Raw genomic sequence first — 72,089 nt, forward strand, 5'->3', positions numbered from 1 at the left:
ACAGAACCTCTCTGCGCTGCGCAATTGTTTGTAGAGACCTCCCCGTAAAAGTATAAATTCTGACTTCAACTTCAAAATATCTACATATTTCGCGCCTATGAAGCCCGGAAATGGCGATTCCGGAGCGTAATGAGGCAGGACTTCGCGCCCATAGCTTCCCACCACCGCGCACCCGATGGCCGCTATCTTGGTTATGTTTGAAAGCTTAGCCCCTTCCCCACTACCCTACTGAATACTGAGAAATATTTTTGGAACGTCCGCATTCCGCTGTTCTTTGAGTCTACAACAACCTCCGAATGGCTGGCGCGCATACTTCAAATGCAAATTTCTCAGCTTCGTTTTTTAGCCAAGATGACTACCCTTACGGAAGTTTTTATGAAGTTTTATTTGCAATTTCAGTTACTCGTATACCGTTGAATTCATAAGGAACAAAACTGCGGAGCTATATTGTTTTTGTTTGGATGAGTCAAACATTTCAAATTTTGTTAACCATAGTGTCACCCAGGTATACTTCATAATTATGGTGCTTGGACAAAAATTAATATTTTTGTATAATGAAGTACTTCATCAACAATTAAATTAGCATACCTCTAGATGGCAGCTCTTTGGCCACAGCCCCATTTCAATCGAAACCAAACAATGTAGAAAGTGTTTTAACGACCCGTAACTAATTAGGTTCAGTTTTTTGCCTAAAATAAGTGGAGTACTTGAGATATACAAAACAAATTACATTTTTGAATACAGGAAGAAACACATATACACATCTAATTTCCTTACGATATCTTTAATAATAAAAATCTTGATTTCAAGACCCGCGGCCCCCGTTAGGACGATGTGAGCTATTCGAGCTTTCCATTAAACGACAACTGCAGCTTTGATGCGTGTAGCTGACTGCGATTTGCGCCTCCATAATGTGACAAGTAACGGAATTATTTTATGGGTTATGGAGGCTTAACGTCCCAAAGCGACTCAGGCTATGAGAGACTCTGTAGTGAAGGGCTCCGGAAATTTCGACCACCCGGGGTTCTTTAACGTGCACTGACATCGCACAGTACACGGGCCTCTAGAATTTCTCCTCCTCGAAATTCAGCCGCCACGGCCGGGATCGAACCCGCGTCTTTCGGGTCAGCAGCCGAGTGCCGTAACCACTGAGCCACCGCGGCGGGTTGGAATTATTTTAGCTGAAGGGCTAAGCATCACTGACCACAATTAGAGCCTCGCCGAAATCGTATACATAAACTTACAGAAAGAATGGTTGGCTTATGGTTTATGGGGCGCTAACGTCCCAAGGCGTCTAAGGCTATGACGGACGCCGTAGTGGAGGGCTCCGGAAATTTCCACCTCCTGGGGTTCTTTAGCGTGCACTGACATCGCACAGTAAACGGGTCTCTAGAATTTCGCCTCCATCGAAATTCGACCGCCACGGCCGGTATCGAACCGGTGTTTTTCGGGTCAGTAGCCGAGCACCATAACCAGTTTGCCACCACGGCGGCGGAGAGAGAAAGAATGCGCGTCGTGGCAAGTAAGTATTGCTCGCAGCAGTGGCGTCTTTTGTGTTGACCTTTGTCATCCCAGTAGCTTTGTATGACTCATTCTAGGTACGCTTATACCTACTAATGTTCTTTTGGCAAATATACGTGGCAGGTGCTGGCATCGTGTACTGTGCGAGCGGGGTTGCTGAAGGTTAACTGGCATCCTTTAGCAAGCTTTTTCTTTTTTTAAACATATTCAGAAAAATAACACTGTGATAACCATGCCGGCATTACAACTGCGATTCCACAGCAAAGAGGTTGACACACGTCGTGAAAGACTAATCACGCTATTATATAGTTGGGGATGCCGTAACTGTTGTGCAAAGTTAGGCAGGTCATCGGCAATTTTGCGTAGGAAATGCTGAGCTTCCGTCCAAGAGTGCACGCAAAAAAAAAAGAAATTGATCAGTGTCTTTTAACGCAATCAGAACCGGAGTAACTGCAAAGCATCTGGAGAAAAGGTGCAGCTGTAGCGATCCTATGTTTACTGTATGGGCGTGACAAGCATACTTTGCACCCTTTTGGGAGGGTGCAACGGTGCCAGTCATAAACTTGGAAATGTACCATTAAAGTTGGAAATATTTTTGCAGTGACAATGCGCATGCACCTACCGTTATTTTAAATCAAGTCTTAACGTACGCTCGCTATAAGCTAATATTTTTCTATGGAAGGTAGCTCTCCGGCATCGCCGGTTCAACGCTCTCTAGACCTCCTCACGCCTCAACCACTAGGGGTGCTCGCACTGTAGAATGTTTTGCGCCGCGCGCCTGTCGGCGTGTTGTGTTTCGATCACATTCCAAACGTTTTGCCTTAAAGAAAACGCGCGAGGCTATGATAGCGCATTTAGCTGACAAAACGCATTCAGAAACTAGCAAAATGACAATAGCTCGAGAGCATATGCCACTGCAACCCACCAGCGCGGTTGGGAAGAACGAGGCTGAGTGAGCCCAGACAGTAATTCGTACAAGGGAAGAAAATGATCAGAGCGCGGATTTTCTTAACACAGCCTACAGGGTGTCAAAGGTGATTTATGAGATAGGTCAAAACTAGTGATCTTCATTTCCCGGCTGGTCTGAGGAGCGTGAGTCGCTAGCTGTTCCACAGGGACTTGCTCAACGCGAGCACTACTTGCAACATAATTTGTTGACATCTTAGGGGCTGTACATGCATTGGTCCGGAAAGTTGAGCAGCCTGGTCAGGTAATTATGTTTGCCCTACTGCACCTGCTTAATCATCTGGCCATGCTTAATGCGTTAGCGTTAGAGCGCTAATGCGAATGAAAACCAGCCTTTGGGAAAGCAGAAAGAACTTACCATACGACCTCGAGTGGGATTTGAACCCGCGGCGGCGCGAAAAGATGTTTCGCCGGATGCTGCTTTAGACCACACGGCTGTTGGCGCAGCATTTCACCCCAAGTGCTGCGCTTGGTGTGGCGCTCGTCGGTTTTGCTTCGTACATCGAGTCATTTTGTATAGTCGTTAGAGAAGACAACCTTAGCAGAGCATTCAGGCTACACCAAACAGAACTGTTTATATATCTTTGCGCACGCAGACGTCGCCGCCGTGTTTCATGTTGATTACGAGAGTGTTACGGAAACAGAGCAAATTGTAAAGGGTTTTGGGCTACGTCAACGCTAGCGCCTTCTTAAACTTGAAGAAACACCCGAGTTTCTGCCGTGATGAGCGGCCGGCAACCTCAGGCGCTTTCGCAAATATGACTTGGGTGACAACATCTACCAAATACTTTGCGGTTTCTTTGCAAAACCAAGACCAGCTTTCTCGGGCAAAAATTTTGAAAATTAGAAAATTGTAGGAAACCGATATGGAGATATTGAAGGTAAAAGTCCGTTAGTCTGATATATAGCAAAATCTTACTTCTAAAGTGTTTCCATCGATCGCATCGAACAGTTAAGACTGTCATAGAAAATCAATGCGGAACGCTTTTGATGATAGGAAAAGCGTGAATAGAAAAAAAAAATACGAGACTCCTGTCGGGTGAACTGCGAATATATTGATTGTTATAGTGAAATTGAAATCTTACATTATATGAAAAAATTGTGATTGCTGGGTATGTAACGCTACATCAAGCCCTACTGGAAGGAACGAACTGACTCTTTGCTTGAAAGGGTAGACGTAATCAGAGGGTGGGACTTGTTTACTTCTTGAGCAAAATAATGTGTGTGATATATATTAGTTACAAAATATGGACTCGTTGAATGACTTCAGGATTATTGCGCAGAAGTTGAATAGACTGTACGGGACTGGTTGTATTACTTCAGGATTATTGCGCAGAAGTTGCATAGACCGTTCGCAGCCTTTATACGAGGCTCTTATGCGAAAGAACGAAACGAACTAATCCTTGCCCATGACTTCGACAAGGTGCGCTGTGCTTGTCAATTTGTTCAATGAAGAAGCTTTAAACCGTTTCCTTGTCTTTCTAGATGTGAAAGACAAGTTTTTACTTGATGGAGGGTAACTAAGATTAGGAAAACTACTGCCGAGCTTTGTTTTAAATCCCGACTATATGCAGGAAGCAGTGTATGGTTATTTAAATTAAGCTGTTGCTGCCTGCGGTTGCCCATGTGCGAGTATTTTTATAAATATTGAGGAACGTTTTACAGAAAGAAGTTATATTTATTTAAAAAGCAATTGTCGGCATTGTTTTTTCTGGCTGTTTGAGTCGGCCTTTGTGCAAGTCAATTAATGAAATCGGCCTGTTAAACAGCGTTTAGAAAATTCGCATGGCTGCAGGAGCGAAATTCTACGTGTTTCTTTTTTGGGTATAATACATGCTCTTTGGTGGTTGAAATATGCGTGGAGGAAAAGGGAATAGTTGTTGCCTGTGGAGTAGACAGTTTCATTTGTTTAAAGACAGAAAGTGTAGAACATGTCTTACCGGACTTCTGAGAACTTTTGTTTATCTTGAATATCCTTCAAAATATTTTTAAAAAGTACTTACCTACAGAATGGCACGACATAAGGCCTCTACCGACCGAAAGCGTCACTTGGACTTCTTTGTGAGGCCAGACCATTACCCGCTGCTCATTGTTCCCAGCGTGGGTGGCGACAGATCATGCTACGTGACAACTACGTCACCCAATCAGCATGCTGCGTGCGCTGCTCACTCCCACTGTTTTGGTTTTCTGCGTATGGAGGGCAATAATTCATTATGTCCAAAGCAGAACGGAATTGTGAGTTTTGGAAATCATAGAAACCAATTGGGCTATCGCTTGCAGCCCGCCCAAATATCTTCATTTAGAATGAGCTATCTATACTTTGCTAAAAGGGTTCAAACTCAGCAGCTTACTCTTTTTTATCGATTCAATTTATTTTTCATGTATACATGGTGAGGGTCGAGGGAAAAAAGCCAGAAATTGTGGCTTGACATGCCCCTCGGCCCCTACATTGCAGGACAGCAGGCAACATACATACACAAAAATCACAAAAATCAAAGACAATGAGGAAGTGAAGCGTACACAAAAAATGATAACAAAAAAGCAACAGAAAAATATACTTCACAAAAAAACATGTCATTGGTTATTCAAATCAGGTTAACACTTTATGAAACGAAAGAGATAAGGAAGCAGTGAAAGCATGGTAAAATCTAAAAAGTAGCACATACATCCGGTATATTTTTGCGGCATGCTCGTGATACATCAACTTTTGCTGCATGAAACTTATTTAAAAGACGGGGCAGCGTGTTTGCTAGGCTATATGTACCATATGATGTACGGCATGTTGGAATAGGCCACAGTTCGCTGTGTCTGCTAAGGTGAACTTGTACACTTAGCGAAAGGTGTGCCGTGTCACGCAAGTAATTCACATTTTGTCTTAGGCCCTTCTTATATCTTTCAGCCAGCCTAACATTATACATTTCAGATACTTTTACGGCATTGAACTGGCGGAATAAGTCGCATGTGTTTATATCTGAACCGACGTTGAGTTTTGCACGTGGAGCCTTCTTCTGCAAAACGTAAATCTTATTTTTATTGGTACCTGTAGTTGTTCCCCAAACTAAGTGCGCATAGTTTACTTGGGACATAAAGGGCGAATTATACAGGAGAAGTTTAACTTTGCATGGAAGTAAGTAACGATGCCGGTTAATGATACCTGTGACGGCATTGCGTTTCCTCATGTGCCCTGTAAACATATAAATTTCACTGCTATTAGTCCTTCCACCTATTATTTCTAAGCCTAGCCGTCTGTATTGATTCTTTTACATTCAATGCTTCTTCCCCGAGTTTTTTGAGCAGGCAAGTACATGCACTACAAGCAGTATACAGCGGTCGCTAACTGTGTAGACTTTGAGTTTCCGCGGAGTGTACTCCTGGAAGGGCGTTTGCAGTTATGTTACGGCGAGTAGTTCGCTTCCGCAATAACTTCTATTATGTGTTACTAAGTAGGCTTACAGGTTATTACACGGTTATACCAGGTGCTTCATGGAAACCTGTAAAAAGTTTCAAAAATAGGCTTTTTGGTGTAAAAATATGGCTCTTACGGCATAGCATTAAAAGTGATGGCGGACACCGGAACGCTGGTGAATTGTCTTAAGCCAGTAAGCTGGTTAACTTGTTTTTGATAACTAACTTTTTAACTATCACAGATAGGCAACCGGTTGCAAGTCGAGGTATGTAGCCGGTCGTTAGTAATAGCCACATCAGTTTTTAGAATTTCGAAAACGTCCTTACCGTCGCCGCTGTTGCTCGAAAAAATTTGGCTGCATCGTGCGAAAATACATGCGCTTTCGAAAGCATGAAGGCAAAGCAACCCCTCCAGTGCACGTAACTAGTCCAAAAAGCTGAATTTTGTCGAGCCAAAGCGCCAAGGTTAATCGCGTTTTAAAAATTCTAAAAACTTATATGTCTACTACTAACGATCGGCTACAAACCTTCTAATTGCAACTAGGCGACTAACTCTGCGAGTTAAAAGGTTATTAACTAAAAATTTGTTAACCAGCTTATTACTTACAACGCTTCACCGGTTTTCTGCCGTACGCCAACACCGGCAATACTATGCCGAGAAAGCCATATTTTTACCCCAAAAAGCATATTTTTGAAAATTTTTTCAAAAGCGTTTGCTGAAACACCCGGCATTTATTCTGCTTGGAATAAACAGGTCTCCTTCATCCCTGCAGGACATTTGATTACCGGGTGACTTTGGCCATTTCGCACCAATAACTTTCATTGTATGGCATTTTTCCTATAGCTGGATTTTCATCATGGTCTTCACGTATTTCATTACTTTGTGGATTGCCCATTGAAATCGCTCACAATGCAGAAAAAAAATTATCCAAGACACACAAAAAATCTCAATTCACCCTGAAGTGTTGGTTTGCGCTGTGAATTCCTAAATATACTAAATCTACTAAACTACTTTAGTGTTCCTCTACCTGTTCACTGGTTTTCATTCGAGCGAATTCTGTGCAACATGACTGCTCGGCCCGCAGTGCGTGTCGCCGTTTCGTGCAGTTATCGATTCATGGTGAAAACACATTTACTACAAACAGTGAATGCCGACAGGAGGCGCTGGGAGTCCGAATGCGTTAAAAAAAAAAAGGCGCAGCCAAAACTAACTGGCAGACTCTCTTTCCACCTGCTCCTGTCGAAAGCGCCAGTCGGCAGCAAGCGTGCTCTGCATGGGTGGGCACTGCACCCATTTGTGCTGTTCGAAAGCGTTCCCAGATGTCGCGTGCGGCAGCTGAGACACCGCTTCTCTACAGCGAGTGAGTCCCGCCGCTGTTATCCTTGTTTTGCTTACATTGTGTCGTTACGACCTGTAGCATTGTAGATGCTTGCCGCGCCTTGTAGAGTACAGTCAACTGTTCAGGCGTTGATCGTATAGCGTATCGTTCTCAAAGCTAATTAATGAGAAGGCTATTTCTCACAAAGTACACTGTTTCACTATCTGGCTTTTGTTATTGGTCACTGCCGATGGCCGCTCCGAACGATGGAGCGGTGTATGTCGTACATGGGTTAACGACTAATTTAAACCAACAGCTGGTGATGAGTTATCCTTAAAATAAAGATCAGTAATCAATAGGCGCTCCTGATACCGAATTTCATGCAAGTTGAAATATAAATATCGCTTTCGCGACTATTCTTTGCTCAATAAATATTCTAATTTTACCTCATTCATTTTTTTCTCAGTCGGAATTTTTTTATGTGTGAATAGCTCCGGGCTCGTCGAGCGTGCCCCCAGTTTATTCCGTGTAGTGAAGCGTATGTTTGTATATTTTGTCATTGCAACTACGCCAACTACTGCACTAGCCATTGCAAATATCATCCGTAGCAGTGCTGCCGTTAAATGGCTACTCGTGAATGAATGGCCGCTGCCACCACAGGTCTTCTCGCTTTTAACGCTGATAATTAACGCTAACGGGTATGCCAGGTGCTTATAATGCTAACGAAGAAAATATTTTTGTGCTGTATAATCAGACATTGTACTTAACCATCTTCTATAGTTGCCCTTCAGCCATGAGAATTGAAAGAGTTTCGGAGAAAGCAAAATTTATCGAGATAAGATAATACGGTGCGACTGGTTTCTTTCGTGTTGAGAAGTAAGTATATTAATGTATATTATTTTCCACTTAAAGACAAGTGTTCAAAAATTACCTGGGACACTTAAGCCCCGCCTTAAGCGTTGATGGCTCCCTTCAACAGCAAGGGGCTCTCCTCGCACATCATCTCGCTGGACGGACGTTCTTCTTTATTTTGTTTATTTTCTTTTTATTTTAATTAATTCTAATTTATTTGTTTATTTACACTACCCCTAAGGGCCAGTGGCATTACAGAGGGGGAGTGGTAAATTTAAAAAACAGTGAGAAAATACAGTTGGTTACAAGAATATTTAAAAAGCATCTGAATATACAATGTTAGCTATTGCTACGCCGAACTGCTCATAATTTAATTTACAATACCAGCAACTTCTGCGGGAAGGTGGTTCCAGTCACGTGAGGTTCGCGGCAGGAATGACTGCGAGAAGCATTTCGTGTTGCATGACATAATTCTGACTTTGAGATTATGATCAATACGGCGGGATACATAAATTGCCTGGGGGATGAGGTGATCACACAAAGCAGGATGATGAAACAGCTTGTGAAACAGGGTGAGACGAAACACTTTTCTACGCGATGTTAGTGTAGGGAGGCAGAAATTAGGTTTCATAGCAGTTATACTCGTTGTGCGGTTGTAGTTAGCAAGGATGAAACGTAGAGAGTTATTTTGAACCATCTCAAGATTATTAATTAAGTTGCCATGGGCAGGGTCCCATACAGGTTTTGCATACTCAAGTTTAGATCGTATTAGCGTTTTATAAAGCAATAGTTTCAAATTCGAAGGGACATTAAAAAAGTTACGACGTAAGTAGCTTAGCATGCGATTAGCATTTTTAATTATGTTCTCGGTATGAAGAGACCAGTTAAGGTTTCAAGAAATGTGAACACCTAGGTATTTATATGACGAGACTGATTCCAATGATATGTTATCAATGTAGTAGTGAGGCGGGGCGGAAGTTTTTCTAGATACACGCATGACTTTGCATTTGTTAATATTTAGTTGCATCAACCAATCTTTGCAGCAGTTCCCTATTGTGTTGAGGTCTGACTGAAGTAATGTAACGTCGTTAGCGTTGGTTGTATCTCTAAAAATGACGCGATCATCAGCAAATAGGTGAATATGAGAGTTAACAAGAGAGGGAACATCAACAATGTAAATTAGAAACAGTAGGGGTCCAAGAACTGAAACTTGTAGAACCCCTGAAGACACCCCGGTAAAACTGGAGTTAAAACCGTTAGCAAAAACAAATTGTGAGCGATTAAGTAGAAAACATTCAATCCATTTCAATAAGTTACAGTCAATATTCAGTTGTTTAAGTTTGTGAAGTAAAAGTTTGTGACATACCTTGTCGAAAGCCTTTGAAAAGTCTAGAAATATGCAGTCAGCTAATGATGATAGGTCTAGAATATGATGCAATGCATGTGTAAACGATATTAACTGTGTTTCGCAAGAGTAAGGTTTTCGAAAACCATGTTGCGCAGACGTAAGAAAGGAGTTAGATTCCAGGAAGTTAACAAGCTTGGTTAATATTATATGTTCAAGCATTTTGCAACAAGTACTGGTAATGGATATGGGACGATAATTATTAGGGGAAGCTTTGCTGCCGGATTTGTAGACTGGAACCACCTTTCCGATTTTCCACACGGTAGGTAGCGTTGATTGGTCAAGTGATTGCTAGAAAAAAGTTTGGTTAGTATAATGGAAGAATAAGCTGAAGTGCTTTTTAAGAACTTTGGGTTAATGCAGTCGTAACCTGGAGCGGAATGAACATTGAGTGCATCAATAAGCTTATCGACACCAGAAGTAGCAACAGATATAGGTGGCATGGATACATAGTTGAAGTGGTGAGTTGGTGGCATATGTACATCAGACATGGCTGTAAAGTTGTGAGTGAATGCGTGGTTCAGAATCGTGGCACAAATATCGGAAGAAATGGGGTTGCCTAACGGGTCGGATAAAGCGATGCTATCATCGGTGGAAGGATTAATGACCCGCCAGAATTTTTTCACTTTGGTCGTTAACATAGAGGGCAGAACATGCGAGTGGAAGTGCTTTTTAGCGTCTTTGAGGGCCTGAACATACGTGTTGGAAGCTGCCGTATACGAAGCCCAACGCTCACTAGTTGGCGAGAGCTTTGCGATGCGATAGAGAAGTTTCTTTTTGTTAGATAAGCGCTTAATGTGATTATTGTACCAGGGAGCGTTAGAGTTGGTGGTAACAGTGCGCTGAGTATTGTATTGTTCAGTGAGTTGGGAGACTTTAGCTGTGAACATGATCCAGTTAGTTTTAACACTACTGTTATCAAAGCTATCAAGGAAAACATCGATAAAAAGAGACAGCTCATTATTTATCGCCTGAAAATTGGCTTTGTTGTAGTCTCGTATATTTTTTCTTTCTATTAGAATTCGGAGGGGCTAGGTTAATGTTTAATTGCATTAGCAAGTGGTCGCTGATGCCCGGCAGGTATGTAATAGGTGAGGCTATATCAGATCGATTTGTCAAGATTAAATCTAGTGTATTCGACGCGCTGTCAGTTATTGTAGTTGCTTGTGTGCACAATTGCACTAGCGAGAATACTGAGCACACATCCAAAAATTCGCGACCTTGGGAAGAGAACGTGGACATTAAAGGGCAGTCGGTATTCCATGTTATGTTCGAAAAATTGAAATCGCCGAATAAGAATAGTGGGGATGAAGGAAAGCGTGTTGCGACGATATTAATAGCATCGTAAAGTTCGTCACAAAACATAGGTGACGAGGAAGGTGGACGGTAGCATACGCCTATTACTACCCTCAGGTGATTAAGAGTGAGCGCAGCCCATACTATTTCTAGATTAGTCTGGACACGTATACATGATGATGGGATATCGTTTGAAATAGCGAGAAGCACTCCTCCGCCTCTCTGCGCTCCCCGATCACAGCGGAAGAACGAAAAGCGATGAGCATCGAAAAAGATATCAGTGTCGCGAACGTGCGCAGTGAGCCAAGTTTCTGTTAACGCGATGATTTTAGCGGAACAAGTGTCGATAGCTGATGATAGAGAGTTATACTTGTTAAGAACCACAAGACGCACAAGGCTTCCCTTAACGAAGTCCCATTAAAGTTCTTCAGTGGTCGAGGGGCAGCGTGCGCGGCTCACCACTCAACGGCCAATGGTTCGAGCCTCGGCTCGACCACTGTTCTTTCAACGCAGTTGCTTTTATTTCTTCATAGGCGCTATGTAATAGCGGTAGAATGACGTCATAACCCTGTAGACCAATTAGAAAGTGTGTAGTGACGTCATCACTTGTTATACTGTGTCATCGTTGAGGGGTGTTTGAACTGCCCGCGCGATGTCATGGAACCAAATCTTACGGCTTCTACTTGCTCTGCGCACGGCAGACTTGCGTTATGCACAGGTCGCACAGAAGTTTTCGGAACATGAGAGCCATGAAATAAAAAAAAACTTTTTTGCCGGTCATAGAATACAGCCAGTGCAGCTACGTAATAAAGGGCGTGTGAAGGGAGCACAGTGCACCCTTCAATGTCAGCCAGTGTCATACTGTGCCCATAAGCCGGGTGATTCCGTTATCTTCAGAAAGAGTCAGATTTCCGCTCCTTCCAGTCGCGCAGTGCCGTGCCTAGCCGAATTCTTCCAAAGATCGGAGCGCGGGCTCTTCTTACTTTGCGCAGCGTTTGTTTGAATTATTTAAGCAAACATTTTTGTGTTATAATAGTACCACGGCCGATTTCTCCCGCGAAGTGCTGTTTCAAATCGCCTAAACGCCTTCGCGGCTGTAACAGCGAATGTATTAGCATTTGAAACACTAGCGCAGAAGAACTTTGCGTACTTTTGATGGTGATGATAAATTATGTGTCGCATAGGCCGACTTAGCCAAAGAGCACCATGACAGAAGGCATTTTTTCGTTACACAAGGTGCGGTAACAGATCCATTTCCAAAGCAATTCACCCCGCAGAAGTCGAGCACCAGGCAAAGGGGAAAGCTTGCACCCATTGTTCCACTGACGGGTACACGATGATTTGCCTGCTTTTGCCATGCAGAGCCCGTTTCTAGCCCTCGAAGCCTTGAAGCTCGTCTAATTCTTAAAACTTGTTCAATTTCTGTTCAGCTATGAATAGAAGCACGGGACGTGATCGAAACAGTGTGAAAAAGCCGCACAAATTTAGCGCACCGACGGAAAAGAAAAACCGGGGCATGGAATTTTGTTTGTGTGGGACGCGAAACATTCTTCGTATACTATTTCTCACCTCCGGTTGTGGGTTATTCACGTTACCAGTAATGCAAACAGGAGCAAATATATGCAGTTTAATGTTACCATATTGCGTGCGACGAACGTCACGTGACACTGGCCGCTTTGAAATGCCTTTGGTAAAAAAAGACCAGTTCGCCTCAAACTGGTAACATGACATGCAGTGTATTACAACGCTGTGTCTGTTATTCCTCTGCGCACGACTTGGCGCTCCTGTAGTCTGGTGTTTAAAAAATACGCTGAAGTATGCAGCCGCTGCCGCTCCAAGCAAAATATATATAATTCTGAGAGTCGTTATGGCGTCATGATCGAGCAACTTTCGTAGTTTTAACAAAACTGGATGTGCTCAGCTGCGGCTAAAATAATATAGTGGCGAAAATCCTCCATTACATTACCGAATAAAACCAGAGAATGTTTCATAATTATGCAAGCAGTTTGCACAACTGCGCTTGTGCGCATAAACGCAACAAGAATTTCTATTTCTTGCATCCAACGCCGAAGCGTACTCCAAAGATCCCCAGGTGGTCGAAATTATTCCGGAGCCCTCCACTACGGCACCTCTTCTTCCTTTCTTCTTTCACTCCCTCCTTTATCCCTTCCCATACGGCGCGGTTCAGGTGTCCAACGATATATGAGACAGATACTGCGCCATTTCCTTTCCCCAAAAACCAATTATTATTATTAGTAATTCTGGCCGTGCCTGTACAATTGTTAAAGCTAATTTAGTAAATATTTTCCCCATTGCAAAGTACAAAATCAAAATTATTGCTATCATCGCATTAATACTCAAAACATAGTGTTTTTTTATGTTAGGTTGACACTCGTCACCACAGGTCTCTACAGCTATCTACAAACATAGTTGCAAGTGTCCGTTTAATTAGGCGCCGGTGGCTGGGAAAGCAAGTTAAGAAAGGAACAGCTGCGCGAATATTTTTTACATACGATGGTAGCCAGATAAGAGGGTAATAAATGAACGAATACGCGCTGAAAAATGCATCGCATTACTATTAGTTCAACAAGAACAGTATTGCGGCAGCAAGTATAAGCACGTTTTCCCAAAGGGAAAGGTTCCCTCCAAATTGTACACGTTTTATCAACTTAATCAAAAGGAACTTCCTTCAGGACAACATCTTTAATGCGAAGTCGCATACTTAACAATATCAAAGCACGAATCTTTCAACACCGCGATTAAAACAGAGGGATATACCGGCGCGAAAATTTGTGTTATTCGTTCGTGTTCGAAGCCGCCGACAAGCGGCCTTATTACTTTGCTCGGGATCCGAGAGTCGACCAGATTTCTCGGGCAATATTGAAACCACGCGTCAGCAGATCTACAATGTTTGCAAAGTTCGCTGTCGTGGTAGGAGTTCTCAGCTCCTTATTTCCCGCTTTTATCGTCAGATTTAAATAGCGCAGGGCTGAGAGCGGCAATGATTATATCCTTCAACGATCGCCGAGCACGCTTATTGCGATCGCTAATGCCGAGCTGTTCAGTTATTTGCGAGCATAAGGTCACTCAATTCACAGTTTTCTTCAGAAACCTTTCGCTGCCTCCTTGCCTGCCGTACTGGTGTTGGAACTGCACGAAAATATGGATGCGATTATCAGCGGCGCGTGCGTAATGACACAAAAGCAAAGTGAGACGAAGCACATGGCTGTTCCGAAAAGAAACATGCACGGCAATGTACTCCGCATTGAAGGTAACGGCACTCCATGACGCGCAGCAAGTGGCCAACATCCGGACCAGAAAGAGCAGGAGACAAACAGGGCTCAGCGCCGTGTATCTCTCCTCCTCTTTCTGGTCCAGTTATCTAGCGCTGTTTGAATTTTCTTGTTACCACGGAACACGAACTCGCCTAGTCTGCCGTCCTGCTAACATCCGGCCGATCTGATGCCATGTGTTGAAGGGACAGTAATCTGCAACAACTGGTGAAAGGCAGTTTGCGCGCTACAGTTATTTCCCTTGATATGAAAAGACAGAGAAAAAAAAAGCACTGCTGAGCGGAAAGACTGCAGCGACTTGAAAAACGAATGAACAAAATGTTCGCCGTGAAAAATGTGTTGCCAACGGCAGGCTATACACTGCCTACAAACTTAGGAGCAAATATTGCGGTAGAAGCCATCGGCAGCAGGTAAGTCACAGAATTATCCGCAACGAGGTCTAAAGCAGTGATGTTTCATTACGTGAATTTTCACTTACTCAGAGATTTTCAGAGAGTAAGAACTGACGAAATAAGAACTTTTAAAGAGTGCCCTCGTTTTCAAGCTGCTGCATAGAAAATGAGCATGTAATAGAGATTTTTTGTTCTAATTTAGAAAGCCTTTCGTGGAACATCACTAGCCTGAAAGCTGCTGAAATAGACAGTACCTAAATAAAAGGAAAAGGCATGAATTTTGATTTCTAGATACGAGCGAGTAATATCGATTTTATTTTATTCCAAGCGCACAGTCCGTTTCACCTCGTGCAGGGGGTTCCACAGTCCACACGACACAAAAGCGATCATGCAAGAGCTAGAATGGGACACAAGATAAAAATTAAATCCGCTCAACCTCAAAGGCTGGCGCTTTTATAGGCAGGCGCTCTTGGGGCAACGCAGAGAGGTGGGCCCTACAGCGCTGTGAGCTCAACTGAAGAACAATATGGCAGCATCTACATTCACGGCGTTGGACTACGTGGTGCTGATTGGACTTCTGGCACTGTCGGCTGGCATCGGCGTCTTCTTCGCCTGGCGCGATCGCCGAAGGAAATCCAACAGACAGTTCCTGACGGCCAACAAGGAGCTGGCGTGGCAACCGGTGTCGGTGTCCATGGTGGCCAGCTTCATTTCAGTCACTTCCGTCCTCGGGTTCCCATCGGAGGTGTTTGCGCGTGGCTCGATCATATGGACGGGAGCCATATCTTCCTCTCTGGCTGTTCTTATGGCTGCGTACGTGTTTCTCCCCATGTACTACAACATGGACATCACCAGCATTAACGAGGCACGTGTAGCATCTCCATTTCTTTAATATGAATTTTTCCCTTCTATCTATATAATTTATTTCTATTTATTTTATTATTAGTGCCCTATGTACGCTCTAGCAGAACATTGAGGCTCCGATACACTTCTCCAAAAGTATACAAAAGCGCAATGACGCAGCTTGGCAGCAGAGGTGGAAAGGCTCAAATTTCTGGAAGAAAAGCGTTCAATAAATTCACCAGGAGGCTGTGCATAGCATAGCGTTAAAAGATAAGAATTCGAGATGTCGGCGGCTGCCTCGAAGAATTAATGCCACGGTTTTCAGATAAGAACAACAATGAATAAACCTCTGGTATGGCGGCAGAACATCTCGTTACTAGCAATTAAAGCTAGGATGGAAGCACAGCGGCATCAGAAAAGTTCTCCTGAGGACCATTGGTGTTAACGGTGCCACGTTCAGCACATTAAGCGCCGGAATGGCTCCACAATAACCGTGGAGTGGAATCCTGAGATAATTTCGGTGATCTTTCCAAGCAGCGTAAAGAAAATCTTAGACATCGAAAATTTAGGCATCATACTTCATTTGTCAGTGTAGACGAATGCTTGAACTTTGCTGACGTCTGTGTACCCATTAAAATGCATTATGTAGGCATAAATTACGTGGCTTACGTACATCGTAAACTGCTTAAATATTTTCTGCGTTACTAACCCTGTGGAGAAAATCTCGTTTCAGCTCTACCACATTGACTGTGTATTTATCCTTGCAATATTAACTGATAGCACATTCAGTTGTTTCTTGTCTCTTACATGCCTTCGGTCGAGCATAAAATTCTAGGCAACCACACATATAGTGAACAATCAAAATAATGCGAACACTACTCGATCTTTAGCGTGCTTAAATGCTACTCACGAGCGCTGTGATCGGAGCGCTTTGTGACACACAGACGGGCACTTTGTTAGTTTTTTTTTGTTACTCATATCTAAGTCAGCCTTCTACTGTGTCGGTAATAAAAATTATGAAAATACAGACGAAAGCTCAGCTTCTCGCATGCCTCGAGAGTCGTTGCTCTAAACAACGAAAAAGCATGAATGGACATAAACGTTTTATCCTCCCCAGTACTTGGAGAGGAGGTTCAACTCAACCGCCGTCAGAAACATTGCGTCTGCTGTTTTTATCGTACAAACGGTGAGTACCCTCATCAAGTGTTGTCATTTATCATCTCATAATCAGAACGTATTGCGTTTGTGTCAGTCCTCACTGTCATTTGGAGGTTAAATAGCGAACGTAGCAAAATAAAAACGATGGATAATCCTCGCTGGGCCGCAGTGGTTCGTTTATGCGCAACGCTCTAGAAGGGTGGAGGCTTTCGTTCCTCGCTCAGGGAGGATCGGGAGAGGGTCGCGAGGCCGCCATTGTTTCTATCAGCTACATCTTTTGTGCAAGGCTCACACTTTTTTTTTATTAGAAGCAAAGCTGCAGTCTCCACGGAGCCCTTATTCAGTACGCACCCTTTAAGAAGAGCAGCCACCAACTTGTTAGTTTACACACAAACGCTTTTGAGCACGGGACTTGCTGTCTGCAGACAAAATGTTTTGGGATGAATAAAAAATAACTTCTGCACATAAGCGAGCTAGTTCTCTCTGCCAAGTTTAGGAGAGCACATTGAGAAGCTCTCTGAATGATTTTGAGGTTTCCACGACGAAATCGAAGTAGTTTGAACGGCTGCTTCAATAATACCATAACGCCATTTTTACTTTTATCTTCAGAAATTTCTTTGGAGAACTGCAGCTGTGAGGAAAGTTACTGCGTGAACTATCGGCCTTTGAAACCTGTGGCACTTTATTTAGTTATAATCGTTACCTTGCATTCCCCATTTCTCCCCCGATCCGTACTGCCACGAGCATTTCCATCGATCCATCCTGTAGATCATTTTTCGATCTCCCCGAAGCATTTCTTATGTCTGCATAGAGTAAGTTGATAGTGTATATCGAACCAATATCTCGAACCAATCTGTAATTAAAATTTTCTATTAAGAGCCCCTTCTGTCATTAAAGTTTCTCCTATCAGGGCAAGAAGACGCTCATTTTCTGCTCAAGCTTGTATTCCGTAAGCATCAATTGAATTACTGCTTTCATGTTTCAGCTCTTCTATACGGGGGTTGTGCTGTACGGACCTGCTTTGGCTTTAGGATCAGGTATGGAAATTTTCTGCGCTCATGCGAAATTTTCTCAGCTTTCTGAAAAAAAAAAAAAACGTTCCTCATAAACTCCGCACCTCGGCTCGTTTAAGCTATGCGTAAAGACTTCTCCGCTTGTGCAACTAGCGTACAAAACTTCCCGAAGAACAACAATTTGTCTCCTCGCAATAAGTTTGCATGAAGCCGCTACAGAGTTCCTGCAACATCGCAACTTTGTTAAGCGGAATTTTGTTTGTTACTTCGCTCGTCAATAAACTACGACCGCTACGCCTTCTTTTCCCGCCTATCTCTTCTGTCAGACATGTGGAAGTGATCGATAAAACTTTTCAGCGGCTCGTCGAGCATATGCTGTTTCAGATTTCCTAGCTGAGGACTACTTGGTTCATTAAAACAGCTCTGCATTTCTAAGCGCATCGTTTCTTCAATTCTAGTCAGTCATAATCAGTGAGACTGACTGAACAGGGGATCATGACACGGGCCAGGTGATCTGCAGGCAATGGCAGACTGCACGCAGGGATAACGGAGTACATGGCAGGGCAGCTGGCAGCAAGAAACTCGTCCCTCCCCGTGCAACGCTTTTTCCGGGCCGCAGACCACCCCCTTTTTTCTTCTGTTTTAGTAAAAAACGACACATTTAATGGCAAAAAATAAATCGAATTATTCATGCCTAACGCACGAATCCAGCAGCACAATGCAGAGCATCGGTTCCCCTTTTTGTTGTGTCCAGTATGACATTACAACGGGGCACTTGGCGGCTGCTAAGTCGTGCTGTATAGTATGACCCTGCCGCCTACTTCGTCGCTTTATAAGAGTGTTAAAGACTTAGCTATTCCTTTCTACCTGCAGCTCTCATAGAAACAGCCCAGAAGAAAGTCTGGCGTGTAAATGTCCTTTGTCTCAGCATATCCAGCGCCTTCTAACGAATGGAATTGCACCACCAAGCACAGCTTTATACTGTCGTGGGCTAGGCCGAAAACACTATGCGATGCTCAGTGGTGCTTGACTAGATAAAGTTGGTCCCTCGCGCCCTTTAATTATCACACCACCAGTCTCGCGCTCTCCTCTGCGCCGGTCGATTGTTTATACCTAGGGTAGGTAGGTCATGGACCGTTAGGTGTGCTCATCGGGAATGATAGAGCAATCGTTTAAGCGACGCCACAGACAAGGAACGCTCTGTTGAGAAGGAAAAACAGCAGACAAGCGTCAGCTGCCGTACCGTCACGTTGTTGAAGGCCATTGGGCTAATTAAGCTATTAAAATGCACTGATCGCTATAGCAGGGAATGAAGAAGGTAAATAGATTTAGCGCCACGCACACACACTCTTAAGCAGACACTCAACCCGTACGAACACTGTCACTAATTCTTCTACCACCGCACTGGTCATGCCTAACCACTACTGCATCCTTTATGTTAGCGAGCTTCCTTATAGCACGATATTGGCGACTCGCCATTTGCCCGTAACAAATTCCCGGTTATTTTGGAGCCACGACCGGGTGGAGATTCTATGCACATTACGCGATAACACAGTCATTGTCATATACACGTCAGACAATTAAGTGTCCCAGAATTTCTTCTCCAAACCCTATAGGATTCGAACTCCCGAATACCTGTACAGGAACCTTGACCATAAAAACTGTGCAACAGGCTACTTAACAGACCATGGCTGCAGTGACACTGAAACAAAACACAAGGAGCTTGAGAAGGGAGACACGCAATACGGAGACACGGGACAAACGCAACCAATCGCATGCAGCGAAATTGTCCTCCTCGTTAGCAAGCCGGTATTTTGCCTCTTGAATGTCGGGCGCCGTACCATTATTCCTACTGCCTGTGTAGCCATCAGTTCTAAGCTGGTTTATTTTTGAAGGCCCCCCTTGTGAGAAGACGTCCAGATTCACCCAACACTCTGTATTTTCTCCTCTGCGTCGGTGCAAATACAGGGCTCTTGCTATGGTCTGTAATATTTACACATTGGCCCTTTATCTTGATATTATATGACGCGAAAATTGCCTTCGAAAGTCGTAGTTTTTTGTTTTCTTAAAGCCTTTGCTTACAAAATTAGACGGTAGGTGAATTTTAAGGCACTGTTTTTTTTTGTAGCTGATTACTACAAGCCTTTCCCATTTTTAATTTCGAGCTATTGACCAGAGGGCTTCAGCCGCAAGCCGAAAAATGAAGCCAATACGCGCTTTCTATTTCCTTAGCTTCTGCTCACCGAGCAGTCAGACTTCTAAGAAGCGACAGTGAGGAAAACCAGGGTTGGGGATTATAGCGGAATGGCCGAGTAGTAGGAGGTTCTTTTCTGACTGTCGTCATAAGATTTGACAGAAGTCGAAGTTGAGTTCGCTGAAGGTACCTGCAAGCGTCCACGAAGTATTGTGTCACGGGTGATGTGACGACAGGATGGTCGCAGACAGAAGACAGCTACGCTGGTGAAGAACTGTCCACGAGGCTTGCGGTAGCGAAAGCAGTGAGTGCGCTGGACTGTCGGCGAGTTAAGAATGGCCGTCGCTTTCAACCGTGCTCAATTTAAAGGCGTATTTCAATGGGCAATCCGGTGCAAGTTTTCTTGCTCCACTAAACAAAGGAGCGTATTTCAGTTGATAGTTTGGATTCACGTCCTCAGTTCGGATTGGACAGCAATAGTACCAACTCTCTAGACTCCCTGAAGTAGACTCAATGAACATCTTGTTCCTTTGAGGATTCAGAGAGCTGCCCCGGAACTACGATTAGAATATATGCCATAAAAGTGACGACAAAGATCCGAGATAATCCACCCTAAAACACCTAAAAAAATTACAGCACCACAGAAACAGTTCAACGCGGTTAAGACCATTTCAGACAAATCTGGTCGACTTTCACACGGCAAGCAAAATTTAAACAAAGTACATGTAAACTGCAATCATTAAAAAGTTCCGCGGCAATAGTTTGAATATTATTAACCACTTTCTCGGGGTAAGCACTTATCTCTTTAAAATCGAGTGCAGATTTTTTTTATTGCCATTGTCGTGTTGAAGTCTGCATGGACCCTGTGTTTCGCCTCTTTACTGCAGTGACCGGCATACCAGTGTGGTCGTCGATACTCTTGAACGGAGTGGTATGCACTTTCTACACCGCAATAGTAAGTGGCAGTTGAATATCCATGCGCGAAGTAGTGGAAGGTTAAAAACAGTTTTATGTAACATTTCGGTTCACGAAACTTAAACTTAATGATCTCGCTTACTTAGTTTTAAGCGCGTCCAGATCACTTTCTTTCGCAGAAATGCGCATACATTGAGATCGTTTGCATTTCGATCATTCTCACCGCGACTCGATGACGCCAACGATGACGCAATTCTTGGAATCCCGCTGGCTTTTCTTTGCCTGTTGGTTATTGTGTTTAAACTATTTACTTGTCCTCAGCCATGCCATCTCACAGCAAACAGCTTGGCTTGCTGGGTTTATACGACGTATATGTAAGCCAACGAGACGAAAGTGACATGACGTATAGTGTCACGCCACTGTATTGTCTGCACTGGGTGGTGTAATTCCTGAAAAGGTGGTGTTCGTAATGATAAACAAGTACATCTTCACGCCACGCAGTGGTTTGCTAGGCCGATAGTGCTTTGTCAGGGGTATTTCTCTCATTTCAAGCCCTTGATAAAAAGAAGGTAAATATTACCAATTGCTTTGACACCACTGCATACAGTGTATTCTGCAACAAAAACAAATACTGAAGTTCATTTTAGTCTTCCTTTTGCCTCGAAAATGTAGTGTGCCAAACAGAATGCTGAAGATTCGGGGGCTTGAGAAGTGCTCAGAAGAACGGGTTTTAATGGGAGCGGGAACATCATTTTTATTGCTTTTCATAACCTCTTATAGAGTGTACATAAAGCTCCAGGAGGAAACCACAACACACCGTACCTGAAGACAGAACCTGAGGACAGCGATAGTACGCACGCAGAGCTGTACAATGTGAAATATGGAGGCGCCTGTCCCCTTCTTCAGTCTTTGTCTTAACATTAAGGGAGAATAATTCGCTTAACAAAAATAATTCTCGTGGGAATGTTGGGCGTGAATGCCTCATAGGACGTTAAAAGCATTGGCGAGCGCCTTTGAACGTCATGGCGCCGCCGGACGTCCGTTGAGCTCATCCCGTGTATGTAGTCGAATTTAGGAGCGCGCGGGCGGGCTTTGTTACTTATTGTACCTTCAGAATACAATTATACATTACAGAGGGAGCTGCAAAACTAAAGCAAATAATACAAAATAAACTTTAAATATAAATTATAGTTTACCAATTGACAGCAAAAAAGATTCAAAGCAAGTTCGAAGAGAAATGCACGGAAGGCTAGGTAAGCGAAAAATAATTTTTCAGTGTGTGTCCGATAGGTAGGCAATAAGAAAAATGCGGCGCACAGGAAAAACAACTGTGTAACAAAAAATAGTTCGAATGGAAGCAATAAATTAGGATACAAACCTTTGTAATGCAGTTATAAAGGCGCCAGTACCAATAATGCTCGTTAGTGATGCGGACCAAGATATTCCAAGATTTGACAGTTAGAGGGAAAAACAAATAGGGGTAGGTGACAGTGCAGAAATCCGGAATGTTTACCGCTTGACACTTGGTAGAGCCATAGTGAAATGTATGGAGGCAGTTCACCCAACGATTGGATAAAATTTGGTTATAGTGACATATTTGATAGAAAAGACACAGACGAAAGAGTTTTAAGAGAGCGGAAAATAGCGGTAGACGGATGAACGCTTTCATTTAATTAACAATGCTGTCTTCTGGTAATTGTATAATATGATCCGGGCTGAGCAATTTTGCATTCCTCTAACAGTTTCATGAGAGTGACATGCCAGAGGTCACGAACAGATAACGCCTATGCGCCTTAAAGTGCTAAATTCGAAGTCACGTCTGTGTTGCGAGTTCAGGATAATGGGAAGATGAGGGGGCGGGGTGTTAAGAAAGCAGGACCTCTGTGACGTCTTGAATGATACAGACGGACACGGAGCGTTGAGCTTGTACCACGACAGAGCACAGAAAAGCGTGCAGTATGAGGATTGCATTTGCGCCGTGCCTCCATTTATTCAACCATTTAGAGTTCTCGCAGCATGCGTCATGTGTTGAAATGCATCGCTACGCCTAACTGTGACGACTAGTTTTATTTGCGACTTTATTATGTGTTTGATTTGTCTATATCAGGGTCTTTATATGGCAAACACACCAGAGTTTACATTTGATCCTGCACGATTTTTTCAACAAAAAAAAAATGTATGGCTCTTTATCTGAGTGTCGGAAGGTAACTACCCGCAGTTCTTTTATTCGAGGGTGGGGATAAAGAAAAGAATTTCAAGTCATGTGACAGCCCTTTGCATTTTCCAAATGAGTGCAAAACTGGGCCTCATCAAAAAGCTTACAAAAATAGTACTTGAAGAAGCATCGCACTTTGGTACCAATAATAAACTGCTAGGACAAAATTTTTATATATTGTAGTTCTTGAGTTTTGCCCGAAATATATCATATTTACAAAATGTTCACAAAGCATACGCGACATTTCTCAGCAGTATAAAGAGCTTCATCGGCTGTCTATAGGACATGCGCTGCTTGGAAAAATATTTGAGCTTCAATTATGCGTATTCAGCATTTAGTATATATGCCTATTCAGTATAAATTCTATAGTGAGGTGTTCCGAGTGAAAAATGTTAAATGCGGCATGTTACGTAGTTGATACAGTTGTAATTATGTTCAGCGGCTCTTATCGCAGTCTTTTTGTTTTAGACGAGAAAAATTATTAAAGGTTGACCGCCATCACCGGTGTTGACCGTTGTCCCGCAATATTACTGCACTGCACGACACTGCACCTGCGCTACTCATAATCCTAATCTTCTATGCACTCACAATTACAGGCGTTCGTGCTGCCCCACCTAGTTCGTAGCCAGTCCCAGTGCTTCTCGCATGCTGTGTTTACAGAAGCAAGTGGCGTGTGGTATCAAGTGGCGAATTACCAGAGGGACAGCAGCGTGGGTCGGGAACAAGCGTCGTATCTGGCGTAGTCCATTGGAAGCGTTACTTGGTGTAGGACATTGTAACCCATTACAGTCTATTACATTAAGCTAGACCGCAATCTCAGAAACTTCGATGTTGAAGAAAAATTCTTCCTGGTCTATTACCCACTGGACTGAACCTTAACCCTTCTAAAGCCTGGCCCTGTTATCTAGCCGGTGACCACCGCCCGGACAAGGGCAGTCTCTCTACCAAGTGAGCTAACCAAAACGGCTAGAAAATGGCAGCGTGAGTATAAATCCCTTAGCAACCTCAACCTTCAACTAAGAAGCTTCTGATAAATCTGTGCAGTTTTCCTATGTCACTGTATGTGTGTGCTCAGTTGGACAATAATGAGTACATCATCAGCAACAGCAGCAGCAGGAAGCTTACTACGTCCACTGCGGGACAAAGGCCTGCCCCATATCTCACCAATTAACCCGGTCCTGTGAAAGATGCGGCCACCCCACAAACTTCCTAGTCTCATCCGCCTGTCTGACGACTTTCTGCCTCCCACCTGGCTCCTTAATTTAATTGACCTCGTTGTGGCGCTTTAGATGATGCTGCCTCATCTTGACTTGCTATATCCGATTGTTTCCCCAGATATATTCCTCTGTTTCTAGTCCCCATCGAGCTTATTCGCACCTTCACTTCTTTCGGCAGGGCGGCATCAAAGCGGTCGTGTGGACAGACGTGGTCCAAATGATTCTCATCTACGCCGGATACATCATGGTCATCGTCTCCGTAAGTGCAAGGCTTTGCACAGTGCAGGGCTCAGCGAACCTCCTCTTTAGGTTCAGCGCGTAGCTGTCTCAAGAGAAACCCACCGCGTTGTCTCAGTGGTTTTGGTGCTCGGCTGCTGACCCGAAAGACGCGGGTTCGATCTTGGCCGTGGCGGTCGAATTTCGATGGAGGCGAAATTCTAGAGGCCCGCGTACTGAGCGATGTCGGTGCCCATTAAAGAACCCCAGGTGGTCTAAATTTCCGGAGCCCTTCACTACGGCGTCCCTCATAGCCTGAGTCGCTTTAGGAGGTTAAAACCCCATAAACCAAACCAAACAAATCAGTCTCAAGAGAGCAACGCCCAACTCTATTTCGCACATCAGTGTTCTAAGCAGGCGGCATGGAGAACACGATAGAGAGCACACACAGAGAGCACACACATCGTCTATCCCTATCGTCATCAGGTACCCCGGAACATTCCTTTTTCGCGTACATGCTATGGCCAACAAAGAATTGCACACACGCTGCCAAGCATTCTTAACCGCTTCCACTCGGAAGGCGTGGATGTGGAAAGACTTAAAAACAACCGCATTTCACTGATATCATCATGTCATAGTGAAGATTTGTGATGTCAAGAGAAATAATCAATGTGGATAAGTTTTTCATTTCATTGAAATTATTAGTGTTTTCGCATTAGACAGATGCGTTGCGTATGTATGTCTCTCTTCCATGTATATTTGTCCTAATCTTTCATTTTTTTATTTCTTTTTTCCCTGTGCCTTTGTAAACTTATAGGCTTTGAAACCTGTAGTCTTGTATGCAGTATTTATTCTTTTTTTTCTGTAATCTTGTGACGGGATATATGCAAGTTGTTACTGTTGCCTTTGCCTTTGGGGGATGGAGCGATGTGAAGCTGTGTTAAAAGAGCTTTTTCTCCACCCTCCCTTTTCATTTCTTGTGTGGAATAAATAAATGTTCAAATTCAAATTCAAATTCATACGAATCTAAACGTTATTGCGATAAACATCGCTTACGGGACGCTTAATTTCCAAGGAAGCCTGCTGACTTAGTCTACTTCATGGTGTGGCTGTGTGGGGGTCCTTAAAAATATAGTGATCCTTGTGATGAAGCCAAACGTTTTTTGCAGGTCCTCTGGAGGCAATGCATTAAAAATCCTTGCAGCCTCATCACAATACTCGGTAATGCATTAGAGCAGCACAGGAGTTGTGGGTGATCTGTGTGTGAAAGTACTGCTGTTTCTGATATCTTTGTGCATACGGAAGTATTGAAGCGGCTCTCACAGCTGGATCTTGTGGAGATTAGATCTGCGCTTCTGCTTGGATAGTTACACCTTTGGGCGTTGGCGGCGCCTGAGGCGAGTTAGGACAACGTGTACCGAGTACCTTAATTGTCCTTTACGTTTAAAATAGCTTCGCTGTAATTATATGAACATTTGTTTTGATAATTGCGGCAAATATGCGAAAAAAATTAGGAAATGCAGAATGCTTACTTATTAGTTAAATTTCTCAGGAGTAACAATCATACACGGCCATGCAGCCCTTTCCATTTTTACTTTCCGGGCGTGCCTCATATAATTAAATTAGCCAGTGGTTTCTGAGGTGCCGTGGGCAAACAATACGGTGGAAATTTTCGTGCTATTTATGTAGATTCAAAAAGTGCGGAACGAATGTTACCAAGCGTTCGAAGGTAAGGACTGGCACTCTGATACAATCAAGGCGCAGAGGGAAGTGCTTACGGCAATGGCCACTGCGCATAGAACGCGTACATAGGAGCTGTGCGCAATAATGTGGCCTTCACGTTCGCTTTGCCACGGCACACAAGCTGTCTTAAAGATATTTTGTACACGAGACATATGATCACGTTGGGGTCTAACGAAATGAGGTGGGGAATCGCCCAGCCCGCAAACTTCAACACCGAGCGCCAGAGATCCCCTGGCCACATCCATCGACATGAGCCAGCATTATCCTTTGCAAACGTGCAACAAGTGTTGACTGCCGCAACTTTACAGGATCTCTTCGGGCTCTCTCAGTTACTGAGAAGTTTCTCACTATCCTCGCGCTGTGCGCTCTTCGGCGCATCCTCCTGCATACATTTTTCACCCCTGCACGTTCTTTCCTCTATTGGCTCCCCCACTTACCTGCATGCTGCGATGGCGCCCAATACTACGCTAACTTAGAGCTTTCCTTTCTTGTTCCGGCTCCGTTGCCATTCAGTTCTCCCATTAATCATACTTCTCTTCAGTAACATGGTGGACACGGCTAAATTAGGACCAGTTGACGGACCAGCTGGCCTTAGTGAGTCGGACGCAGGAGATCCTCGACGCTTAGTTCCGCGTCACAATAAAGCGTTTACAACGCTGTTTGTTAAGGCGAAGGTTCCCGGCAAACACGCAGTATTGCTTGTCGTGTTCGTCGCCAAAGACTATCAGCTGTCACGACAGCACACCGCGCACGTAATCGGTACCTCGCGCCTCACGCTTAATTCATCGTTACCGGGTGGTTCAGCGTTCAGCGTCGCACTCTGAACGCCGAACTTATGCGGGATGACTGCTCGACGGATAACAGCCCTGTCGCAACGAGCATATAGCCGCAATTTGAGCTTGAGATTATAATATTGTCACGGAGTTCTCACGGAGAGACGCTTCAACAGCTGGAGTCGGCAAGAGGAGACGGTAATGGCGGCCGATCCGTGATAGCACGATCGCAACCTCATCGTCTTCGCGGACAGCTTGCGCCACCTGGCAACACTAGGTGGCATTATTCCCCCCTCCGAAAAAGAAGGGCATCGCAGTGGGGCCGCCAGCAGCGTAGGAAAACGGAGCACACACAGAGTCACAACGGAGGGCCGCTAAGCCGTTATCGGGCATAGTACGGCTTAAGCCGCACAACGTGCACAATGTCAGAGCTGTTGGGCTGTCGACGTCTCGGTTGCGCGGCACCGTCGGGAACCACTTCATAGGTAACATCACTGATACGCCGTAGCACTTTATAGGGGCCAAAGTACCGGCAGAGTAGTTTCTCGGACAAGCCCTGGCGGCGGACAGGTGTCCACACCCAAACTTGTTCACCGGGATTGTAGTCGACCTGTCGATGTCGAAGGTTGTAACGGCGCGCATCAGTGCCCTGCTGCTGGCCGATGTGTACGCGGGCAAGCTGACGGGCTTCTTCAGCGCGTTGGGCAATTTCATGAACATCGGGTGCGAGTTGGTCGTCATCGAGGCATGGTAGCATCGCGTCAAGCATGCTCTGGACTTCACGTCCATATACAAGACGAAAGGGAGTAAAGCGTGTAGTCTCCTGGAGGGCCGTGTTGTACGCAAATGTGACGTACGGTAGCACCTCATCCCAAGTTTTGTGCTGAACGTCTACGTACATTGACAGCATGTCCGCAATGGTCTTGTTTAAGCGTTCGGTTAGCCCATTGCTCTGCGGATGATAAGCTGTGGTCTTGCGATGGCTAGTGCAGCTCAACGTAAATATATGGTCAATTAGCTGCGCTGTAAACGCTGTGCCTCTGTCGGTAATAACGCACGAAGGGGCTCCGTGCCGCAAGACGATGTTTTGCATGAAAAAGTCGGCGACCTCTGAAGCTGTGGCACAGGGTATCGCCTTGGTCTCGGCGTAGCGAGTCAAATAGTCAGTAGCGACTATGATCCACTTGTTTCCTGAGAGTGACAACGGAAAAGGACCGAGAAGGTCCATTCCTATTTGATCGAACGGAGAGCGGGGTGTAGTAACGGGCTTGAGAAAACCCGCCGGCTTAAGCGGTGGCGTCTTCCGGCGCTGGCATTCACGGCAGCTTTTTACGTACCTTTGGACATCGTCCGAGAGTCCGGGCCAGTAGTACATGTTGCGTATCCTGGCGAGCGTCCGGGAAAAACCCAGATGGCCTGAAGTGGGCTCGTCGTGGCATGCCAATAAAATGTCGGCGCGAAGATCGGCCGGAAGTACCAGAAGGTAAGCTTTTTCTTGGCCTCTCGAGTTCTTCTTGTATAAGATACCTTCGCGCAAACAGAAAGAGCCGAGACGTCGAGCGAAGTGTCGTGGTAGAGGCATGGCGTGACCTTCAAGGTTGTCAATCAGCGGTCGGAGGTCCGTGTCAGCCCGCTGCCGGGCTATTATGTCCGATGCATTAAGTATACCGAGGAAACCGCTGTCGTCGTCGATTTCGGGACCGGAAGAGTCGAGTGGTGCACGCGACAGCGTGTCGGCGTCTTCGTGTTTACGGCCCGACTTATATACGATGGTAATGTCGAATTCTTGGAGCCGTAAACTCCAGCGGGCCAATCGTCCAGACGGGTCTCGCAAATTAGCCAGCCAGCATAGGCAGTGGTGGTCGGTTACGACTTTGAATGCGCGGCCGTAAAGGTAAGGGCGAAATTTCATGGTGGCCCATACGACAGCAAGGCATTCCTTCTCTGACGTAGAGTAATTGCGTTCGGCGCGGGAGAGAGTACGGCTAGCATAGGCTATAACTCTCTCAATGCCCTCTTGGTGTTGGACAAGGACAGCTCCAAGACCGATATTGCTGGCGTCGGTGTGGATCTCGGTGTCGGCCTCTTCGTCGAAGTGTGCAAGAACGGGAGATGTCTGAAGGCGTTGGCGGAGCGAAGAGAAAGCCGTCTCTTGGTCTATTGTCCAAACGAAGGAGGTGTTGCTCCTGGTGAGGCGCGTCAACGGCTCTGCAATCTTTGCGAAGTCCGCAATAAACCGTCGGTAATATGCACAGAGACCCAGAAAACGCTGGACAGCTTTCTTGTCAGTCGGAGTAGGAAAATTGGCGACGGCGGCTGTCTTGTCAGGGTCGGGTCGAACTCCGTCGGCGCTCACAACGTGACCGAGGAACCTGAGCTCTGTGTAACCGAAGTGGCACTTCTGGGGCTTCAGCGTAAGGTCAGCGGAATGGAGGGCTCTGAGGACAGTTCGCAGGCGCACGAGATGCTGTTCAAAAGTTTCTGAAAAAACGACAACGTCGTCCAGGTATACAAAACAACTTTGCCACTTGAGGCCGGTGAGGACTGTGTCCATCATCCGTTGAAACGTCGCTGGCGCAGAGCACAAGCCAAAAGGCAGCACTTTGAATTCATAGAGGCCATCTGGTGTAACGAAGGCAGTTTTTTCGCGGTCCCGTTCGTCCACTTCAATTTGCCAATAACCGCTCTTCAGGTCAATGGATGAAAAGTACTTAGCACGCCGTAATCTGTCCAGGGAGTCATCAATGCGGGGCAACGGGTAGACGTCCTTTTTAGTCACATTGTTTAATTTACGGTAGTCCACGCAGAATCGAAGTGTTCCATCCTTCTTTTTAACAAGGACAACAGGCGAAGACCACGGGCTTTGGGAAGGTTGAACTACACCGTCGTCAATCATCTCCTGAACTTGCTTTTGGATTACTTCCCGTTCTTTGGCGGAAACACGATAAGGCTGCTGGCGGATAGGGCGAGCGTCGTCATACGTAATGATCCGGTGTTGCGTTAGGGGCGTTTGACGAACTTTCGACGAAGAAGCGAAACACTGTTTATACTCCAATAGCAAGTGCTCTAAGGCCAGGCGCTTTCCTTCGGGGAGGTTGCAGTTGATGTCGACATTCAGAACAGATTGGTCGTCAGTGGCGCGCGATGATTGGTCGTCAGGGGCCGCTGCCGCGAACGCAAAGCAGACCGGAACATCCACAACCGCTTCAGCGGTAGCGATCGCAGTTCCAGAGAAAAGGTGCCGGTGCTCTGGAGAAAAATTTGTAACAAGGATCGCAGACCGGCCAGCGCGAATTGTTAGTAAGCTTCGAGCGGCGCAGATGCCTTGAGTCAGGAGGAGCGAATGATTAGCCTCGGCGACTGCTTCAGCGTCGTGCAACTCAGCACAGGCGACTTCAATCAAAACACTGCTACGGGGCGGAAGTGTGACGCTGTCGGCGAAAACGCGAAGTGCGGCACTGCGTTGGCAGGAGTTGTCGAGTTCGGCGGCTTGCTCTGTGGAAAACATGACGATTCGGTTGCGCAGATCGATAATTGCTCCATACTCCCGCAGAAAGTCGATGCCGAGGATTAGGTCCCGAGAACACTCGCCCAGGACGATGCAGCTGACGACGAACGTGGACTTGCTGATCTGAACGCGAGCAGTGCACATACCCTTGGGCGTAACCAGATGACCGCCGGCAGTTCGAAGGTGCGCGCCAGGCCAAGGGGTAATCACTTTTTTCAGAATGGTCGCCAGTTGTCCACTTAAGATCGAATAATCGGCCCCGGTATCAACTAATGCGCTTACTCTGCGACCATCGATAAAAACGGGTATTTCTAAAGAAACGCGGTTTTTTAACTCTGGTGATGGCGTCGGCGGGTTTTTGTCGGATTGTAGCGGCGACGACGGGAGGTCTTCAGCACAGCGCCCCCCAGCGACCTCGCCCCCGAAGGTCGCGGGTTTCAGTTTTCCCGACGAGGACTTGGCGATCGGCCCGGTGCCGCTCGCGAGAAGCCGGGAGGTGTCGGGGAAGAGCGCCTCGGTGAGGGTGAGCGCGACTGCCGCTGCGCTCGGGATGGATTGCGCTGGTCCGCAAGGAATTCTTCAATTTCAGGGGGTCGTTCACCTTGACGGGGTCTCGGTGAGTCGGTGCGGAAGCCTTGGATGCCGATGCGTCGGTAATAACAATTTCGATAAAGATGACCTGGCTCTCCGCAGTGAAAACAGAGCGGTCGTCGGTTAGGTGTACGCCAAACGTCGGCCTTTCGGAGGGGTGCTCGACGATCCTCGAAGTACTGCACCGGTTGCACTGAGGGCCGCGGGGCTTGAGGCGTGGCGTGAATTGGTGGCGGCGAAGCGGGAGCCGGACGCCTTGCAACTTCGGCGTACGTCGGACGGTGGTAGTCCCCAGACAGAGGTGGTACGTCGACCACAGGAACAGGGCCCCGGAACGCCTGTTGCACCTCCTCTCGTACAAGAGCGGAGATGGAACCGAGCGCAGGCTGCGACGGGCTACAAAATTTGTGAAGCTCCTCACGCACGATTGTGCGAATAAGTTCCCGCAAATCATCAGGATGCTGTCCGATGGTGGCAAACGATGATGTGACTGCAGCAGCATGCACGGGCCGGTCGTAACTGGCGCAACGCTGTTGCAGGACCTTCTCCATCGTTGTGGCTTCCGAAAGAAATGCAGCAACTGTAGATGGTGGGCTGCGCACGAGGCCTGCGAACAGCTGCTCTTTGACGCCTCTCATTAAGTGCCGAAGTTTCTTCTCTTCAGGCATGGCAGGATCAGCTCTCCTGAAGAGCCGCGTCATGTCCTCGACGTACATTTGTACGCTTTCGTTCGGTAGCTGGACGCGGGACTGGATTGCCCGCTCCGCTCTTTCGCGGCGATCCGCGCTGGTGTAGGCCTCCAGCAGGCGACGGCGAAACTCTCGCCAGGAAGTTAGAACTTCCTCACGGTTCTCAAACCACGTGCGGGCGCCATCCTCTAGGCTAAAGTAGACGTTTCTTAGTTTCGCGGCGTCGTCCCACTGGTTATAAGCAGCCACACGCTCGAAGTGAAGGAACCAGTCCTCCACGTCTTCGAAAAGGTCCCCGTGGAAGGCCTTGGGAACCCGCGGGGTCTGCAAGGTATAGTGGGCAGGTGTAGCACCGGCAGCTTGCGTGAGAATACCGGTGGCTGGTATCATGACTGTCTCGAGTGGTCCAAGCTCCGGTGAAAGTCCCTGCAGCCTCCGGCTGAAGCGGTGTACCGGGGTGTCAATCGGCGCAGGGCTGGCGGCACGGCTCCCTGGAGGGGTTTCTTGCATGGGATACTCGTACCCAGCACCTCCACCAAATTGTCACGGAGTTCTCACGGAGAGACGCTTCAACAGCTGGAGTCGGCAAGAGGAGACGGTAATGGCGGCCGATCCGTGATAGCACGATCGCAACCTCATCGTCTTCGCGGACAGCTTGCGCCACCTGGCAACACTAGGTGGCAATATTGTTAGCTTATGTGGTTTGAAAGCGACTTCCTCCAGTAAGCAGATATCATCAAAACCGGCCAGAAAGAGAGCTCTGAGAAAAATGAAGAGACAGAAACTTGTTGACTTTCTGCCTTGTCCCGACCAGGAAGTCACCGCGGTGTGGTGAAGGCGGCATTTTTCTTGTTAATGCCAAGTATCACAGAAGAAAAGCGCCAGAAAGCTAAAGCTTCTGTGCACTACACAACCGCCTTGTGGTAGGCTGCAGGCCTGGTCCTGCCAGCTCCAGCAGAAGGCACGGTGCCTCGAAAGGCCAGCTTCGTCGGCACCGAGGCACCCTACCTGAAGGCAGTCGGCACTGCCGCCTTGAGATCTGCGCCCGCACTAGTGCGTCGGTGCCAGCCGCAGGCTCTACTTTTATTTCAAAGCTTTTATTTCGCATGCCTGACGAAGAGAGCTTAACCATAAGGGAGGAACCAGTAGCACGTTAAATGCTTTTACCGCACCTTTTCTGCATACTTAGCAATTCAAAATGTTGCTACACAATTTAATACATGAACAAAATTCTAAACGTAGTGATAATAACAATAATAATGTTAACAATAATGTGAATACCGTAACTGAACTTTCAGCTCAGGCACGCAGAAAATAAGAACAATTATGTGCCTAGCCGCAAAACGAGCGTCGAATTTTGTGAGTCACCCGAGGGCACAGAGTCCTAGGACAGAACCTTGTAGTCTTTGTTTAGTAAAAACTTGGAAATAAGAAGGCAAAAGGCATTATCTGCAGTTCGTACGCATTATGAGGTAGTGGGCTGCAAGGCATAAAACATGCTTCCTTCTGGTTCCATAAATATTTGTTTCCTTCATGGAACACTATTTTTACTCAGATCTCGCGTATAGGAATTGAGTGACCATTCTTTGCAATGCTACTTTCTTATGTTGAGACGTCCAAAAGATGCGTAGAGATGCCGCAGCTGCTGTGACTCCTGGGCCTCTATAGGTGACACTAATAGAGAAGTAAGCGGTCACATCGTCTTCATGCAACGGAGCACTCGTTACATAAATTTATCAACTGTATTTCTGCTACGCAGGGTGTGCACCATATCGGAGACTTCGGCACCATGTGGCAGAAAGCCAGCGACGGGGGCCGAATCCTATTTACGAAGTAAGGCTTTACATATGATGCCAAAGCAGCAATTCACGCTACATGTTAGTGCGCCAAAATTACGCATTAAAGCGGCACCGTGAATGCCATACACTGCATGTACTACAGCCGGCCAGTTCTTGAAAAGTATCGCCCGAGTGTAGAGCAAACGGCGGTGCTGCACTGTGTGACATCGTGGGGCAGCAAAACAATCTGATAATGACAAGCACCTGTTTATTTGATTCGTCAAGGTTCTCGTGTTGAGACATTACATGAGGTCTCATCTTACATGGGGCCTCATGTTAAGGAGGCCTTATATTACATGGGGTCTCATGATGAGACATTACATTACGAGCGAATGGGCGCATTTTCGCCCGCTTGGACACCTCGCTTCGTCACAAGCCACGATACGGCCGTTTGTTCGACACACTGGAAATACTGCACACATCATCTCGAATAATAGCCCAAAGCATATGACAGCAGTCTTGCGTGATCCCCCAATTTTGTCCTCTCTCCTATCCACACGCACCAATCACATGCCCGTGTGCTTTCGGTTTCTTTTCATATCGGTCTCTCAGAAATGTAAGTTTACTTCCGTCATGCTACCGACCACTTTTGACAAGATGGTTCCGGTACGAATGTTTTCATGTATATTTTCTTTATTTATCCCATTCTTCTTGCAATCACATTCTTGTAATCTTGAAATTTTTCGCACATTCCTGTAATTATGAAACCATGGCTTAATAGATAAATTCACGACGACGATGTAATTCCGCATCCTTGTAAAGTGTTTCATCGGGACTGGTCCACGAGGGGCGGTGGCGCCGAAGAAGTTGTCTGATCTTACATTGAAGCCCCTCATGAGAGTCAAGCCCTGGACAGTGAAAGTTTTTTTCCTCCTGCGCTGGTTCCAGCGAGCTGATGGTTCGCTGTGGATAGTGCAAGAACTCAACTTATAACTCATTTAAACAGAAAAAAGGCAGACGCCGACCAAAGGTTTTTGTCAAAAGAGACGTTTCGGCTTCCATACGGAAGCCTTGTTCTGTTTTGACAAAAACCTTTGGTCGGCGTGTCCCTTTTTCCTGTCGAAATGATTTACTTACTACCCGACCAGACGAGATTTCGTCAGACCTTAGATTTCATTCTTTTAACTCAACTTATAGCCAGTAGCATTGTGAGGTGCAGCGCAGCGCAGGTGCAGCGAGGACAAACTAGCCTCTGCTGCTAGCATATTTGCCTCCTGTCACTGACTCTGCGCGTGCATTGGAACCGATTGGGTGTGCCGAGCGACTGAGAAGCGTACGACATAAATGCATATACACCTCTAAGCTTCGGCGCCTTCACGGAGCATATGAACCGCTTTAGTTAATCTAAATGCTAGGGCAGGTCTCAACACTTCGGTGCTTCGTTAATAACTACTTGTGGTAATTCGTACAACGATGAAGACTACGCTGTGTTTTTGCTTTGCAACGGGTGCGAAAATAAAGGCATACTCGTTCGCTTACATGACTGGCTGACGCAATTTGTAGCTTTGGCCGCAAGACAAAAATGTTGTTACGGCAAAGTGAGAAATCTACAGATTTTAACTGTTTACCATCAGTTTTGTTGAAAAGATATCCTATCTTATCTGACCAAAAAGTTTTCATCAGAGCCTCTAGCAAATGGCAAGAGTATACGTGTGTAATGTAATACTGAATTACAGGGATCAACAAAGACAATATAAAATGTTTTGTAAAGAAGTGCAATCATTATAGAACCCATATTTTCACGTGGCGATGATAGATGATAACGCTTAAAAAATAGGCAAGAATTGTATTATATTATTCCACAAATCGGCAACATAACCATCAGCTTTTATTTAACAGGGAACCTTGGGGTTTTCAACAAATTTCAGGACGCGTATGTTCTTACCTGCCTCGCAGCTTCAGCCTGAGCCTGTACGAGACATACACTACATGGAACGTGCTCATCTGTGCGACGGTCAGCTGGATGAGCACTTACTGTGCCACCCAGACACAGGTGCAGCGTTACTCGAGCATCGGTTCGCTGCGGGACTCCCGAAGGCAAGCCCCTATAAACATCTTCGTAATGCCTTCTTGCTACGCTTCTTCACGTTCAGTTTGGTTGGTTGGTTGGCCTCAAATAAAGCTAGCACATACACACTACGGAGGAGTGGCCAAGGCACTGGAGGTTAATTGCCGGGAACAGGAACGTTTTGACGGGAAAAGTAGTAGTAATAGTATACAGGCCGACAGATTGGTAGCTGCATGGACATTTGTCGTCTTTCTGTTAAGGTCACCTGCTTCTTCACGTATCGTCGTGAATTTTTGGCGTATTTCAGCGCTATATAATATGGCAGTCGACTTTGTCATTGAACTGAGAGGCCCTTAATTTGATTCTGAATTTATTTTTTCGGGCTCATCGAAAAGAGGCCGTACTGCAATACGACTCAGCCAGTATGAACAGGATTGCGTCCTTAAGCCACTGGGTGCATTTTTGCCGGAAAATAAACAATGAAAACATATGGAGAACAAAGATAACACAGTTACGCTCCTACCATTTTACATGTAAGAACTGTTGATCAACTCAAGCGCGTGCCAACATTAAACGGGGACAAGGGTAAAAACAAGTTCTAATATGTTTCCTTTGCCTCAAAAGGCCTTGCTGAATCATGTTACGAAAACCAAGAGATCTCCTTCGTGACTTGGAATATATTCAAGAGGGAGACCCTGAAGAGCTTTACCAGCATTCGGCATAAAGAAAGAGCTACGGTACTGCTACAGTAAAGCATGTAAGAGTCAAATGAAATTCTGGACGTGCAGAAATGAGGCGCATTTTCTGGTGTGTGAACCCAAACATGGTTGAAGAAAAGAAGAAAAGAAGATTCGCCTTCTAATTCCATGTGTAAAGTAACCTTTTGTCGGCCTCGTAAAAAAACCCGCCCCAAACCATCACAGAAATGACGCACGAAGTGTCCGTCATCGAGACGAACCTCAACGCCCGGACTCCATAGTGCAACCGTTGCCCGGAACAAGTGCGCGCCATTTGCCCAGACTCGAGGAAAACTACCAACGACTTGCGGGAAGTCGTTCGACACGAACCGAGCCGACTGCAGCAGCATTTTCAGCCTCAAGCAGCCGATCTCCTGGATGCCGTGCGCGAAGAACTGCTCTATGGCAGAACGACCAAGATCCCGCACCGACCAAGAGGAATGCCCGCGGTACATCCACCACAATGAAGCCTCAAGTGAAGACTACCACGACGACAACCCCACCCAGCCTATAAATGACGTCGCTACCCAGGAGAACGACAACGACATGCCGCTGCCGAATTTCAAGGCCGACTTGCAATGCAAGCACAAACCATCGACCTTGTAGTAGCTGTTGATGGTAGCACGGCAACTGACGTGATAAATACAGGAGCGGACTACTCTGTCATCAGCGGACCGTTTTCCGCTTACAACAAAAAAGTGCTGACCACTTGGAACTGTCCACCAATCTGCACCGCTGGTGGCTACCTTGTTTAGCCGTCGGGACGATGTACCGCATGATTAACGGTAAGCGGACATACTTAATCTGCAACCTTAGGTCCTGTCACTCTTCTCCCGAGATGGGATCTTAGGCATTGGCCTGTTGGCTGACCATCCAGCATTCATTGAGCTTCACTTCGTCTATCATATTATCGATGGACGAGGCCGTGCCTCAAACTGGAACCCAGGAAGGTCAAGAAGCCCTCAATCTACTGGAGGAACAAGTGAGCGTCCCACCTCTGTCAAGCGTCATGTTCTCTGCGAGTGTCAAGAATGCCGACATTCAGGGTGTCATCGAGACTTTATCATCCTATCGAGGAGACTGTAATTCGAAGCAGAACTTATGCATTTTTTCGTTTATTAAAAACGTAATATTGCTCATACTAGTATAGGCATAAACTACAATGCGACTTAGCCGAGATAGGCGAGAGCGCTGGACTTGAATTATTGGGTGCATTTCTGCTGGAAACAAAACGATGAACATATACGTATGCAGGAACGAAGACTATAATGCTTGCACCATTCGGTGAATTGTCCGGGAAACAAGGTATGCTATAGAATAGGCTCATTGTTAAATACTGGCACAGCCCGCAGCAAGTTCTCTTTTCTACATGTGTCTACACGTCTCCGCATGTTGGCATAATTTGACGTTCGCATGACTGAGGCCAGGACGCCGATTTTGAAGCTAGATTTTAAAGCAGCTGACCTCTAGAACTGACATAGCGCCTCATGGTCTTGGTACCAAAAATAAACCAAAAGTTTTCTCGTATCACTTCCGCTTTTCGCGTCTATATTTATGAATAAACTTAATTACCACCAAACATATGTTTTAATAGTAGAAGTAATCATAAGTTCCCGCATATATGAATATTTCGTCAAGAACTGATGCAAATGCGTCGCGTTTCAAATTTATTGGATACTCGTGGTTCACGGTTATATTAGTGGAACGTCACGATAATGTTCGACCGAAGGAACGAGAAATAAAACGCATATTTTTGTGCTATTTATTCTTTATTCGTGCAGCAGTGTAAATGCGAGCTTTAATTATGGTTCTGTGTTTTACGAGGCTGCAGGGCTCTGCTGCTGAACATTCCTGGCGTCGCTTTGGTCACGGTGCTGTCCGTGCTATCGGGATGGACCATCTATGCAGTGTACGGGGAATGCGATCCGAGGCTGACGGGAGACATCGACAAGGCGGACCAGGTAAAGAATGGTCCTCCATGAAAAAAAAAAGAGTGCATAGGAGTAAAATCGCTGGTGCCATCGTGGGGCCGCAGAGTTTTGGTTAGTAACAAGGACGGTTCGTCAACACAAACCCATGGGCCACAGATGGGTTTTACAGCGACAGCTGTTAAGCACCCGTTCCCGAGTTTCGCGTCAGTATAGTAGTAGTAGTAGTAGTAGTAGTAGTAGTAGTAGTAGTAGTAGTAGTAGTAGTAGTAGTAGTAGTAGCAGTGGTATGTCGTTGTAGTAGGTGTAACCGGTGAGTGTGTTCTCATGAGAGCCACTCAGATTGTGGTTACCGGGGAAGGAGGAGGGTATAGAGAGAGCGGAGGAATCACCAACCGGAGAATGTTTGCCATGGAACGAGCCGGGTATGGCGATAGCGTAAGGCGCAAGCATAGGGTGTTTGCCACAGGAATTACCCTTAGGGTAGTTACCCTGGAAAGAGTAGGAGGAGGGTTGCCATGAAATGCGGAGGTAATGCCATGAGCGTATGAATGCACAGTCTGAGGATAATTACCATGGGTACCATCCGGCTGATGGTTACCGTGGAAGGAGGACAAAGAGTTTGGCGAGAGCGGAGGAATGAATACAAAGGAAGCCAACAGCTGCCGAAACAAAGGAGCACAAGGGAATGTTTCTTTCAGAGCGGGAGCTCTGCTCCTCGAGGTACAACTTCCGATTTCAATGTGGATGAGACAATGACCTTCAATTCCTCACAAAGTCAAACCAAACTTAACTGTGTCGTGGTTTGGCCCAAGCTAGGATAGTATGACCACGTGATCACATGATTATGACCATTAGGTACGTGACCTTGACCTTAACATTTAATCTGAGACAGTGGAGACCATGCTTAACAGAGCGTTCATTCGTGTAAATAGGTTCAAGACAAGGTGGGCCCCAGCCATTTTTTTAATTTTGTCGTGTTGATCAATTGCAGAAAAATGTTTTATAATTTGATCACTGAAAGATATTTGATTATAAAGCAGAAGAAATGCAGCCATATATTGCCGGTGGAATCCGAACCCACATCCTGCGAATTTCGCGTCCGGTGCTCTACCAACGGAGCCACGGCGCCGGCCGTCCAATCTTCTTCGTTCGGGGGTATTGATGTTTCGTGTAAACTAACATTGAGAGTGTTCACCAGCATATTGAAAGTGTTGACCAGTTAGCAAGAACAAAAGAGGCAGCAGACGCCTGCTATCGACAGTTTTAAAAAGTGATTCAAATCGCTATGGAATTAGTAAGGATGTCCAAATTCAATTGTAAGCCACCAGCACCTTGTGACATTCATATGTTCCACTGTCAGTTCACCTGAGCGACAGCGCTAAGCGCTTTGGCTGGTGTGATCGCAATTTCGTTGCCTTCAAAGCGTTGGCAAAGCACATTTTAATTTTCTACAATGTTCGGCGTTTTCACATCTACATTATATTCGGTTAGTTGCGTGGTCCTAAAGTGTGTGCCTGGCAGTTCCTGGAGGTGCAAGGAGCAGATAAAAGGCAGAAATGTTCTCGTATTTCAGTCTATATTCTGTTTGTAACTTGTTCGCCATATAATGAAAGCTACAGAAGCGCAAAGTGAAGGCTTCCACAAATGTGCTGTTAAAACGCTAAGGGAAGTCAAATAGTCTGAGTTTAGTAGCCGTCGCCTTGCACTCGGTGCTCCCACTGGCACTGTACTGCGAGCAAGCGGGGAGACGGAGCATGGATTTCTCCGTGCGCACACTGAAGACATCATCAATATTCCAACACATTATCAGCAGTAGATAAGTGATGTATTGTTAACTAATCAGTTTTGTCTTTCTTTCCCTGGAGCTGCTATGCTAATATTTCACACTTTCTGCAGTAGAATAAGGAAAAGATCACACTGTCGGCTTTCATTCTGACTTCAGCTCATGCCGTACATAGTGCGGGACCTACTACGTGATTACCCGGGACTGAGCGGTGTGCTTGTGGCCGCTGTCTTCAGCAGCTGTCTCAGGTGAGTCTTTACACAAATCTCTTAGCGTCTGTTTTTGACGCACGCACCGTCCGGCAGAATGTGCGTTAAGTAAATAAATGAATGATCTGCGGTTCAAATAAAAAATTTGTTTTGCATTTTAGAACAGTGTAAAAATAAAAAAGTTATTTAAAAGCGAAAAAAAAACTGAGCATATCAATTTAATTCTGCTAAAAAAGAAACGAGGCGCTCTCAATCTCTCTTTTTAATATTTTTTTAGGCGTTATAAGAACAGCTACACTTGTTAATGCCAGCAGATGGCGTCCACAACCACATGTTTTACACCCCACCTTGTAAGCACTAAAAAGGGCGTTCAAATGGCTGAGTAATTGTTCTGCATTAAGATAACATTGGGAGTTATTAGTTGCAGACTTGTCCAACAGTATCTCTGTACACGAAATGTTTCGCAAAATATCCTTGCAGGTCAGTTACACGTCTTTCCACTATTTTTCTTGTTTGTCCTGCACACTTATCCTGGCTGTTAATAATATGGCATTCGGTGTGCAGGGAAGCATTATTTGCAATCAAGTATTTTGTGAATTCTTCTATTTTGTACCCTTGTTTCGCGTTACTTGAACAAGTGTATCATTATTACCAATGCTGAAGTGCTAAGGAAGGCGACATCCGTTTACTATTGCACAGATCACTACACGTGGAAAGTTGTTCGCTTTGACACCCAGTGGGGTTATAAGGAAGTGTTAGCATAGAGGGTCAACTGGCGCAGACGTAAAACAATTACCAGATGTCTTTTTTTCACCCATGCTAACCTGGGCGCGCATCACATAGTCCCACACTTGCCACTGCGCCTGCAGAACAAGCATGTGCTAATCCCGCATATGTTTACACTATGCTAAAGCTTTCTATCAAATAAGCTGAGACGTCAAAATCTTGCAAGCCTTGCTACCTGAAGACAAAGTTGCACGCACAAATGCGCTGGGAACCTTGGATATTTGAACACTTTGACGTTGAACATGCTTTAGGGGCCAGCTACTGCATCGCACATCCAGCTTTATTTGAAATGAGTTTCCATCGTGAGGCCCCTGTGGGATATTGTAAGATACTATTGTGAGCGTATTGATTGGAATAGTCTAATAGTCCGAGGTGCAGCAAAATCTTGGTTCTAAAGCGTCTCGAGGATGGATCTGCTGATATATTGATTGTTATGGTGCAGTCTCACGATATGTGAAATATTGGGTTCATGAACAACTTCTCGTTGAAATTATTCCTTGAATAGATTTTCTATGCGTGTACCTTCAAGAAAATCATGAAATAAATATAGCCAGGGTCTTACACAACAGTAGCGGTTGCCTCGGTCTTTGGCGCTCCAGAATATTACGGCTGGGACTGTATATAATCCCAGCCGTAATGTTAGGAGCACACTAGGCAACCAAACTCTTGTTACTCCTTGCCTAGCGAAAACTAGAAAGTACTTTACACTTATGTTAACACTAGTCTCTTATGCGCTCGCGTATGAGCGCAAGAAGCCATAATATCTTCGCTACGGAACGCGTGGGAAAATTTCAAACGCCGAAGCGTGCTTCATAATATGTTGGCCGCATCTGAACAAACAAGTTTGTCACTGGGTCACACTGCGTAGAGATTCAAGCTGATTAACATAAACATCTCAGATAAATGGCACTTGTAAGAAGAGTGAGGATGATTAGTGCACCACGTCCCTTCTACAATCTTTACCTATGTGTTGAAGGCGCGCCGCCTTCCTAATGTTCCTCATGCATCAACGGGCCCAAATTTGCAAACTTCGTATTCACAGCATGCTGGTCTCAGGTCAAAGCTCTTTTCGGAGCTAAGGCGAGGAAGAACCAGCTCCGACAGCGTTTAGGTTCGAACTGTACTTTTCCGCTGCTCGCGCTGCGGCGGCCTGGCCCAACTTCCTCTTTCTTGTCCGGCGCCGCGTGCCATGGCCTGCGAGCCGAGCTCGGCGCGAGGGGCGCTACAGGGCTCACCCCCCCGTAGAGCGAAGCCGCAGGATTCGCCCAGCGGATGTGTTTGGAGGAAGCTGCGCACAATGGTGGCGCAGTCGAAGCGAGAGCGAGTGTAGGGCCGACGGGCAGAGGAGTGGCGTTGTAGGCTGGTTTGAGGCGGTCAGCAGCCACGGCGTCTTCACGGCCGTTGACGTCTAACGTGAAGGTCTGCGCATGATGGAGGACGCGGAATGGTCCATCGTAGGCAGGCGTGAGGGGTGGACGGACGTGGTCACGGCGGATGAAGACATGGGTGCAGGAGGCCAGGTCCTGGCTGTCGAACACGGACTGAGGGCGACGGGCTGCAGGGGTGACAGGAGTAGTGTGGTGAAATGTGTTGCGCAGGTCTCGGATGTAGGTGGAGGCATCATGGATTAACGGAGGGGAGGAAGGAGAAAAAACTTCCCCAGGGTGACGCAGGGGAACGCCGTAGACTAGCTCAGGAGAAGAGCTGCCGAGGTCAGCCTTCAGTGCCGAGCGAACGCCCAAGAGGACGAGGGGAAGCTGGTCGAACCAGCGTTGCCTTGGCTGGTAAGTGGTAAGGGCAGCTTTCAGTCGTCGATGCGGACGTTCCACCATGCTATTGGCCGAATGATGGTAGGCGGTCGCATGGATGTGGCGAAAACCCAGAATATTGGTAAAACGGCCGCGGGCGGTGGTGATGACAGACGGGCAGCCGAAACGAGAGACTCAGCCGGCCATGAAGGCCGAAGCAACGGTCTCGGCTGCAGCGTCAGCAATGGGAAACGCCTCGGGCCAGCGGGTGAAACGGTCCGCACAGGTGAGCAGATAAGAGGCCCCACGTGATAACGGAAATGGTCCTACGATTCCTACGATGTCTATGTGAACATGGGAAAACCGTGCGTCAGGCGGTCGAAAAGGAGAGGCAGGTGTGACGGTATGCCGACTAACTTTGACGCGCTGGCTGTGAAAGCAGGTTCGTGCCCAGTGGCGGACGTCGGCATTGATTCTTGGCCAAAGGAAACGAGATGTGATCAGCTTCTGCGTAGCAAGAATACCAGGGTGGCTCACGCGGTGCAGTTTTTCAAAAATGGTGCAACGAAACCCAAAGGTACGTAAGGGCGCGAGATGTTAGTGGATGTCTCGCACGTAATGAACTGGGAGGAAAACGGAAGTGGACAGTCGGAGGAGGACAAGGACATGGATGAGGAGCGAAGACGTAGCAGCTCTGGATCATTGCACTGAGCAGCCGCTAGCTCCTTAATGTCCACTGGTGATTTGGACGCCATGGCACTAACCCGGGAAAGCGCATCAGCAGCAGCATTCTCTGGGCCATGGACGTGACGGATATGCACTGTAAACTCGGAGATAAAACACAGTTGGCAGATCTCGCGTGCAGTGTAGGTGCTGTGGTTCCTTTGGAAGGCAAACATCAAGGGCTTTTTATCCGTGTTGACGTGAAAGTCCCGGCCCTCCGGGAAGTGGCGAAAATGTTTGATGGCCAGGAACACAGCGAGTCATTCTCGACCGAAGGTGCTGTATTTAGTTTCAGGTGGCTTCAGCTTTTGGGAGAAAAAGCCGAGGGGCTGCGAACTAGAGACGTCCTGCTCGAGAACTGCGGCGGCGGCATTGCTCGAGGCGTCGGTGACGAGGCGCAGCGGAGCATCAGGAACTGGAAGTATGAGCAAAGTGGCGTCTGCGGGCGCCTTCTTGGCAGCAGCAAATGCAGCGGCATCGTCCTCAGTCCACTGAAGTGGCGCAGCAGAATCTTCTTTCGTAGCGAGAAGATCGGTCAGAGGCTTCAAGAAAAATGTGCACTTCGTGAGAAAGCGGCGATGAAAGTTCAGGAGGCCCATGAATTCTCTGAGCTTTTTTAGTGGCGTGGGGGCGAGAAAATCTTGAATGGCTTTGACTTTGCTGTCGAGAGGCCGATTGCCCTTTTGAGTGACAAGGTGACTGAGAAACTCTATTGTAGCTACGCCAAAGAGGCACTTGTTCGGGTTGATGACGAGCCCATATTCATCCAGTCGGTGGAAGGGGGCGCGCAAATGAGCTTCATGCTCAGTACCGGATGAACTTGCTAGGAGGAGATCATCGATGTAAGCGAACACAAAGTCGAGGCCTCGCGTAACCTCATTGATAGCTCTCTGAAAAGTGTGTGCGGCGTTGTGCAAGCCAAAAGGCATCCGCACATACTCAGAGGCTGAACGGTGTGGTAATGGCCATCTTCGGAATATCAGCGGGCGCCACAGGAATTTGATGATAAGCCTTCACTAAGTAAATTTTAGAGAAGATCGTGCACCCAGCCAGATTTGATGTGATGTCCTGTACGTGAGGAAGCGGACAGCGGTTTGGTAAAGTGTGAGCGTTGAGGGCGCGGTAATCTCCACATGGTCTCCAGTCGCGCGAATCTTTCTTAGGCACCATTTGAAGTGGCGATGCCCAGTTTCTGGAGGAAGGGCGTACTATGCCAAGTTCCAGCATGTGTTAGAACTCACGGCGAGCGATAGCGAGGCGTTCTTCCGACAAACGGGGAGGGCGAGCAAACTCCGGAGGTCCCGAAGTCACGATGTGGTGAGTGATCGAGTGCTTCACCGGTGACTCTCTGGTATGCGGCTTTGTGAGGTTGGGAAAATCAGCCAGAACTTTCGCACACGGTGAAACAGGAGCGCGAAGCCCCGTTGCCGAAGTGGTGAAGAGTACGCCGTTGACGAAGAGGTGCGTGCTGAGGTTTATGAGGCGATGAGCTTGCATGTCGATGGCTAGGTTGAAGAAACTGAGGAAGTCCGCGCAGAGAAGAGCTTGCGAGACGTCAGCGATAATGAAGATCCAGCGAAACGTGCGGCGCAATTCGAAGTTAAGCGTCAGGGGCCGTAGGCCGTACGTGTGAAGGGGGGAGCGGTTGATCGCTTGGAGCGGGGAGGTCTGTTCGTTGCGACGGCGATCTGCCCAAGAGGCCACTATGACTCTGACTTGCGGTCGTTGATAGCCGCCTTCAACCTGTCAAAAGGTCGAGCCAAGTCCGGCGAGCTGATGACGTTCACTAAGTGCTCAGCGACGTCAGGAGGCAAGGACGACACGAGGTGGAGGAACTTGGTCTCCTGGCTGGTGATACGTCGCAGCTGGAAATGCGCCTCAACCCGCAGGAGCCATGCGCGGGGGCTGTTGGGCCAAAATGGCGGCAGGCTGACTGGCTGGAAGTCGGCCACCGAAGCATCGAGAGGCTGAGCGTTCTGGAACGTGTCGCCGCCGGTAGGCAGCGCGGAAGAGCCAGCAGAATCCATAGAGGAGGATGGGGTTGCGTGTTTGAAGCCGGGTCATCAAATCTGTAGGAGCTAAGGCGAGGAAGAACCAGCTCCGACAGCGTTGTGGTTCGAACTGTTTATTTGCGCTGATCGTGCTGCGGCGGCCTAGCCCAACTACCTCTTTCTTGTCCGGCCCCGCGTGCCATGGCCTGCGAGCCGAACGCGGCGCGAGGGACGCTACACTCTCAAAGTTTCGGTGCGCAAGTCGGCACACTTCAAACTCTGGTTTCAATCATTTCCTTCGCCGCCGCTGTCATCGGTAACTTTCGCCTCGTTCTTTCTCAAATGCCTTGATTCATTTGTTGCTCTGGGACCGTGGCACCTTATTGTAACACTCGAAAAGTCTTTAAATATGGCAGCCTCTCTCCTACTCTGTGTCCTCTGTTGTTCGCAAGCGTTTCTGCAACGAGTGTGCTTCAAAATAACGCTTGAATTTCAAAGCTTTATCGTATTCACTTCCCAGTACGTTGTCATCCGGTTACAACGCTCTGGCCGCTGTGACTTGGGACGACTTCCTTCGGCCGCGCTTGAGCCTCACAGAAGCTTCTGCTCTGCGGCTCACGAAGTGCATCGGTTAGTCACAGACCCAGGTTTTTGTCTCGGATTACTTAATGAGAATGTGAGCACAACTAACATTCCTGAAACTATATACAGCCGCAGCCTACGGCCTGCTGTCCATGTCCATCGCTTTTCTCGCAGGAGTCATGGAATCTATCGTGCACGTAAGTATCATTTTATGTAACTAAGGCAAATAAAGCTATCATCGAGCATGATTTGTTTTATACCAGTACTGTGCAATTAAGCTACATCACTTGGTGTAGACGTCGTAGCTAAAAACTTTGCGTTTGCATCCCACTCAACGAAAATGTCAGCCGGAGGGCGCGCTTTTCAATATGCGTCACTTATTGCCTTGCTTGTAGATGTAGCTGGGAGAAAACAGAAGATTAAAATTCTGAAAAATTTCTTTGCTAGTCCTCTGTGAAATTTTTTAACAAAGAAAATATCTCCACTTTGCGCTCAGTGCTGTCCATACCGTTGTTATCGCCTGTCAGCGGCGTGCGTAATGCAGACGGTGACGGTGCCAGCTAGCGACTTTCTTCTGTGCTTATAGAGTGGATGACGACGGACTAATAGTTCACAAAACTGCGCCAATAATTTTCCGCCTTAGTTAATCGTATAAGTCTCACTGCGATGAAAAAAACTGCCGACAGTATTACTCAAGGCTAACCTCGGCTGTAGCTTACCAGTCTCAACGTCGCCATGCAGCATGAAGCGACCAATAACTATAGCAGCAATAGCAAACGATTGCGACCTCGGAATACATTTTTTTTACACTGAGAACTGCTATACTTAAGTTTAGCGACGCTCAACTGGGGTATGCAGGGGTGGCCTATGCCTTGACAGCCAGCACCGGCGGGAAAATTCGCTGCCGGTGGTTTTGTCTTTACGTTGCTTACTCAAAAAAATACAAATGAACGAGTTCGACTAATTGTGGGGATATCTCACTAGAATCTGTTTTGCCGCTGCTTGCATCAAAATGGGCTCACTATTTAAACCCGAGTTACGAGCAACACTTGTGCGCCTTTTCGTGTTCTTTTGAATGATACGTGGTAAAGTTGCCCCGATGCTCTTTTGTCGAGTGCATTGCCGGTCTGTTCGTCTGTGGCGTCTGACAGGCCCTTTTTGCCATCTCACAGGCGACTGACAGGTTGGGCGTCTGCTCTCGCGCAACTTAAACCGAGCTAAGCCTTGAATTTAGCTTAGCGGGAGTAATTTTGGGAGCTTTCCCTCGCTTTTTGCCTCTCGGCCAACCGTCTGTGAAAACGTCAAAAGCTTGCTGTAGCTGTCTTCGTTTTGTTGGAGGGCTAAGCTGGATATGATCGTGACACCTTGCGCTGAAAAAACGGTGGTGAACATGTGAACGTGAAACATTTTAGGAAAAAATACCAGAATTCAGCAATGAGAAGACGTCCAAAGCAATTCGTAACCTTGTTGCAAACGTAGGCTACAGCCTCCCTCGTGGGTGCAATGTCCGGTCCCCTCCTGGCCGTCTTCGTACTCGGCATCTTTTTCCCCTGCTGCAAGAAAAAGGTGAGGAAACGAGAAGAAATTCTGCCGTAGCGGACTCGTTGCACGCAGTGTCCACGATGATTACTTCCGGCCACGATGAATTCAAGTTATGACCGACTTCCTGTAAAGGTCTACCGCATGTGATTAAAATTGGCGGTGGTTTAGCTCTGGTTACACCTGGAGTGACGCGATAGCTACAGCTGGCTGAGGGAACTTGGTCACGTGACGAACCACGTGCTCAGCCACGGCGCCGCGCCGCCGGCAGCTGCTCCGAACCACGTGACCAACCACGTTACAGCGTGGCTGCGCAGCCACAGGGTGGCGGCGCCGCCAAGCTAAAGGCTCGAAATGCTACCGTAATGCAGCTATTGCCACAATATTTTGTATCCACGCCTATGTATCATTGCTTCTTGAATGCGGAGCCCGAATACTTGCAATTCAGAAGTTCTGACCGGGCAAAGATGAAATGTTTTGGCATGAAGTTAGCGGTACACTAGAAAAACAGAAGAAAGTAAATAAAATTGCTGAGCTTAATGCCACAAAGCCATACAGGAGCTAGCTATGGGACCACCTCGGGTTCTTTACCGTGCGCTGACATCACACTGCGGGTTTGCATTTCGCCTGGATATAAATGCGGCCGCCGCGGCCGATATTCGATCGGAGAACCTGCCGGCGGCGCGGCACCATGGCTGATCACGTGGTTCGTCGCGTGGTTGATCACGTGACCAAGTTCTACTCAGCCAGCTGTAGCTGTCGCGTCACTCCAGGTTTAACCAGAGCTAAACCACTGCCATTTTTTTTACTTTACAAAAGTAGGCAATAACTGCGATGTGCTACAATCTGCGGCACGGTGGACGAAAGGGGTTTAGTTTTCAGAGCGAAAGCACTAGTCCGGTTGTTCTGACCCGAGCAAAATTGTCTAACATTTGTCTGTCTGTTTGTCCGAGACCAACCTGTATCGCAGAAATTCCACCGGTGGGAGCACCTGCCATCTTACGCCGTGCTTTCGCACTGTATGCGAATGCTGTAAACATTCTCTCTGATTTTGCCTTCACCTAAATGCGCACGAAATGATGCCTCTAGTGGAGACCTGAGGATATGTCTTATTTCTTAAAAACGGGATCGCAAGCACAGCAAGCGCACGTGCTAATTAGCGAGTAATCAGAACTCATTCTTTAAATAATGGAAGCTGCTAAAATCGTATTTACACCATGACCTTGCCCACAAATTACATTATGTGTGATCTTACAGACATGACTGCACATGTAGAAATTCAGCCTTGCATATTCATCCCTTCATGGGATCACACTTTCTCATTATAGCATGTATTCTTCTCCAACGCCCATTAGCAGGCTATAATAGTGTGCTCTAGATGCCCATCTCGCCTTTCGTAAGCTTATTTTTTCTGACCTACTCAAAACTCAGGGCGCAGTGGTGGGCATCCTATCAGCAGTAATCACCTCTTCGTGGCTGGCCCTCGGCTCCATTGTGCACCCGCGTAGGCCTCACATCCTTCCCACCTCCACCGCTGGTTGCACGAACTTCAACCAAACCATTACCGCCGGATCCATCGAACCGCCGACAACACCAAAGTAAGTCTGTGGCACTCTCTGACCGCAATGTGCAGCATCAACGCAGGATTCAAGAATGTGCAGCGCTAAACAGCTTCGTACTCAGCACTAGCTAAGAGTACCCTGTTTATCCATGTCCAACATTCTCGGATAAAAATTTTGAATGTTGAAAAATTGTAGGATACACTTACGGAAATGCTGAAGGTAATGGCCCATTCTTCGGATGTGTAACAAAATCTTCCTTATAACAGGTTTACATCGATCGCATCGAGCAGTTAAGACTGTCACAGAAAACCAATGAGAAATGCTTTCGACGATAGCAAAAAAAAGAATTCAAGACGATTTTTGTGCTGAAATCTTACATTAATGAAAAACTGCGTATGTAAATTGTTTCCCACTCGAAAATGCTTTTGTCCAGAATTGTTTGGTATGTGTGAAATTAAACAGTGTGACCTTTCGTCTCATAGAAGTACCGGTTTACAACACGGCTTCAAACACAAGCAGAATATCTTTACCGTTCTCTCGTTAGCCCTCGTACAACTTGTGACGGCTCAGTTCTCTCCTTTTTTTCTAGCAAAGAAAAATAACTTTGCGTAGGGCGTGATGGTCATACGGATATAATTCTACGCAAAGTGAGCAACAGCCAACAAGAAACAACACATTGGGGAAGACACAGCACGAGGCTGACTTACAAAGAATCTCAGTGTCTGCTATACATTTTTATGATATTTTAAAACATTTTTGCGATGGCTTTCAGTTCCTGTACTGCTCTCCGTACACCACATTGTTAGGGGAGGAAGAGCAATCAGAATCGGAATCAGACGTCAATTGGACCTGTGTGCGGGGAAGGGCGATCGCAAATTTCTAGTCCCGCATGAATTTCTGAGTGTCCAGGTAAACGGGCACCTTGCCAGCTCTAACAGACCGACATCTGTTCACTTTCCCCACGCAGTGGCATCTACCGGTTCTACCACATCTCCTTCATGTGGGTCATCGTGGTTGGCTTCCTTGTGCACATGGTGGTTTCTCTGGCCGTCAGCCTTATTTTCGGTAAGCCAATGACGAAGTCATCCACATAGAGTTGGAAGTGCTGAGGCATAAAGACGGTTCCTGAGTTTGTGGAGTGCCCCACTTGTTTACAGGACTATGTAAACCATCGTGCTTAGTTGGGAGAAAGTAGGAAGTAAGCACTTGTTTCAAGCGCTAGCTGTTTAGCACACTTTCTGCGTTCCGTAGACTAAGTTACCGGTGCTCGCGTTCTATACCCTTTCAGACTGTGAGGGACGCCGTAGTAGCTCAGTGATTACGGTGCTCGGCTGCTGGCATGAAAGGCGCGGGTTAGATCCCGGTCGCGGGGGTCGCATTTCGATGGAGATGAAATTCTAAAGGCCCCCCCCCCCCCCCCCCCCCGTGTACTGTGTCATGTCAGCGCACGTTAAAGAACCCCAGGTGGTCGAAATCACCCGGAGCCCTCCACTGACGCCCTCCACTGGCGCCCCTCATAGTCAGAGTTGGTTTGTGATGCGAAATCCCATTAAGCCATAAATTAATGAAAAAATATGCGTTTTTCCAGAGCGGGGTGAGAAGGACCCAGTAGATCCAACGTATATCTGCCCATGCGTCCGGAAGTACATGAGCGCCAGCCGCCACAGGAACGAGAATATGAACGGTGAATTCCAGGAGCCACTGTCAAAGGTATGAATGGGGACGGCTGCCAGCGACCCAAGTGATGTGCAGCACAAAGTATGACCATAGAACTCAACTCTAAGCTGATGTGAATTGGCAGTTCGCTGACATGCGCTCTTCAGCTTAGGCAACGGTAACTGACGAAAATATTTGTATTTGAGCAGAGCCTCAGTCAACATTCAATAGAAAATAAGAACTGTGAAGGTTCCGCTGCTGATAGCAAATTATTAAAGGTACAAATATCAAATATTACACTGAGGCGCGAGAATTTTAACGAAATTCACTGCAAACTCGTGTTGTATGAAAAATTTGGCAGAGACGAGAATAACTCCAGGCGATAAAGTATGGCGCGACTAACGCATGTAGATTGAGCTCCATGAGGACTTAGTGGGCAGTGGTCCCTTGCGACTACACGAAGCGCAGGCTTGTAGATGAAAATAGCATACAGCAGCGGAAACTGGCTGCTCTTTTTCATTCTTTTCGTAAATAATCATGCCGGACTGATCTACTGGTTCATGTGAATAAAACAATGAAATAGCATTGCTTCAATTCCAGAAATTACAAGAGTCTTGAATATTTCTGCAAAAATGACGAATCTTATCTGTTCAGTCTGCAGAAAATCGCCAGTAACATTTTGATTTATTTAGAGATACAAACATTCCTGTTTTTAAAACATCTCTTAAATTTGGGCTGCTGAGAGATGTCCTTATCCTAGCATTTCTGACGTAACTATGACGCGAACAATGGACGTTTCACATTACTGCAACAAGCTGTTATTCATCAGAAGGAGTTGCAGCGCATTTGAAAAGTGGTTCTTGTTAAAGAGCCTCTTTCGCGGACAACGCAGCCGACCGAATTAAAAAAAAAAGTGGCACTAGAACCTGTAGTGAGGCTGGAATCAACGCGAACACGTATATGTTGTATTTGTCTACTCTGCAGCGAGATATTTTTTTTACAAATATTTACTTATTTATGTCAACATCGGTAGACCGTTTACCCAGAAACACGAATGTGGCTAGTTGTACTCTGCAGTTGAATGTATATTGGTAAAACTTTTTGTTTTGTTCGCAGACGTTGTTAGCGTTTCGTTCCGATCTGACAGTACCTATTGCAGCTTCCCTCAGAATCCACTGCCACTTTTTAAGCGAGGCTTGTCTACACTCCTTCTGATAACTTTCTCTCCTTTTCTCATTATGCCTGATGGCAAAAATCTTGAATAAGAAAATATCTCTTTGTGAATAAACGGCGGACAGTGCTCACTGAAAAACAATGGGCACAGGCTTAGGACACTCGAAGAAGGCAGCATTCATCTACAATTTTTACTTCAGTACAACGACCACCGTAAAAGTTATTTTTTCAGTTTCCTGACCTCTCAGTGCATCATTTTACTGAGGAGTACAGGCAATTGTGCTTGCAGAATAGCAGGAAACTTCTGGAAAATCCGTATCAAACATCATTACCAGTCTGTAGCCCTCTGATAGCGAAGGGCCGACAGTGCATCACCATAGCGCTCATTGTTAAATCTTCTTCACTCGCGTTTTTGTTGTCTTGTTGCGCAGGATGGACATCAAGCATGTGTGACAGAACTTAATGAGCTAATGGAGCGTCGAATGCCCGCTTAAGCATCTCGGAAGAATATTTGTTTGCTTAAGCGACACCTCTATGCCAAGGTTGCCACTACGGAAAGTCGCACCTCCCTGCTCTGCACGTAAAGAGTTCCTGATCATAGAAAAAGAAGTGCTCCAGAAATCAAGAAAAAATCTATATGAAACCGCCCTGTACTGCGAACAAAATGACCTATAGGGGGACCAATGTGGGTACAAAATGGAAACTTAGATTGGTGGTATTTAACAGAATATTTTAAAGCTACGATAAATTACGCTAAGATCATACACACACAAAGGACGAGCACTAGTCCTTTCTTCCTTCCGAGTGTCATCTCTTAGAACAGTTGATCATGGACTTACAAGACAGGAGCCAACTAGCCCGGCAGCATCGTTTGCTCAGATATCTTTTTATAATTATGTGTCAGAGCAAACGCTTGGGTGCAGGTCGTTATCGCTTTTTGAGCAATTTTGCTACCACTCTGTGAACAACTAGACGTGAGCAGTAAATTCCTTTTTTAAGCTGCAAGAGGGTGTTCAGCCCACTGGCCAACTACCTCACAGCTTTCGGGGACAGTTTAACCACCTCTGCAAGTCTCATGATAAAATACGTCATGATTCATGATCACGCTGCGACTCAAAAGTAGACGAAGACGTTGGCTAGTATTATGGCGACAGACTTGCTCCACGACCAGACAATTTTTGGTGTCAACGCAGTTTGTGCTGGAGTAGATTGTCCTCTGGTCACAAGAGTGTGACGCGATGATAGCAGGTGTGGAAGAGAACTCCATCCCGATGAAACCAAGCTGGGGCCTCCTATGCAGAGACCGGGTCCTTGTTAAGCTGGCGTACTGTAGCTCTGCCGCTATGCTACCCAAATAACGTTACATTTATTACGCGTAAGATGTAGTTATACGTGAGAACAACTTTATCTGAGGGCATGAACATAAATACGTTGCCATTATTGTTTCTACCCGTTTTGTTTATTTGACATCCATCACTATTTTGGAATGATTTCACAGAGAAAAAACATTTCTTTCAAACGCCAATTTCAATTTAAATCAAGCCAAGTGCTCCACTTAATAAAAACCTATGCTTAATTTTTTTCCTCTAAGTTAATGCTTTAAATACGCATCTCATGCAGTTTCTTTCGGTCCACTGTTACGAACTGTATTCGGATGCAACTCGGGAACGAAGGTATCATTGCTCTTCAAAGAAGATCTACGATTGGCGTCGAACTATACTATTCTCATGATATCGTGGTCCTCTCTTACTCTCGCAAGCGTGAAATTACAGTCGGTTAGTGGGTCCAAGGCAAATGATCGTGGCATCATGATATTTCGTTCGAGGCCATTGTTCCGAGGGCCTCGATAGAGGGGTATTTGCTAATTTCTTTCTTAGTTGTATACGCTTACAGCGGGCTCTCACTGGCACGTTTGTTAATCTGCAGTTCTCTCTTCTTTATGTGCAAATTTGTTTTCAGCTGACGATTTTTGTACGCTTTTGCGTAGCGCTTGAGTAAAACATTACGTGGTATGTTGAGAAATATTGAACGATCCTTCGCCAATATCAAAATTGTGTTTGTTTCATTACCTACCCCGGGTTCGAACCCGACCGCGACGGCTGCGTTTTTATGGAGGAAAAACGCTAAGGCGCCCGTGTGCTGTGCGATGTCGGTGCACGTTAAAGATCCCCAGTTGGTCGAAATTATTCCGGAGCCCTCCACTACGGCACCTCTCTCTTCCTTTCTTCTTTCACTCCCTTCTTTACCCTTCCCTTACGACGCGGTTCAGGTGTCCAATGATATATGAGACAGATACTGCGCCATTTCTTTTCCCCCAAAACCAATTATTATTATTATTTCATTACCTACAAATTTTAGTCGAGAACTGGCGACATGGCGATTACAGGCTGTCGTCCGGCACGTAATCTACTCCATGCACCATGATATCGGTGCAACTGTTTCACCTATGAAAACCAGAAGGAATAGAAATAGAACACATGGAATGCATTCTAATCTTTGGCAGTTACTTATCCCGTCCTATAGAAAACCCATTCTGTGGTCAATTCTAATGATAAACGGACAAAGAGCATCAATTGAAGTTGGCCTGTGTCGGTAGAGTCATCATCATCATCAGCTTAACTACACCCACTGCAGGACAAATGCCTCTCCCAAATCACTCCAATTAACCCTGGCCTGTACCATTGCGGCCACCCAATGCCCGCAAACTGCTCACTCTCATACGCCCGACACGACTTTCTGCCGCACGCTGATTGCATACGCTTGCCTTCTCTTAGAATCCAGTCCGTTACCTTTAAAGACCATCGGTTATCTTGCCTTCGAATCAGGAGCCCTGCCCATGCCTATTTCTTCCTCTTGATTTCGACTATGATATCATTAACTCTAGTTTGTCCTCTAACCCCCTCTGCTCTCTCTCTCTGTCTCTTAACGTTGAACCTAGCATTTTTTCTTGCAAAGCTCGCTGCGTTGTCTTCAACTCAAGTTCAAGCCTTTTCGTTAGTGTTTCGGTAGGCGGGTAAGAAACGTTCGCTGGCATTTGAGAAGAAACAGGAGACAACGCAAAAACTTGTGGCCGAATCTTCAGTCTCCAGCACCGACAATTGAATCGCAGTTACCGACTGTAGTGACACTTTCTGTTCACTGTGGCAACTGAAAAGGGAAAGAGAGTTGGCGCTTCCATTTGCACACCCTCCAGCCTTGTTTTTTTTTTCTCGAGAATGCTTGAAGTTCGTGCCTTAAACTCAGGCCACTGCCTGGGTTTCAACGGTTAGAACCGATTGGAACCTACAGAAATCGCCCTCCAAGACAAGGCATAAACTCAACACCGCGATATCACAGGCAGGGAGTAAGCTGCGCAAATGTTTGCAAGAATTTTGTGACGACCTAAACGCCAATACAGGGCGGTACGTTCACGAGAAGTTCTGCAGACGGCGTAGTCTAGGATTTGACGGAATGCCGTTTAGTCATGCAGTGGCATACTAGAAAAAATCTCCTGTCAGTTGCAATGTGAAAATGACAAGTTGCGTTAACGCACAAGACAGACACAGCAGACAAGGACGACGGGACTGCAGAAAACTTGCAACTGACTTTATTGCTTTGAAATTACAAACTTCTACAGGCGGTTTTGTCGAACGTTTTTTTTCTGTTCTGGCAGCACGGCGATTTAACCCCAGAACAGTTCCTGTTTCAAGAGTCTGAACGGGCCAATTTTTCGATCAAGCATTAAAGGACTATAGACACAAATCCTTGCTTGCGTGTTTTCTTCTTTCAAAGGATGCGTCAGGCATTCATATACATGGAGCACCCTGTCGTATTCGTGTATGATCGCTAAATAATTTATAGTGAAATTTTTCTTGACGCTGTTTCGGACGAGACAAGTGCACAGACACGGCTCAGCGCCGTGGCTGTGCACTTGTCTCGTCCTTTGTCCCCTGCGCTGCTGAAAAAAAATTCCCGCCATGGTGTTCCCATGGTGTTGTCCTTGCTCTTGGACTGGACAATGTACGCAACATACGGGGACTGCGACCCCAGACGCACAGGGGACATCGACAAGGCGGACCAGGTCAGTACAGCCACACGCTTCGTCTAGCACTGTCACATAATTAGCGGCCATATACCTGGGCGAGAAAACGCCTTCCACGTTCTTTTCAACAAATGCGCCCGTCTACAAAGAAGTAGGAAACAAAAAAAATTGCGGGGGCGACTGCAGCTTCGCCTTAACGGTATGAGGCGTTAATAGGTTAAGTTCACATATGTGCATTTTGCAATTCTCAACTTTACATTCATAGATCCCTGGGAGTCCTCATACCTCTCCTGGGGCAGTGGTGCAGCTGTTAAGCGATGCGCCACTGCTCTGCGATGGCAGGTGGTCCCGCCAATGAGGCCTGTGCAACAGAGGTTGCTCTGTCCGAGGAACCTCTCGCGATCAGTCATTAGTATAACAGCCACCTGCCACTGTGGTCAGTTTGCTCACAGTCCGGTGGGCAGATTGCGAGGATATGCCACAAAGTCACGTAACCTAGATGACCCATCTAGGGCGTTTCTCCGAGGATTATCGGCTCACAACGCCGACGATGACCACGCCGGCTTTTCTGCAGACCGATAGCCTTAACGCTATAACGTTAAAACGTTAAAATTACGCTGGGTGATCACTGCAACGGTACGGCGTGTCAACAGCGCTAGCTGGTTCGTGAAACGGTCAACGAAATAATTAGGCATTGCATAGTTTGGTGACGGTTTCTACTAGTGAAGGTATTTTCGTGGCTAACTATTAAGTGAGGATAGCGCATACTGACGAGATACCGTAGAGGCTCCCGTTGTGCAGAAAATTCGGCGCTGCCGGCGATGTCGTCGGTGGTGGCGTTGCGGGTGAAAAGGCAGGTGGCCAGCCTGCCACCTAGGTCACGTGACTGTGTCGTAACCACATCATGCCCACCATGACAGGTGGCTGTGTTTGAAACAGCCACCGGTCAGGGCAGTGGGGCATCGCTTAACCGCTGCACCACTGCTCCAAGAGTGGTATGAGGACTCCCATAGATCTATGAATTTAAAGTAGACAATGAGCAGTTTCGCATATAGGAACATCAGCCATTAGCTCTATCGCGTCATACAGCTAAGGCAAAATAACAAAAGAATCAGCAGCAGCACAAAATGCTAACGCATTCAAAAAGCCCACTGAGGATTGCCTAACAGATTTGTTTGTTTTTATTGGAATTTTTTTCCTTCAAGCTTGTGCCATACATAGTGCAACGCCTACTGGGAACGTACCCGAGAATCAGTGGCCTTTTGAAGCGAAAAGCTTCACTAGGCTCGTCAACACCGGACTTCGCGTGAGCCACACTACAGATTTGCCACAGCTGCGCATGCGCGAAATCGAGTGACGTCACGCGGAGCGCAGGTGGTCGCTGCTGCCGCAGCCGTCGTAGCCACCGCGCACTGACTCCGTCGTCTAATCTTTCGCCATGGAAGGAGGAGAAGAAGACCCAGAAGTGGTAGCGTGGGAGTTGGCTCAAAAGCAGCGAAGATATGAAAGGTACAAGGCTAGACAAGCGGCTGAAGCGCCAGAATCCCGAGAGGCACGCCTTACGAAACGGCGGCAAAAGGATCAAAAACCAAACAAAACAAGTGAGCCGACGGCGTTCATAGAGTTCATTGGCGTTGACAACTTTGCAAACCCCGTTCATTTTCACGAAATGAAAGGCGCAAAACTGGCTCCGTGGGTCAGTGGAGACCTCAATCGCGCTTTTCGCTTTGTATATCCTTGATTAGCGGGGCTTATCCATATTAATTTTTTTTTGGTGGCAGCTGTCTACAGAGGCTCACTCAGGTTAGTTTTCGCGGTGAATGGCAGAGGTCACTTGTGATAGAAAGAACGGGACATGTGAATAAAGTAATCTGTGTATGATATGAGGACAGTAGAAAAATTTGTATCTTATCTGAGGAAACAATAAATGACTAGTTTATATTACGAATCATCATCGTAGCGCGATAACGTCTTACGGGGGACGAAGACCTCTCCCATGATCTTCAATCAAGTTGATGGTTTCAAACAGGGACATTATATTTCGCTAATAAATGAGTAAGTGAAGGCAACATAAAATGGTTTTCCTAGTAGTACACTTAAAACAAGGTGTGGCATATTTTTCTACAGGTTATACGTATTTATTTGTTTATTACCTGAAAGACCGCTGATATGGGGCATTACATTCCTTCTTCCACAACTGTTGTTGGTATGCAGGGTCACTTGTTGCTCTAAGGAGGAACTGGAGAGAAGTTTTCAAGTCTGCATAGGACCTGTGTAAAGACTGGCCGCAGTTCGACTTGCTTAGCAGCTCATGAAATCCATCGCATCCAAACAGCAGCAAGGGAATGCGCATGAAAAATTCCCATTCTCAATTATTTTCTCTTTCTTTTTAACTAGGGTGCTGATAGAGCATTGTTATGAAAGACTATGCACTTTCCCGAGCAGCGTATTTCAGTCGCTCATTGATGTTATCACTGACGAGTATTGATCAGTGTCGTAAGGTTGCGCCCAAGAATGCGAGAGGTACAGAGTTGATCAAAAGTTCCCATGCCATTGGAGCCGTATGGTTGGGCACTCACTGCTCCTACGAAGCTGAAAATGCTCTCAGGGGTCCGCATGAGACCACTCAAAGTTTTTACACCTCGGGAGTCTTCAATGCGCCACTACAGGGCTCAAAAGTAGACCCTGCAGCCTGGAGACTTGTTACCAATCCTGCGCATGCAGTGAAGCAATATACATGCTTTTTTTTCTTGTTTTGTTCTATTTCGCCTGTCACCCCTATATTTTCATTATTGACTTCCCGCGAAACCTCTAGAAATAAAGCTTGTGTTTGTATAGCATATAATGCTGAAAACGTGCGAAAGCGCGTAATTAATAATTGGTTTTTTGGGGAAAGGAAATGGCGCAGTATCTGTCTCATATATCTTTGGACACCTGAACCGCGCCGTAAGGGAAGGGATAAGGGAGGGAGTGAAAGAAGAAAGGAAGAGTAGGTGCCGTAGTGGAGGGCTCCGGAATAATTTCGACCACCTGGGGATCTTTAACGTGCACTGACATCGCACAGCACACGGGCGCCTTAGCGTTTTTCCTCCATAAAAACGCAGCCGCCGCGGTCGGGTTCGAACGCGGGAACTCCGGATCAGTAGTCGAGCGCCCTAACCACTGAGCCACCGCGGCGGGTAAAGCGCGTAAGCTCTGATAAGGTTTCTTGCACACACAGCACCTGCACAACGGCGCCGCATGTGATAACATTTAGTGTGTACTAAAAGAGCAGAGTTGCTGAGCGAAGTAAAGGAAAGTGCAATATAAGGCGCGTGTCCTGTGTCCTCTTTTCTCTCACCTTGCAAAGTTTGCGCCTTCAATATTCATCTGTCTGTCTGTTGTTGCCGGGAAGAAAGAAAAGGAAAGTGCACAGGCATGCTCACTGGCTCAAGCCGAGCCACAATCGCTACCACGTGCACATAGAAGGAGAGTTCAAAGATGGGATAGAAAGACAGGATAGAAAAGACGCGCGGTATAATGACCCAGGCCGATCCCGGAGGCAGTGCAATACCGGGCCAGCCGGTGGCGGAAGTGAAGCAACCTTCAAGCACTCCGCCACATTTCCAAAAATAAGTCCAATTGGGACCCGTATCAGATATTCTACGGGGTCTCAAGCCTTCAACTAGCCCAACTTTCTATGCTGTTGAAAGTACAATATCAGCATGGCATTTTTTGCGCCTTGCTCTTTTCTTAAGCATCCTTGATAATGGTAAAAAGCGTCATATCGCCTGGCGTATATCGCCATATACCCCACATACCATATACCACGTCAAGCGTCAGGACACATGTGATACCGAGACCTTTTAGGCAAATATGATTGTGGTGTGTCTCCGTGATTGCAGTGTCCAGTGTAAACATTTAAAAAGCTCTAATTTAACAGTCTGGTAGCAGCATAGAATTGCCCAAACCCATTTATTCATGTTCGCCTTTACTTATATCTGTTCTGAACTTCTTTCATTATTTCTCAGCACTCTACCTCGAACTCAGGAGACTGCAGTAGCGAGAAATGCCACCCATACCTGAATTTACATAATACGTTTCCTTTCTTTTTAATATTCTCTGCTTGACTCAATAATGCTGTCTCCAAAACACAATCTCAGTGGAAACTGAGCCCCGCCGCGGTTGCTCAGTGGTTAGGGCGCTCGACTACTGATCCGGAGTTCCCGGGTTCAAACCCGACCGCGGCGGCTGCGTTTTTATGGAGGAAAAACGCTAAGGCGCCCGTGTGCTGTGCGATGTCAGTGCACGTTAAAGATCCCCAGGTGGTCGAAATTATTCCGGAGCCCTCCACTACGGCACCTATTCTTCCTTTCTTCATTCACTCCCTCCTTTATCCCTTCCCTTACGGCGCGGTTCAGGTGTCCAAAGATATATGAGACAGATACTGCGCCATTTCCTTTCCCCCAAAAACCAATTAAAAAAAAAAAACTGACTTCTCACTTCTACGCAGCACGCTGTCATCGGGCTACAACGCCCTGGCCGCAATCACATGAAACCACTTCATTCGCCCTCGTGTAAATATCACGAATACCTTCACTCTTCGCCTCACTAGATGCACTGGTATTTCGGTGGCAGAAGGGCTTAATTTAACATGACTTCGTTTAATAGCTAAAAGAATTAAGCGCCCTTAATTGCAGCTGCGGCGTACGGCGTGCTGTCCTTAGTAGTCGCTTTTATTGCCGGATTCATGGAGTCACTCGTACACGTAAGCATGTCTTAACTGTTATGCTTACCTTTAATGGAGCTAGAACCTTCACAGTTTAACACAGCCGAGCCTCGTTGTAACGAAACGGTTGGTAACGAAATAATGGATATGACGAAGGAATGACGATACCCCTCGGAAGCTCGGCTAGCATATGCTGACCGAGTGATAGTGAAGCTACGGCTATAACGAAGTAATCACAGGACCCCTTTAGCTTTGTTATAACAAGCTTTAACTGTACTGGTGTTTACTGAGAGCGATTAATAACAAGAGACAGACCGATGCTCTCGTCACATTAGCGCTGGCAATGTATACAAAGAAGCATACATTAAGCGAAGCCGAGGAAAGCATTGTAACAAGTGAACACAACAAGCTAGTAACATAGCTGTAATAACAAAATAGCAGCAGAGAAAGCGTAGAGGTACAGCGTCCGCCTCGCGTGCAAGAGGACCGGGTTTCGAATTCCATAACTGCGAAATTCTCCACCGGGTATGAAAAAAAAACAACTCTACGTGTCGTTGGAATTGCGTAAGCAGGCCTGATCTCGGTGACCAGAACTGACAACGCATTCCTTCACCAGAACAGGATTTGGCCACCCTGGTGTAGTACTCGGCCACAACCTTCTATGAACAAACCAGTTAGCCATCGCTCCTCAGTCCCCAGCGGCTGCGGAGCAACCGACCAAGGCGGCGGTCAGACGCTGTGCGGAGGGTGCTAAGAATCTCTGGCTCCGGACAGGCCGCCATTGGAATCTGAACCTCGCAACGTTTAACGCTAGAACCTTATCTACTGAGGCTAGCCTAGCAGTGCTGTTCGAGGAACTAGTTGGCATTAAATGGGATGTCATAGGGCGTAGTGAAGTTAGGAGAACAGATGAAGAATATTAAGCCCTAAAGGACGGGCACATACTGTGCTATCGCAGATTAGCGGATAGACGAGAACTAGGTGCGGGATTCCTCATTAATCAGGGTGTAGCTGGCAACCTAGAGGAGTTCTGTAGTATTAACGAAAGGGTAGCAGCTATCGTAATTAGGCTTAATAAGAAGTACAAGCTCAAGGTGGTGCCGGCCTACGCACCTACATCTAGTCATGATGAATAGACTGTTGAAAGCTTCTATGAAGACGTGGAATCGGCAATGAGCAAAGTAAAAACACAGTACACTGTACTGATGGGCGACTTAAATGCGAAAGTGGGCAAGAAGCAGGCTGGCGACCAGGTGGTAGGCGACTATGGGATAGGTTCTAGGAATAGCAAGGGAGAGCTATTAGTAGAGTTCGCAGATAGAAATAATTTACGCATAATGAATACCTTCTTCCGCAAACGAAAGAACAGGAAGTGGACCTGGAAGAGCCCTAATGGTGCGGCTAAAAATGAAATTGACTTCATACTATGCGCTCACCCTGGTATCGTGCAGGATGTGGAGGTCCTAGGAAAGATGTGTTGCAGCGACCACATAATGGCAAGGTCTCGAATTAGCTTAGACTTAAAGAGGGAACGGAAGAAGCTAGTGAAGAAGTTCACTAAAGAGATAGTGGTAGGAGGGAAAATAGAGGTATCCAAGATATCGCTGTAAAACAGATATTCAACTTTAAGTGAGGAAGACGTTCTTATTGTTCATACAGTGAACGATAATCTGACGGCCATCATTATGGAGTGCGCAGTAGAAGTAGGCGGTAGGCTGGCTCGACAGGATACCGGCAAGCTATCTCAGAAGCCGAAAGGTCTGATTAAAAAACGGCAAAGCATGAGGGCGTCTAACCCTACAGACAGAATAGAACTAGTAGAACAATCGAAGTTAATGAATAAGCGCAATGTAGCCGACATAAGGAAGATTGATATTGAGAGAATCGAGCATGCTCTAAAGAACGGAGGTAGCCTAAGAGCGGTGAAGAGGAAACTAAGCATAGGTAGAAACTAGATGTCCGCTTTAAGAGGTAAGGAGGGCAATGTCATTACCCATATGGATAAGATAGTTAAAGTGGCCGGACAGTTCTACACAAATCTATACAGTAGACAGTGTAATCAGAAAGTTAATGAGAGAGATAGTAGCGCACACCAGTGCGTCATCCCACCAGTGACGAAAGAGGAAACAAAGAAAGCCTTAGGAGCAATGCAAAGAGGAAAAGCAGCTGGTGGGGCTCAAGTAACAGCAGATCTGTTGAAGAACGGAGGTGAGAATGTGCTAGAAAAACTTGCCACCCTGTATACGCAATGTCTTGTGACCTTGACTGCCCCAGAAGCTTGGAAGAATGCAAACATTATCTTAATGCATAAGAAAGGAGACGCCATGGACTTGAAAAATTACAGACCGATCAGCCTACTGTCCGTTTTTTACAAGGTATTTACTAAGATAATCGCTAATAGAGTCAGGGCAAACTTAGACTTTAATAAACCAAATGATCAGACAGGCTTCAGCAAAGGCTATTCCACAAGACACCCTATTCAAACTATCAATCAGTTGATAGAGAAATGCGCAGAATATAACCAACCCCTATATATAGCCTTCATATTAATTACCAAAAACCATTTGACTCAGTGGTAACCTCAGCAGTCATACACGACTTGCGGAATCAGTTTGTAGAGGAGCCTTATGTCAAAATACTGGAAGATATTTCCACCTGGTGGATTCAGGCGGCGCCTGAAAGACGATGAAGGTAGAGACTCACGCGCGCTCTCTTGATCTGTGTTACGCTGTAAAAGCAGCTGGCGACTCTGCGTCTTCCATTTTAAACCTCCTGTTTTCGTGACAGTTTTGGTGGAAGTGTTGGGTATCCGGTCTCTAGATGTTGCACACCCCTCCGCGCACCAACGACATCAAAATTGTGCCTGTGGACCCGCCAGTGCATCGCGCCAACCAGAAAAACTTGGGCCTTCCTCTCGAGCACGGACTCTCTGAGTCCACCTCGACAGCGAACCTCCGGCCAACCGCGCAAAGTACCACTCCAGCAATGCAAGGTACGCCGATTTACACACTTCAGAATCCCCGAGTGCCGAGGTTGTTCCTTGGCACTCCGCACGAAGACATCGAGGACTGGCTCGCTCAGTTAGAACGAGTCGCGTCCTATAATCAATGAGACGACCACTTAAAGCTACAAAGGTCATCTTTTGTCTCGAGGGCCGGACTTTCTCCAGGCATACTGACATCTTGGCCTGAATTCCGCCTTCGTATCCTCGAGGCGCATGCCAGCTGGATCGGCGCGAACGAGCAAAGCGTGCTCTCCAGATGCCCAACGAATCGGTCACGATGTATGTCGAGGACATGACCAAACTCTTTCGACGTGCTGATCCGGCCATTACTGAAGATAAAAAGGAAAGCTGCGTCACCTGATGCGTGGGGTTAAGGAACAGCTTTTTTCTGGTCTTGTGCGCAGCCCACCCACTACTCTTGCCGCGTTCTTAATGGAGGCGGCCATGACGGAAAAGATTCTGCACCAACGCCCGGCTGCCTATGACAGGCCAGTCCTAGCCGCGACCGCTTTCGAGCCTCTTCCAACCGTAGCAGACAACACCGACTTCTTGAGTGATCTTACTCGCACAATTGTACGCGAAGAACTCCAGAAGATTTGTGGCAGATCCCAACAAGAGGGTGGCTCTCTCACACGTGTCATCCGCGAAGAGGTTCAGCAAGTCGTGCGGCCATCTATACACGTTGATGAAGCGCAAAGTTTCCCTGCCCCTGACTACCTCGTCAGACTTACGCCGACGTCCTCCGACGCCCAGCTGCAGCTCGAGCTCAGTTGTCTGCTTTACCCCAGGCACCTCCAATGCAGTACATGCCGTCCAGCAGACAACGCAGTACGTGCCCCTCTAACAACAAACGTCGTACGCCCCAGTGCAGCCACCAACGCAGTACCTACGGCCACCGCGAACACTCCTAGGAAGAACGGACGTCTGGCGGACCCCTGACACCCGCGCCTTTGCTACCCCTGTGGGGAACCTGGTCACATATTTCGGTGGTGTCCGCATCGAGAACTTGGACTAGAGGGTTTTTCCACCGATGCGCCTAGACCCGTGCTCGGTCAGCGACCCCAAGCGATTGAAGATTACATCGCACAACAGCGACTACCATGACTATCCGGCAATCCAGGTCGCCATCTACACGTCGAGATTCACCTTTAACAACCGGTGAATTACCGCGAGCACTGCTTGGTCGCTCGCCCAGCCCCCGCCGGGAAAACTGAGTAAAGCGACATCCGGGGGCTGGGCCGCTTCAGTTAGATGCGATGAAGTCCCCCTAATGAGAGCACACAGGGATTTCGGAGCAACGACAGCTTCAGAGCCCTGGTAGACACCGGAGCAGACTTATCGATTTTGGGTGGGAGACTGGCTGCGCATCTTAGAAGGTGATGACGCCATGGACTTGAACGCAGATACGCACGGCTGGTGGGCATGTAATTACCCCTATTGGACAGGGCACGGCTATAATCGAAATTCGTGCGTCTATGTTTGTTGTTAGCTGCGTCGTTCTTCGGGAATGTTCTCTTGATTTGATTCTCGGTGTGGATTTCCTGCGAGAATATGGTGAAATCATCGACCTCTGGCAGCGCATGGTCACGTTCTCAACGGATAATACAGTGGCCAACACCACTGACGGCTAACGTACAGTCGTAAGCAAAAGTAGTATACAACACGCAGCCGGCGGCGGAGCTCTGGAAAACTGCATTGCAACGCCATCTAGCAACAGCTATCTGGGATCGAGACAATCGTGGCGGTGTCCCATTTTATCTACAAGAACGTCAGTTAGCTCGGCTCGATGCGTCGAGCTCCTTCTCTCCTAAACGCCCCGACACGATAAAAGTCGCGTGGGTGGCGTTTTCTTATCTTTTTGTTTTCCCTTCATGGTCGAGATACGGCAAAGGCAACCGGCGCATGACCTGCGCTCGCCGCGCTGCGATGTCGCTAGCGTAATAGTCATTCGCGTGGCGCTAAGTCGACGAACAAAAAGCCATGTTTGTGGCGTGCAATTTTAACTCAACATTAGTAGGTACGGTACTGCTGCGGCAGCGCTTGGCATTTCACAGAACAGTAGCGCGACACACCGAAAGGAGCCAACTGACATGCCTGCAGACAAGATGGGCCCCCCTTGAGTTATCCTGACCCCTTTCGCTGTCGGTAGAAGGCGTTTCGATCTTTCTTTCTCTCCTTGTGCGCTTCCATCTTTTTGTTTTTTTTTTGGTTCGTGTGCCCAACCTAGTGGTGCCTACCCGTTACAAAGGGCAAGGCCTCAAGTATCTATCTATCTATCTATCTATCTATCTATCTATCTATCTATCTATCTATCTATCTATCTATCTATCTATCTATCTATCTATCTATCTATCTATCTATCTATCTATCTATCTATCTATCTATCTATCTATCTATCTATCTATCTATCTATCTATCTATCTATCTATCTATCTATCTATCTATCTATCTATCTATCTATCTATCTATCTATCTATCTATCTATCTATCTATCTATCTATCTATCTATCTATCTATCTATCTATCTATCTATCTATCTATCTATCTATCTATCTATCTATCTATCTATCTATCTATCTATCTATCTATCTATCTATCTATCTATCTATCTATCTATCTATCTATCTATCTATCTATCTATCTATCTATCTATCTATCTATCTATCTATCTATCTATCTATCTATCTATCTATCTATCTATCTATCTATCTATCTATCTATCTATCTATCTATCTATCTATCTATCTATCTATCTATCTATCTATCTATCTATCTATCTATCTATCTATCTATCTATCTATCTATCTATCTATCTATCTATCTATCTATCTATCTATCTATCTATCTATCTATCTATCTATCTATCTATCTATCTATCTATCTATCTATCTATCTATCTATCTATCTATCTATCTATCTATCTATCTATCTATCTATCTATCTATCTATCTATCTATCTATCTACCTACCTACCTATCTATCTATCTATCTATCTATCTATCTATCTATCTATCTATCTATCTATCTATCTATCTATCTATCTATCTATCTATCTATCTATCTATCTATCTATCTATCTATCTATCTATCTATCTATCTATCTATCTATCTATCTATCTATCTATCTGTCTGTCTGTCTGTCTGTCTGTCTGTCTGTCTGTCTGTCTGTCTGTCTGTCTGTCTGTCTGTCTGTCTGTCTGTCTGTCTGTCTGTCTATCCGAGCTCCGCTACCGGCTGCGTGTTGCATACCACTTTTGCTCACGACTGCACATACGCCCTGCGATTTTCACCCGAGTGCGTTTCGATACCCCCATGCTCCAGCGTTTTTGTCAGTGTTGTGTGGAACGCGCTTCTTGACGGGCTGGTAGTGACTGAAGGTAACCGTTCGCTTTTATTTTCTCATGGCATCTGCGTGGCTCGAAGTTTAATTATTATCCGAAACAGTTACGCTGAGGTTCTCGTCATGAACTTCACAAGCGAATCTCGTAATTTCTATCGCTCTACTGTCATCGCGTTCGCTTAACAGTTAACGGCGTTTCCGAATGCTTCGCGTCCGAAGTTATTGCTGCGCCGGCTATTTCCCTATAGATTGCATCGATGTTAGCTCTGATCTTTCGGCCTGTAAACAACGCGACCTGCGCGCCTTAAGGGCGATCCACATGGAGCGAACTTGCGCTGCGGATTTTGAGCGTCGCGGCGGAGCGACGACGCACCGCCACCGTGCAGCACCACAAGCGGCGGAAAACGGGCGGCTGCCGCCAGACCGCAGCCGCCAGGATTTCAGCATTACTGGAAACGGTGTGATTCTATATGCTTATTAAAATGCTGAAAAGAACAGCTCTCCATTCAAAATTAAGCTAGTATCGATCCCATGACGACAAAGAGAACGAATTATTCTTTGTTACCCCTTTCTGAACCAAAATAGTTAACCTCTTTGAACCTCCCGCGGTTCCTGACGTCAACCGACGCGTAGTGGCTAAGCCTAGCAGCCTTAAAAATCCAGAAGCATTCTGAAACTCTGGCGCGTTTCTTCGCTAAAATTTTGTGGTGCGGGCATCTTCAGACCAAGTGCAAGCTCCATGTGACTTTTGTTTGCCATGAACGCGAGGCACAGTGTAGCGGCAACGGCGAGTTCATGGTGAAGCGAGCGGCCGCTTCGGCAGGCGCGGCCATGTTGTAGAAGCGGGCGGAAGCCAGACGCAGTCGCGCCCTGATTGGTCCGCACTGACAGCCCACGTTGGCCGCTTCCGGCCAGCGGCTGACCGCGGGGCGGTCATATCTAGCCCGGTTTGATCGGCGGCGAACGGCCGCCGGCGGCCGGATGCCAGTTTTCCGCGAGAGAAACGCTCCATGTGGATCCCCCTTTACTGCTGGAGTACGCCCAGTGCTTCGCCTCCTCATCGAAAGTCCGGCAAACCTCTGTAACCAAGCGTCGCATCTTAACGTCTGACGATTCTCGGCCTGTTCGACAGCAGCCGTACCGCATTTCAGGCAAAGAACGTGAAGCAATCCGCACACAGGTCCAGGAAATGCTTAATGATAATGTCATTCAGCCGTCTAGGAGTCCATGGTCGTCGCCGGCGGTGCTGATTAAGAAGGATGGCATGTTACGCTTTTGCGTTGATTACTGAATGACATTACAAAAAAAGATACCCGTATTGACGGCTCACTCGACAGGCTTCGCAACGCCAGGTTCTTTTCCTCTATCGATTTAAAAAGCGGTCACTGGCAGATCGAGGTCGACGAGCGGGACCGGGAGCAAACTGCCTTCGTCACGCCCGATGGCTTATATGAATTTAAGGAGTTGCCTTTCGGTCTTTGTTCAGCGCCTTCAACGTTTCAGCGAATGATGGACACCGTACTTGCCGGCCTGAAATGGCAAACCTGTTTGGTTTATTTGGACGACGTCATCGTGTTTCCAGAAAGATTTGACCAGCATCTCGATCGGCTGCGAACTGCATTGGATGCTCTCCGTTCAACGGATTTGTCACTCAAGCGAGAGAAATGCCACTTTGTTTATCAGCAGCTGAAATTTCTCGGTCACGTTGTTAACGCTGATGGTGTTCGACCCGATCCTGACAAGACCGCCGCTGTAGCCAACTTCCCCATTCCTACCACGAAGAAAGCAGTCCGACGTTTCTTGGGCCCTTGCGCCTACCATCGCCGTTTCATTGCGGGTTTTCCAATCTTGCCGCACCCCTGTCGCATCTGACTCATGATGACGTCCCGTTCGTCTGGTCTGCCGAGCAGCAAGCGGCATTCACCGAGTTGCGCCAACATCTGCACAACCTCCCGGTTCTTGCGCACTTTGATGAAGACGCCGCCACCGAAATTAAACCCGACGCCAGCAACGTCGAGCTCGGTGCTGTTCTCGTCCAAAACCAACAAGGCGTGAAAAAATGACCTCTTATGCAAGCCGTACCCTTTCTCGGGCTGAAGAAAACTACTCAGCTTCCGAAAAGAAGTGCCTCTCGGTCGTTTGGGCAACGATGAAATTTCGGCCCTACCTCTACGGCCGCGCATTTATAGTTGTCACGGACCATCATTCGTTGTGTTGGCTGGATAGTCTCCGCAACCCATCAGGACGTCTTGCACGGTGGAGCCTCCGTATGCAGGAATTTGATTAGTCCATCATTTATAAATCGGGCCAGAAACACGGAAGACGCTGACACACTGTCGCGTGCACCTGTGGAGTCGGCGCATAACAGCACGGACGACTACAGGCTTATCCGCCGTCCAGGCTTACCCGAAAAACATATTAACCGCTACTTTGGCCCTATACCGAGTGTTCCTCCGCATATCAGATGTTACCTACGAGCCTGTTCCAGACTGTACTGTGCCGAGTTCCAGTCGTCAGCGCCCGTGTGACTTAGTGCATGTATTTCGCATGAAGCCCTACCTCACCCGCTGAAGAGATTCCTTTACATCCGGAACATTACTTCCTGTGGACATGTTTTTTTTTTCTTGAGAGGGGGAATAATGCCACCTGGTGGTTTCAGGTGGCGCCTGAAAGTCGATGAAGATATAGACTCTCGCGCACGCTCTCTTGACCTGTGCCACGCTGTAAAAGCAGCTGGCGACTCTGCGTCTTACATTTTAAGACCCCTGTTTTCGTGACAATATGTATAGAAACTGCACAGCTACCATAGTCCTCCATAAAGTCAATAATAAAATTACAATAAGGAAGGGCGTCAGGCAGGGAGACACGATATCGCCAATGCTATTCACTGTCTGTTTACAGGAGGTGCTCCGTGTCCTGGATTGAGAACAGTTGGGGAGAAGAGCTAATGGAGAGTACATAAGTAATTTGCGATTCGCTGATGACATTGCCTTGCTAAGTCAGTCAGGAGATGAACTTCAAAGCATGCTAAATGAGTTAGACAGGCAGAGTAGAATTGTATGTCTTAAAATTAAGATGCAGAAAACCAAAGTAATGTTCAACAGCCTAACAAGGGAACAGCAGTTCACAATTGGCCGCGAGGGGCTGGAAGTGGTAAGGTATTGCGTCTACTTAAGGCAGGTAGTGAGAGCTGATCCGGATCATAAGAGGGAAATAACTAGAAGGATAAGAGTGGGGTGGAGCGCGAATGGCAGATCATGAATAGCAGGTTACCAATATCCCTCAATAGAAAAGCGTACAACTACAACTTACCGGTACTCGACTACGGGGCAGAAACTTGGAGGCTAACGAAAAGGGTTCAGCTTAAGTTAAGGACAATGCAACGAGCCATGAAAAAAATGATAGGTGTAACGTGAAGAGACCAGGAGCAGGTAGAGTGGGTGAGGGAACAAACGCGGGTTAATGACACCCTAGCCGAAAGCAAGAGGAAGGAATAGGCTTGGCAAGGCACGTAATGCGAAGGCAAGATAACCGTTGGTCCTTAAGGGTAACGGAGTAGATTCCAAGAGGCGGCAAGCGTAGCAGGGGGCGGCAGAAGGGTCGGCGGGCAGATGAGATTAAGAAGTTTGCAGGCATAGGGTGGATGCAGCTGGCAAAAAACAGGGTTAATTGAAGAAACATGAGAGAGTCCTTTGCCCTGCAGTAGTTGTAGTCAGGCTGATGATGATGATGATAGTGATGAATTACACAATAAACTAGCAAACATAGTAACTTGAAGCAGGGTGGCATATTAACATAACAAAGAGAAGTAACATTGCCTTGTGTTTTTCTTGGTTTTAATCAGCTGTTGCCTAACGAGCACCTCGTGTCCCTCTCCTTCAGCGGAGCATTTATAAACTGAGCACTGTTTGAAGGTATTGCATGAAATCCAAGAAAAGATTTTCGCAGTCAACAGGCGTCCGCAGGTCTGACAGCCTAATATGACAGTTTTTGTTCTACTATTGCTGCTGTAACAGTTCTATTTATACAACTGCATCACTTTTGAACCCAGGTCTGAAACTACATTTTTCTTTCGCTCTGTTTCAGTTAAAACGTGCTATGATGGTTAATTACACATTTTTTCTTCCTTTTTAGGCAGCTTGCATCTTTATTTTTTGGAGGGTTATTGGAGTTAATCTCGATTCCGCAAAATTACAGCTAAAAATTATAACTTACCAAAACGCAGTATCGGGTTTTGCAAACGCATCCTGCACACATATAACGCATATGTATAGGTATATCGACGCCACAAAAGAAAACCAATCAGACTATGCGGCAAATGCAGGCCTCCACCTCCCTGGTGGGCGCCTTGCCTGGTCCCCATCAGGCCATCTTCGTTCTGAGCGTCTTCTTCCCACGTTCAATGAAAAAGGTTATGTCAAATTAAACCTCGTACTACATAAGCTAATGAAAACCTTGCTATTTTTAAGTAAAACATTCAACACTTTTCTAATGAATGCCCGTTGCCTGATGTCGTTTCCAGTTGTTGATTAAAACACGTCTATATTGAAAACCTTCATATGCATATTGTTCGAGGCATCTGTGCGGGCAAGGGGCCTGACAGATGTCACGGTGGCCGAGCTGGGTGCTGATTCGGCATCTAGAAAAAGCGACTAGATCTGAGCACGGATTTCAATCATAGCGCATATGGCGATGGGCCGGGAGTGCTAATTTTCTTGTGTCAGGGGAAGATTCGCTAAAGTAATGGGATGTTATGTAAACCTTACTCTGAACAAAGCAGCCAGAGAGACTACCTTGTCAGCTTTCATTTACGTTTTTCTTTCATTTGCAATTTTGTCATTCACAGCGGCCGTCTGTGACGTAAGGGCTTAAAGCCAGAAAGTAATGTCGCACGCCGAATTCGTTATCAAAGCCGAGCCTGAGAAGTGACAAAGAGACAAAAGAAAAAGGACGAAAACAAAGCTTACAAAATACAGCCCCAGGAAGTGACAGGCAAGTAACTGGAAGCAATAAAGAAAACATTTCCAATATTACCGAGTTCGATACTTTACTATAGTCGCAGCTAAGCGTCGGCCGGCCAAAAAAAAAAAACAATCACGAGCTGGGCTGGAGAGCTGAGGCGAAGCAAGAATATGCGACGCCGGAACAGAGCACTGTGTGTGTCGCATCTTCTTGCTTCGGTCCGTCTTGTGCGCTATATATTGCTGCGAATCTATTTACTGTTTG

The 72,089-nt window shown here is 46.6% G+C and overlaps 1 protein-coding gene across 1 annotated transcript; it reads left to right on the forward strand.

Moving 5' to 3' along the window:
• Positions 1–14,504: 14,504 nt before the first annotated feature.
• On the forward strand, positions 14,505–50,055 carry LOC144097765 (sodium-coupled monocarboxylate transporter 1-like). The gene is made up of 14 exons (XM_077630402.1): positions 14,505–15,314; positions 16,410–16,478; positions 17,436–17,487; positions 20,545–20,612; positions 24,183–24,263; positions 33,284–33,357; positions 35,259–35,399; positions 37,939–38,068; positions 39,981–40,069; positions 45,799–45,908; positions 45,990–46,057; positions 47,340–47,426; positions 48,831–48,997; positions 49,929–50,055. Exons 1-14 carry the CDS (start codon positions 14,976–14,978, stop codon positions 50,053–50,055), a joined length of 1,602 nt encoding a protein of 533 aa, XP_077486528.1. The 5' UTR covers positions 14,505–14,975.
• Positions 50,056–72,089: the final 22,034 nt, after the last annotated feature.

The sequence above is a fragment of the Amblyomma americanum genome, chromosome 7, assembly GCF_052857255.1.
Source record: "Amblyomma americanum isolate KBUSLIRL-KWMA chromosome 7, ASM5285725v1, whole genome shotgun sequence".
Classification (NCBI taxonomy): Eukaryota; Metazoa; Arthropoda; class Arachnida; order Ixodida; family Ixodidae; genus Amblyomma; species Amblyomma americanum.

Excerpts from the sequence above, each read along its gene's own strand:
- LOC144097765 (XM_077630402.1), top strand. The coding sequence starts at position 14,976 with ATGGCAGCATCTACATTCACGGCGTTGGACTACGTGGTGCTGATTGGA. Across the intron at positions 40,070-45,798 it reads GTCTTCAGCAGCTGTCTCAG|TACGTTGTCATCCGGTTACA; the intron begins GTGAGTCTTTAC and ends TTCACTTCCCAG. Across the intron at positions 48,998-49,928 it reads GAACCGCCGACAACACCAAA|TGGCATCTACCGGTTCTACC; the intron begins GTAAGTCTGTGG and ends TTCCCCACGCAG.